This window comes from Lactuca sativa, chromosome 4 (genome assembly GCF_002870075.4).
Source record: "Lactuca sativa cultivar Salinas chromosome 4, Lsat_Salinas_v11, whole genome shotgun sequence".
NCBI lineage: Eukaryota > Viridiplantae > Streptophyta > Magnoliopsida > Asterales > Asteraceae > Lactuca > Lactuca sativa.
Window position 1 is genome coordinate 165,912,972 of NC_056626.2, and position 72,089 is coordinate 165,985,060.

Below are 72,089 nucleotides of genomic sequence, written 5' to 3' on the forward strand. Positions count from 1 at the left end.
ATAAAATAAAACCCTACACATATTTGTAATCTTCAATCGTCGGATCTAGGGCAGAAGTAGATGGACGATGGGAAGTAGAGCAGATGTGAAAATAACCCTCAATCGCTAGTAGGCTATGGAATCGTTAGCTTGTGAAAATTTTGTGAGGCAGTGGATGTGGGTGAGAGGTGGAGACGATGTAGGGTAGATATGAGAGTCATATGGAAATGAATGTAGGAGAAGAAGGCGGGTGTTTAAAAAATTTGGGGATTTCATTTTCCCTCTTAGAGACGCGCGTTTCTTAAAAAATTATAAAACGACATTCACAGAGGACGCACGAGTGCCCTCCGTGTTTTTAATTTTTTTACATGAGACACTATTTAAGGGCACGCAATAATGCGTGACCTAAATCCTTAAATTTTTTGAATAGACGACACTCTTTTAATGTGTCACACCCCCGAACCAGACGGCGGAAACGTCCGGGGGCTGTCGTGACTCAATTGAATACCATAACATTGAATATATATGAAACATAACAACATTCGTCACCATTCATTAATACAGTACAACCAGTAGCGTTTACATGTCATACATTGTTTAAACATTACATTCCCAAAAATTAAATTGTTCGATTCATACATAAATAAACTGCAACCGTCACTGAATATGATTTCCTTTGATTCACTGGTCCCCTGAGAATACAAGTATTTTGAAAAACGTCAACATATGAAATGTTGGTGAGTTCATAAGTAGTGTTTGAAATCCAATGTTTTGTATTGTTGAAAACCACCAAAAAATCCGATATTTTCTGAAATGAAAGACTTTCGAAAATGTTGTGAAGATCCATAGGTATGCCTGTTTGTTTCTATACTTGTAAAAATTGTTCATTAGAATTATATGCGTTTCGAATCCGATATGTTAAAAAAAAAACCTAGGAAAACCCGATGTTTTCCTAATCCTTTGAAATCCATTAAGTTGCGTTGAAACCATTACAAAAATAGAAGTCTCATTCCCAGGCGACGTTGGATTATTTTTGAGCATGATTATTTACTACAAACCCGCATTACACAAACGCCCAGTTTATAGCAATACTAACGATCCCGAAGGCGTCGTCCGTATAAATCACGTTATCCAGCCTCCCTGACTATGTGTCGTCCCACATCCGAAGAGTAAGAGGACACGAAGGCCTCGATGACTCTATTAATCGGTTGGGGATAATATGCGTACGAGGGGTCCCCGACCCGCCTCGTAAAAATATGCAGACTCTTCTAGCAATACCAAAGGACCCTTGGGGACCAGTGGTATACAAGCCATTGAAAGTCCCTCTACGTTGTGCCAAGTCGGTGAAACTCAACACTTCGTAGAAAAATATGCGTCTTCGGGCCTTAAGATCAGGTCATTGGGCTAGCTAGGCCCAACAAGCAAGATTTTACACTTTTGGGGCCCGAAGATGGTGCGTAGACGTCTGTGCACACTCGTATGTAAGCTAAGTTCCCAAACGTTATTTGTATGAACTGTAGTGTAGTAGTGTCATAGTGTTAGTAGTTGTAGATTTCTATTGGTTCGAGACCGAGCCAATTCGTTTAACAATGACTTTTGGTATTGTAATGTATTGTACTTCGTCGAAAGCCGCGATGCCATTATTTGATCAAATTGTGTATATTGAATTAGCCTTGAAAATTTTCTGTTTTCAGCCCCTCATTGTTTGTAAAGTTTACATTTTCAACCCTTTTATTAAATACTTCCCGGTTTGGTCCTTAAATTAATTTTCTTGACATTTTGACACCAAAAATTATTGAAATTAATATTTTTCAGCATATATTTCATAGAAAACAGTTTAAGTCCCTGAAAATGCAGTTTTCTCGGTTTTAACCCTTCTTTTTCGCAATTTTGACAATTTTGGCCCAAATTGTGAAACTTTTGCAACTTTGGTCCTTTTTAAATTTGAAAAGCATTTTAAACCTTTGAAAAGGACTTGGATCACTTATGGTCCACTGTTTTACAGAAAATCACAGTTTTGGCCCTCCAAAACAGAAAAATTCGCATAATGGGCCTCATTGGGCCAAAAATGTCATTTTTAGCCCATTAAGCTTGGAATTTATGTTTTTAATCCCCCTAAATGAGTATATTTCCAGAAATTGGTTTATGGAAACTGTTTTGGCACACTTCATCCAGCAGAATTCGTGATATGCCAATTTGGACCCTTAATTTTGTATTTTTCACATTTTGGGCCCAAAATTTGTGTTTTTAACCCAAAGTAAATTGTTACTAACCCACTTAGCCATTTTTCTTGAAACACTTTGTATTTAGAAATATATTTGAAGCTAAAATCATTTAACACAAGATATATCTCGGTTTTGAGGGGTTTTATGGCTAGATCCAACATTATAACACACAAATGCATACATATAAGCATGGAAATCATACAAGGCATACAAAACACATATAGATCTACACTTTTACTTGTATTCCCCCCCCCCATAAAACTCATAAAAACAGAAAATAGGGGGTATGAAGCTCATCTTGGGTGTGGTTTCGGTTTTGGAGAGAAGATGGAAGAAAAATGAAGTGATTTTTGGTCTTAGCACCCTTTGATGAAGATTTCGACCTCTAGGATGCAAGATCACAAGAGTGAATGAATTTAGAAGAGATTTTAATAAAATGAAGTAGCTAGATCATGGATTAGTCATCAACTTACCTTAGATGATGATTTTTGGTGATGGATTTTCCTTGTGAAGCCCTTGATTCACGAAATTTTTGAAGAAGGGGGAAGGAGATGTTCTTCAAGATTTAGAGAGAGTAGAATAGATTTTTGTGAGTGTGTGTGTGTTGTGTTTGGCCGAGAGTGAGAGAGGAGAGAAGAAAGAAGTGATCTTGATATGATGCTTGCTTGGAAACATGAGTTATGTGCATGGAAATCCAACATATAAAAGTGAGGTGGCAACCCAAGGTCAACTCTCCCTTTTTCCTTGGGCTTGGGCCGAGAATAGGGAGAGAAGAAAGGATTTTTGGGCTTTTTGCCCTTAAGCCCAACATTAGAGGTAGTTTGGGTGCTTATTGGCCTTATAAAATAAAATTGTGATTTTTATGCTTTAATAAGCTAGGTTAGGTTAAATTATGGATCAAAGCTTGTGATTTATTTCATTCTAGGCCCAATATGGCCCAAAATATTGAAATAAATAAGTGTGGGTCCAATTAGAGCCCAATTAGGGTTCTAAGCCCATGATAGTCTAATTGGAAGCTTATTGGTCCATTTGGATCCAATAGGAGAGTTCTAATCCAAAATGGACTTAACAAGGACTTTTAGGGTCTCCAATTGTTTGATGACTATTTGTAGTACTTGTATGATGTATTTGATTGAAGTTTTTGATTCACATTAACTTGAATGTATAGATTACATGACACAAAATTTCTAGTTGTGACATCATCCCCCCGTTAGAGGGAATTTCGTCCCGAAATTCTATTTGAAAGCTAGATTTGAGAATGCTAGAATAGGTGAGGGTACTTTTGCTTCATTTGATCTTCGCGTTCCCACGTGAATTTTGGCCCACGCTTTGCGTTCCACCGTACCTTCACGATTGGGATGCGACTTTGCTTAGTACGCTTCACCTCCCTGTCCATGATTTTGATTGGTTCTTCGACGAACAGGAGATTCTCATTGATTTCGATTTTGTCAAGAGGAATGACAAGGGTTTCATCTGATAGGCACTTTTTCAGATTAGAGACATGAAACACGGGGTGTACACCGTTTAGCTCCGCGGGTAGTTGTAGTCTGTATGCTACTGGACCTATACGGGCGACGATTTCGAAAGGTCCAATGTATCGTGGGTTCAACTTTCCCCGTTTTCCGAAACGTATAACCCCTTTCCAGGGTGAGACTTTCAACAGTACTCGATCACCGACCTGGAATTCTAAGGGCTTTCGCCGTTTATCGGCGTAGCTCTTTTGTCGGTCACGCGATGCTGCAATCGAGCTCTGATCTGAACGATCTTTTCTGTGGTTTCGCGAATGATTTCCGGTCCCGTTAGTGCTCTGTCTGCCGTATGCGTTCTTGCTAGTTGGGTGTCACCTACTTCAGCCCAACATAACGGTGACCTACATTTACGCCCGTACAGTGCTTCGAAAGGGGCCACCTTGATGCTTGAATGGTAACTATTGTTATATGAGAACTCAATCAACGGCAGGTGGGTATCCCAAGACTTTCCAAAGTCTATTACACAAGCACGAAGCATGTCTTCAAGCGTCTGAATGGTTCGTTCACTTTGACCGTCCGTTTGTGGGTGATACGCGGTGCTCATATCGAGATGAGTTCCCATTGCCTTGTGGAGTGATTGCCAAAAGCGCGATGTGAACCTACTGTCCCTATCCGAGATGATAGATTTTGGCACTCCATGGAGTCTTACGATTTCTCGTAGGTACAAACGCGTCAGTCTCTCCATCTTGTAGGATTCTTTGATTGGCAGGAAATGGGCAGATTTCGTCAGTCGGTCGATTATTACCCATATGGTGTCCAATCCGTCCGACGTCTTGGGCAGCTTGGTCACGAAATCCATAGAAATCCCCTCCCATTTCCACTCAGGGATTGCCGGTTGCTGTAACAATCCGGAAGGTTTCTGGTACTCTACTTTTACTTTGGCGCACGTAAGGCACTTACCAACATAAGTCGCGATTTCCGCCTTCATGTTAGGCCACCAATAGTGTTGCTTAATGTCCAAATACATCTTGTCCGAACCAGGGTGAATGGAGTATCGTGTCTTGTGGGCTTCCTTCATAACGGTCTCTCTAAATCCTCCGATTTTTGGGACCCAAATACGGTTCATGAAGTAGTATACCCCATTCCCCTTGACTTCTAGGTTCTTCTCCATCCCGCGTAATGCCTCGCTAGTTCTATTTTCCGCTTTCATAGCCTCTGCCTGGACTGATGCAATTTGAGTGGCCAGATGAGACTGAATGGTTATCGAGTGCGTTTTCGTACGGCGATTAGAGTACTCCTTCCGACTTAAGGCATCGGCTACCACGTTGGCCTTGCCTGGATGGTACTTGATCTCGCATTCGTAGTCGTTTAGCAATTCCACCCATCTTCGTTGTCTCATGTTCAGCTCCTTCTGATTCAAGATGTGCTGGAGGCTCTTGTGGTCCGTGAAGATGGTGCACTTTGTACCGTACAGGTAGTGCCTCCAAATTTTTAGGGCGAAGACCACGGCTCCCAGTTCTAGGTCATGGGTCGTGTAATTTACTTCGTGCGTCTTTAGTTGGCGGGACGCATATGCTATCACTCTTCCACGTTGCATGAGAACGCAACCTAGGCCTTGATTCGACGCGTCACAGTAGACTACAAAATCTTCCGTTCCTTCGGGTAGAGATAGCACAGGCGCGCTACAGAGAGCTTGCTTCAAGGTTCGAAACGCAATCTCTTGTCGGTCGGTCCACTTGAATGGCACGCCCTTTTGCGTAAGCAAGGTAAGCGGCTTGGCGATCTTAGAGAAGTTTTGGATGAACCTCCTGTAGTAGCCTGCTAGGCCTAAGAACTGACGAATTTTTGTGGGCGTAGTCGGAGTTGCCCATCCTTCCACAGCTTTGACCTTAGAGGGATCCACATGAATTCCGTCTTGGCTAACTACGTGGCCTAGGAAATTCACACTCCGGAGCCAGAACTCGCACTTGGAGAGTTTGGCGTAAAGCTTTTCCGTTCGCAGAGTCTCTAAGATTTGTCGGAGATGTTGGCCATGCTCCTCTTTGCTTCGAGAATAGACGAGGATGTCATCGATAAACACAATGACGAAGTTGTCCAAGAACGGTCGACAGATTCGATTCATTAGGTCCATGAATGCGGCAGGTGCATTGACCGAAAGGCATTACGACGAATTCATAGTGTCCGTAGCGGGTTCGGAACGCGGTTTTAGGAATATCCTCTTCTCGGACTTTGAGTTGGTGGTATCCGGACCGTAAATCTATTTTAGAAAAATAGCTAGCTCCTTGGAGCTGGTCGAATAGATCATCGATCCGCGGGAGTGGGTAGCGGTTTTTAACCGTGAGTTTATTTAACTCTCTGTAATCGATACACATTCTGAAAGATCCGTCTTTCTTTTTGACGAAGAGCACCGGAGCTCCCCATGGCGAGTAGCTAGGTCGGATAAATCCCTTGTCCAGAAGCTCACTGAGTTGGCTGGACAATTCCTGCATTTCAGCAGGAGCCAATCGATATGGTGATTTAGCGAGAGGAGTTGCTCCTGGAACGAGGTCGATTCGGAACTCAACCTGTCTCTCTGGGGGTACTCTTGGAAGGTCTTCGGGAAACACGTCCGGAAATTCACACGCTACTGGGATGTCTTGTATGTTAGTTTCTTCTTTGGCCTTGTCCACTATGTGAGCCAAGAACGCCAAATTGTTCTTTCGCAAGTGTTTTTGTGCTTTGATGCACGAGATGAGATGAAGATTCGTACTGGGTTTGTCTCCGTAAATTACTAGGGTTTCGTGATTTGGGAGACGAAGGCGAATGGCCTTCTCATGGCACATAATCTCAGCATGGTGGGGGCTTAACCAATCCATGCCAATAATCACATCGAAACTCCTAACTGATATTGGTATCAAATCTATTCGTAAGACGTGTTGATTGAGGGTTAGGGTACATCCGATGTAGATCTCCCTAGTGGATTCGGTTTTCCCACTGGCCATTTCCACCGTATAGGTTTCATTTAGCTTCTGGGGTTGTTGTTTTAATAAATGTTTAAACTTCTCGCTTACAAAACTTCGCTCCGCTCCGGTATCAAATAAGATGCATGCATAAATGTGGTTTAGGAGAAACGTACCGGTCACAACTGCGGGGTCCTGAACTGCATCACTCTGACCCATAGTCAGCATTCTTCCTGCTCCTCTGTTTCCTGAGTTGTTGTTGTTAGGGCAATCTCGATGGAAATGCCCCGTCCTTCCACACCCAAAACAGGTGTGGCTAGGCCCTGCGTTGTTGCCGCCGGTATTGGTGTTGTTGTTATTGCGGGGGTTGTTGTTGTTCTGGTTGTTTCCCTGACTCTGGTTCTGAGAAGGATAAGTCCTACAGAACCTTGCAGTGTGTCCCTTTCGGTTGCAACTGGTGCAATGGAACTCCTTACATTCTCCATGGTGATGGAAACTGCACTTATTGCACTTGGGAGAATTACCGGAATAGGGTCTTGAAGCATTTGAAGCAGCTGAGGCTGGAGCATGTGGTGTGGCTGGAACCGGCGCAGTGACAACGTTAACTGCCACCGTTTGCTGCTTTTTAGAGGTCTCGGGGCCCTGACGCCCCTTTCTCTTGTTGTTCCATCCTTTCTTACCATCACCCTCCTTTTTCTTCTCAGTCTCCACTGGCTTCTCGCCCTTTTTGTGGTTATGATCATATAGTCTCTTTGCCAATCTCTTTGCACTGTTAAACGTTTCAGGGTTCGCAGCTATCACATTCCCTTGAATGGGGGATGTCAGTCCCCAGATGAATCGTTCAATCTTCTTTCCTTTTGATGTAATCATACCCGGGCACAACAGAGATAGTTCGCTGAATCTCGATATGTAAGCATCGATGTTCCCATTCTGCACCGTGAGATTCCATAGTTCCTGCTCCATCTTCTGTATTTCGCCTCGGGGGCAGTACTCCGCCATTAACATTTCTTTCATTTCTGCCCAGGGAATAGAGTTGGCGACAGGGAGTGTCATGGCTTCTACGTGTCCATTCCACCAAGTGAGCGCTTGGTCCACAAAAGTGCAGGCCGCGAACTTCACCTTAATCTGCTCGGGGCACTCGCATATCTCGAATACCGACTCTACCTTCTCGATCCATCGCTTTAGGGCGATCACTCCTCCAGTGCCGTTGAAAGTTCGGGGTTTAGCGTTCGCAAAATCCTTGTAGGTGCACGTTTTAGTGGGTCCTTGGTTCGTCCCGTTGTTCGAACTTCCGGATCCTTGCCCGTTACCTTCTCCGTTGTTCCCTCGGTGAAGTTGTGCCATAGCTGCTGTGACCGCAGCAGACACGGCTACCTGGAAAGCAGTGGAGTCAACTTCGGGCGGGGTTGGTTCGGGATTTCCGCGAGTAACTGGGCGAGGCATCTTTCTGTCATGAAACGGAAAGATGTTGAGTGTACGTGGTTTCTGTGAGGTTGTGATCCCACTAACTAGGCGTATGATGCGAATCTAAACATTACTACCATCGAGCATACAATCATAACGTCTCAACACATAACAACTGGTAATATCATAACAAAACACACAAAAGTTCATTAATATTATCCGCATTTAATACAAGAAAATTTGCTCGTAGGAGCATACATGAGTGACACTAATCCGACAGCATAACGGCTCCATGAGTAGTGTAGTCACTTAAACATAGGGCCGGAGTACATAACATAGTTCCTAATGACCTACTATGATAAGGCTATCCCTAATCGCGATGAGCTGCGTCAGGGGGTGGTGCCGAAGTCATATGCCGAAATGTTGCGCCAGTAATTGCGCCATCTCTGCCATGTCTCTAATAACCTCATCCCTCTCATGCTCCGCTTGCACTGCCCGAGCCTCCATAGCATACAGCTGTTGTCGCAGTGCGGCGATCTCAGCTTCGAGGGAACGGTTCTCTCTTGGGGGGTTCGCTGGTGGAGCGGGGTGATCTGGTGGTGCCTCGTCCTCGCATGGCGGGATGGGGTCCTGGTCCCCAACCTGACCTTCCTCGTCATCACTGTCGATTCCTCCAAATTCGTAGTCAGTGTCTACGTATTCGTCGGGTCCGACATCGTGTGCTTCTCCTGGATCCTCTCCTGGCTCATCCACAAGCATCCCGTGAGCTACTAAGGCCTGATGAAACTGGATACCCTGCTGCTCCTCCTCAGGTTCCTCTTCAGGCTCTTCCTCAGGCTCCTCCTCCTCTAGCCACCCGTTGTTTCCCTGATTAGGGAAGTAGGGGTCTCCCGGGAGATGAAAACCAGCCATGCTGTCTGCGCGAGTATGTAAATATGCTAACATTATTCCTAGGTGCTATGACTATTGTACATGCTAAGCGAACGTTCTCTTTTTGGTGATAAAGGGTATAGTTTTAGGTTCCCTAGCTATCCCGATCTCATCAAGACGTGTGTTAGTTTTACCTTGGAGAGAATGTAGTTGATCAGGCTACATTCACTCCTTGGTATCACTAAGAACAGTCCCGAATTAACCGAGATACCAGTATTATTGTGTTTGATTCGGCGTTAGGTCCTTATCCCTAATGCAAGCAAGTGTGTTTTATTTACTTGTTTTGTTCAGAGTTATGTTAGTCCCTCTTTTTGGTTTATAGTTGCATATCAATGTATGGCTCGACATGCTAGTTCACTATAAACAAAGCTCTGATACCAACCTGTCACACCCCCGAACCAGACGGCGGAAACGTCCGGGGGCTGTCGTGACTCAATTGAATACCATAACATTGAATATATATGAAACATAACAACATTCGTCACCATTCATTAATACAGTACAACCAGTAGCGTTTACATGTCATACATTGTTTAAACATTACATTCCCAAAAATTAAATTGTTCGATTCATACATAAATAAACTGCAACCGTCACTGAATATGATTTCCTTTGATTCACTGGTCCCCTGAGAATACAAGTATTTTGAAAAACGTCAACATATGAAATGTTGGTGAGTTCATAAGTAGTGTTTGAAATCCAATGTTTTGTATTGTTGAAAACCACCAGAAAATCCGATATTTTCTGAAATGAAAGACTTTCGAAAATGTTGTGAAGATCCATAGGTATGCCTGTTTGTTTCTATACTTGTAAAAATTGTTCATTAGAATTATATGCGTTTCGAATCCGATATGTTAAAAAAAAACCTAGGAAAACCCGATGTTTTCCTAATCCTTTGAAATCCATTAAGTTGCGTTGAAACCATTACAAAAATAGAAGTCTCATTCCCAGGCGACGTTGGATTATTTTTTAGCATGATTATTTACTACAAACCCGCATTACACAAACGCCCAGTTTATAGCAATACTAACGATCCCGAAGGCGTCGTCCGTATAAATCACGTTATCCAGCCGCCCTGACTATGTGTCGTCCCACATCCGAAGAGTAAGAGGACACGAAGGCCTCGATGACTCTATTAATCGGTTGGGGATAATATGCGTACGAGGGGTCCCCGACCCGCCTCGTAAAAATATGCAGACTCTTCTAGCAATACCAAAGGACCCTTGGGGACCAGTGGTATACAAGCCATTGAAAGTCCCTCTACGTTGTGCCAAGTCGGTGAAACTCAACACTTCGTAGAAAAATATGCGTCTTCGGGCCTTAAGATCAGGTCATTGGGCTAGCTAGGCCCAACAAGCAAGATTTTACACTTTTGGGGCCCGAAGATGGTGCGTAGACGTCTGTGCACACTCGTATGTAAGCTAAGTTCCCAAACGTTATTTGTATGAACTGTAGTGTAGTAGTGTCGTAGTGTTAGTAGTTGTAGATTTCTATTGGTTCGAGACCGAGCCAATTCGTTTAACAACGACTTTTGGTATTGTAATGTATTGTACTTCGTCGAAAGCCGCGATGCCATTATTTGATCAAATTGTGTATATTGAATTAGCCTTGAAAATTTTCTGTTTTCAGCCCCTCATTGTTTGTAAAGTTTACATTTTCAACCCTTTTATTAAATACTTCCCGGTTTGGTCCTTAAATTAATTTTCTTGACATTTTGACACCAAAAATTATTGAAATTAATATTTTTCAGCATATATTTCATAGAAAACAGTTTAAGTCCCTGAAAATGCAGTTTTCTCAGTTTTAACCCTTCTTTTTCGCAATTTTGACAATTTTGGCCCAAATTGTGAAACTTTTGCAACTTTGGTCCTTTTTAAATTTGAAAAGCATTTAAACCTTTGAAAAGGACCTGGATCACTTATGGTCCACTGTTTTACAGAAAATCACAGTTTTGGCCCTCCAAAACAGAAAAATTCGCATAATGGGCCTCATTGGGCCAAAAATGTCATTTTTAGCCCATTAAGCTTGGAATTTATGTTTTTAATCCCCCTAAATGAGTATATTTCCAGAAATTGGTTTATGGAAACTGTTTTGGCACACTTCATCCAGCAGAATTCGTGATATGCCAATTTGGACCCTTAATTTTGTATTTTTCACATTTTGGGCCCAAAATTTGTGTTTTTAACCCAAAGTAAATTGTTACTAACCCACTTAGCCATTTTTCTTGAAACACTTTGTATGTAGAAATATATTTGAAGCTAAAATCATTTAACACAAGATATATCTCGGTTTTGAGGGGTTTTATGGCTAGATCGAACATTATAACACACAAATGCATATATATAAGCATGGAAATCATACAAGGCATACAAAACACATATAGATCTACACTTTTACTTGTATTCCCCCCCCCCATAAAACTCATAAAAACAGAAAATAGGGGGTATGAAGCTCACCTTGGGTGTGGTTTCGGTTTTGGAGAGAAGATGGAAGAAAAATGAAGTGATTTTTGGTCTTAGCACCCTTTGATGAAGATTTCGACCTCTAGGATGCAAGATCACAAGAGTGAATGAATTTAGAAGAGATTTTAATAAAATGAAGTAGCTAGATCATGGATTAGTCATCAACTTACCTTAGATGATGATTTTTGGTGATGGATTTTCCTTGTGAAGCCCTTGATTCACGAAATTTTTGAAGAAGGGGGAAGGAGATGTTCTTCAAGATTTAGAGAGAGTAGAATAGATTTTTGTGAGTGTGTGTGTGTTGTGTTTGGCCGAGAGTGAGAGAGGAGAGAAGAAAGAAGTGATCTTGATATGATGCTTGCTTGGAAACATGAGGTATGTGCATGGAAATCCAACATATAAAAGTAAGGTGGCAACCCAAGGTCAACTCTCCCTTTTTCCTTGGGCTTGGCCCGAGAATAGGGAGAGAAGAAAGGATTTTTGGGCTTTTTGCCCCTAAGCCCAACATTAGAGGCAGTTTGGGTGCTTATTGGCCTTATAAAATAAAATTGTGATTTTTATGCTTTAATAAGCTAGGTTAGGTTAAATTATGGATCAAAGCTTGTGATTTATTTCATTCTAGGCCCAATATGGCCCAAAATATTGAAATAAATAAGTGTGGGTCCAATTAGAGCCCAATTAGGGTTCTAAGCCCATGATAGTCTAATTGGAAGCTTATTGGTCCATTTGGATCCAATAGGAGAGTTCTAATCCAAAATGGACTTAACAAGGACTTTTAGGGTCTCCAATTGTTTGATGACTATTTGTAGTACTTGTATGATGTATTTGATTGAAGTTTTTGATTCACATTAACTTGAATGTATAGATTACATGACACAAAATTTCCAGTTGTGACATAATGTCACTCTCCTTTGCGTAACATAAATCACCGAGTGTCGTGGTTTGCACGTCGTAAAAGGCTATTTTTCTTGTAGTGCCTCCAAGTGTTCTTGAGTTGAACACTTCTCTTCTTCAACATTCACCCACTAAAATCATATAAGGTGAGTTCATAGCCCTATCTTTTCATGTTTTCTTAAGGTTTAGGGGGGGGGGGGGGAAATACAAATTAAAACACCAAGAACACAACTAAACTTTTCCAACAGCTTTCATCAAGAAAGTTTAACTCCATTCATGGACTATTTTGGTCAACTTAAACATTTTATTTTTCAAAACTGTATTAGATGCAAATAGTTCAGGTTTATACCTTTAAAATGACTACTTGCACATCTCCATATGATTTTTATGGTGATTTTTACAAAACAGCCTATCATTCCAAGAACAAATCTGGATCAGTCTGTGAATATGGACATTTTAACCCAAGTTAAAGACTTCCAAAAATCATAATAAAAATTATGGATAAACTAGACACATTTTATGAACTCTCAGAATTTACGGATTCAGTTTTCGATTTTGTATGATTTTTCTAAAACAGTGCAGAAATATTTATAAAAAAAAACTAGTTAACAACTTATAACTTTCATAACACTTTGTATTATGTTGAGCAAAGTGTATAACAATAAGTACTAAACATTGAATGTATTTACTTGTTAGTTTATCGTTATAAACTGAAATTTAGTCATTCATGATAGAGATTCTTCATTCATTTAAAACACATTAATAAGCTATAGTAAGCATAGTATATGGATTTTTACTACATGAGAAAGGTTTTACTCTCAAAACGAATGAGTTTTTCATATACTACCTAATAGTAATAGTTTATGGACTCATAGTATTAATGTATTTTCATAAAATGAGTTCTTTACATTTCAAACGTTTTGGATAAACTATAATATGTATAGTTTATGTATCATTACTTTTTAAACTTATTTACCAAAAGTTTTCAGCTTAGTTCACGTAAATTTATTAATGAATAAATTTGTGAGACATTCCACTCGTGTTACCTTCATGGTAACAAAGTCAAAATTCATGTAAATTATAACCAGAGTCTCTTGTAGGGAGAGCGTGATAGTTGTGTATAGATCTATATTGGGTCTGACAAACCCGCACCTGAGCTGCTTGCAACAACTAGACCGGCAGGTCTGAGGTGACAAGTGTCATTTAACGTGCGACGCCTGAAGAACGGCGTATTACGAGGCCATCTGAGTCTAACATGGTTATAATAACTCACATGTGGTATTAACAAATCATAAGATTTACGGGTTCTACTTTTATATTAGCGAGTTATGTCGATTTAACTCACATGAATTACCTTAAATATGGAAAAATACTTGTACACTTTCATATCAAAAAGGGTTTTATGCCGATTTAAAATCACTTTCATATCTTTAAGTATGGAAAATACTTGTTTACTTTCGGTCCTGGTATTTAGGACTACCTAACTCTTATAAGGAAAATATTGGATTTTCTTTGGAAACATATTTATGTTAAAACTACATTCATCTAGAGTTGTTAGGCTTCGACTATAATTGCTAAGTGTATATGTTAGAGTTATATAAGAATCTGTTCATAATCGACTTAGAATTGGTGGGCCCGCCTTTCTTCCTGTTCCTTGTTTGGTTGTGGATCTAGGGCAGACCCATTATATTCGACGGTTTATTTAATTTAAATCTTATATAACTTATATACACTGAGTGATTATAGAAGGAATCTACGGGTCTTTCTAGGATGCATTATCGCATAACATAGAAGCATTCATTTCATACATAATGAAGAAAATATTGGATTTTCTGGAAACATACTTTGTTGCTTTTACAAGGAAAACGGTTTCTTTCTCAAACAAAACTCTTATGAACTCACCAACTTAATTGTTGACACTTTTTCAAAACTACTTGTATTCTCAGGAAATCAGTGAAACAGGAAAACTAACAATATTTTGAGGATGGGACGATAAATCGTCAAACAGTTCATTTTGTCATCATAATGTAATGGATTTTGAAACATGTAAACTTACTATGATGTAACTTTTTCAATTATATTTATGATGGTTGTATTTACTTTGAGCATTATTATACTCGTTGTTGTGATACTATACATAAAGTCCTCCACCCCCGGACGTTTCCGCCATCCTTGGTTTGGGGGTGTGACAATTGATGTCATGGGTCTTGCAATTCATACTAGTTTATATCGACCTACTTCGCTGCTCATAAATTAAGTTTGATTGTATTGGTTGCAAATAAGTTTTAATCCGGTACGAATCCATGTTACATAGTAAGTGAAGTAAGTGAAAGAAAGATATTGTTAAGGTTTCTTGAAAACACACTTATTTTAAAAGAAACAAATTCACGATGCAAGTTAAGTCAAACTCATATATTTCAAAGGTAAACCCACCAATGAACAAGTAATAGGTAATGGTCGTTCACACGTGACCTCAAAATGCCACATAGACATGACTTGGCTTGAAAACCGGTTAAAACAAGTCACACATGACCTCAAAAAAGAGACCATTTAAAACAAAACCTGATAGTTGGTTGGGTTAAAATGAATTTTATTCTCTTATCATGTGAAAAAAAGGGAAAACCTTGAAAAAAACCCAACGTATTTTCTTTAAATGCTTAGAAAAACCATTATATTATTTTTTAGTAAACTAAAGCCCTTATGTTTTCTAAAATTCTTATTTAAAGTTTTCTGAACTCAGAAAAATCTAATTTATTTTCATGAAAGAATTAAAAAACCATTATATTATTTTTTTTTAGTGCATGTAAACCCTCATATTTTGTTAAAAAATTTTAATATAATGATTTGTAACAATAGAATCGTTAAGAATCGATTACCTAATATTTTTGACTATCTAGGACTTACCGAACTTAATGTCTTAAATGATACAATTTAAAAAATATAAGGGTTTCAACCTAAAAAAAATAATATAATGATTTTTTTAAGACTTTCATGAAAATATGTTAGGTTTTTATAAAATAAAATAATAATAATAATAATAATAATAATAATAATAATAATAATAATAATAATAATAATGTCCCTTGTTTGGCTTGATCAAAATGCGTACGTTACAACCCCGAATGCAAAATCAAAGTGGATGAAGTTAGGGTTCGTTTCTTTATGCGGGAAAATCGGGATGCATATTTGGCTCCAGATTTAGACGACAGTAACGAAATCCATGGAATGATTAAAGAAGACAGGTATAAATTTGAGCCTGTAATTTCCTGTAGGATGGGCGTCCGGTGGTATTTGGGTTGTCCTCAGGTCTATCGCCGGCGGAGGACAAACCACCATGGACGGCGTTGGCGTAGCCTTAACAACGGCTATAGCAATTGATAAAGATAAGAATAGCCAACATGCAGTTAAATGGGCTCTTGAGAACGTCGTCGACAATATTTCATGCGTTGTGCTTCTTCATGTTCTCACCCAAACCACTTTACCTGGTTAGTATCTCGAATCACTTTTTATCATTATTATCATGAATCTTGTCGATCCTTTGTGTCAATGTGTGATCAGGGTTTTCTAATTAGTTGATCGCGAACATCTGATTAGATGCTATACGAATTAATCGAGCTTCCATCTTTTCTAGGGTTAATGTTAAATGTATCTGTTATTGTACAAATCTACAAAATTAGCGTTAGTTGACATCAGATATAATTTTGAATTGTGTTTCAGATGAAGCCGGAATTGGCAAGGATGGTAGGCCCCCAACAGAAGCTGAAATGCAACAGTTTTTCCAACCTTTTTCTTCACTTTGTGCTCTCAAAGGGGTAATTTCCATAATTACTTCACCATTTATTCTGTCTTAGACCATGGTTCTTGGTTTTGTATTCTCTACCATTCAAGCTTTTGAGCAAAAGTTTGTGTAGTTTTAAAGCTGTTCATCAAAAAAGAAGTCTATTTTTTTTCTTCAAAGATCCGATGCTAACTCATGTGATACTCAAAAGTAGGAAGGGGACTCATTTTTCATAGGAATAAATGTGAAAAGTCAACCACACAAACTTGCAGACTTGCAGTGTATGAACTAAATGTAAACTGGTCCTTTTGAGCATAGAGCTAAATATATAATTGATCGACTTATCAGTTGTCATTGATTCTATGATTTCAGGTTAGAACAAAGGAGGTTGTCTTAAAGGATTCAGACGCTTCCAATGCACTTATTCTATACGTCACCAGGAACGCCATAACTCATCTTGTGGTTGGTTATCGATCCCGTTTAACCAGGTCTCCATTTGTGCTGAGGTTATAATTTCTGTTTTTTTCTTTTTGTGTTTTATTGTTCTCATGGATTGTTTTATTCAAATGCACAGGGCATTCAAAAGCAGTTCAGATGTGGCATCCAGCCTACAAAGATCATTACCTGATACTTGTAATCTTTATGCGGTTTCTAAATCAAAAAATCAAAAACTCAAATCTGCCATTCAGAGTCCTGCCCCTAACACCTTGTCTGCATCAACAAATGGAACACAAAGCTCCTCAGAAGAAGTGGATTTGTAAGTCAAGAGTATGTGCATCCCCCTAGACAACATATGGCTAAATTAGATGGAACTGGACAAACTTTCTAAACTATTTTCCATGATGAGGATGAGGGCATTCACGTCGTTTGCATAAACGATGCATGAGAGTGCACCCATGTCCCTTTTTGGGTGAGACAAAAAATTGCAATTTTTTGTCCCATCAATCATTATCTCACATGTAGTTTCTTTTTAAGGTCTGACATGTAGTTTCTTTTTAAGGTTATTGTCTGAAAAGTCCGTATATTTTAGGCTCATTTACGATAAAGTTTATATTTTACTTTAACAAAAAGTAACAAGAAACCGACAAAATATTTACCGATTTGGGATTTTAGCCGGTAAAAGGCAAACAACCCGTTATTTTTTTTAATAAAATATTATGGCTTTCTTAAGAAAATGATCAAAATTTAAGTGTTTTTCTAAATAATTTTTTTAATATATATTTTTTAATTTGATTTAATTATATTCCTATAATGTTATTATATTATATCTGAGAAATAATTTTATTGTAATCTTATGGTATTTTTTGTAATCCAAATCAAGACACAGAGTATTATCTTATTTTATAATCTCTATCTTACAAATCTATTATTGTATTTTAATCTTGTTGTAGTTTTTGTCTCTCACATAGCATGTTCTCTTCATGTAAGATTAATGTGTGTGTCTATATATATATATATATATATATATATATATATAAGTTATTGTGCGAAATAAAAAAAACGTGAGAACTTGCAAGCTATGCATCAATAGTTGAAAACTATACGTCAGCAGTCATATGGACTGCAGACGTAGATATGCATGCATGCATATATTATGAATCAACAGTCAATATGACTGTTGATTCATAATATATGCATGCATCAACAATGCATATATATGAACATTTTTAAAAAAAAAATCGTCAAATCTTTTTTTTTAGCATAGATATGGCTTAGACACTATACATTTCGTTAATATTTTTGGTTTTGATTTTGGAAAATGATGTTTGGATCAGTAGTTCTCAAGTTCGCACAAATATTTAGGTTCTCAGAAGAACTTGCGTTTATATATATATATATATATATATATATATATATATATATATATATATATATATATATATATATATATATATATATATATGATCTAGTGAAACCGATCGACAATCATCTCCGTTGTTATGTTCATAATTGGACAAATATTTTCACTACATTTTCTTTCACCCGCTCTAGCATCTACACATAACATAGATAATCGATGAAGATTATTGAGTGTTATCAGATCAAAGGAGAGGTTCGATTGCAGACATCGAAGACCTTGATTTACTCGAACATCATAAAGGTAAAATCTCGTTCTGCAATGCCATCTGCACATTTTTTTGCTCATCGGAAATGTTAATCATAAGTTGTAGAACATCCTTGAGGCTTATTAAGTGCTATGAGATCAAATAGAGTTCGATTGGAACGCTAGAGCACTTGATTTACTCGAATATTAGAAAGGTAAAAACCCGATTCCTAGTTTTCTAAATGATTATCCACACACCGTAATAGAGATTAATATCAGTGAATATTGTTTATGATTTATTCCATATTCATAAATGAACATATGTTCATTTATGAACATACATTCATGAACATTTTGGTATCCACATCTCATTTTGTGTTTTGTTCCTCGATTACTTGTTCCTTGATTATTTGCACTTACTAGTTTGTTATGGAAATGTGCAAATATGAGAAAATTAGGATTAGTGCTTGTGATTATGATTAGATTAGCATAGTTACATAAACAATATTTAGTTAGTTTCGTTTATGATCGTTCATGATATGATTAAACAGTATTCATAGTTACTAATTAGACAATTTATGACATGATTAACATACTTACATAACATATTGTAAGCCTTGAATATGGAATTAATTTATGATATGTTTTTTCCTCTAACTTACAAATATATACATTTAGTATAAGTATATTGTGGTTTTATTTAGAAATTGAAATAAAAATGTTGTATCAATGAGTAAATAGATCTAATGTGTAAAAAATCAAAAGTAGTAGTGGCCACCTTCTTTCTTTTTCGTGCATATAGTATTTAGTGTCCTGCAGTTAGAGTAAGTTACAATAAAATACCGTTAAACCTTGTGTCTTAGTTTCTGTGAATGCACATTTACAGATTATATATGTGAAATTAGTGAATGTAATCAAACCAAAAGTTGTTAAAAAAAATCTTACTAGAGCAAAACAATATCAAAGAAGTTGAAGGTCCATAAAGACATTATTGAATATTGATTATATAAAAGTTAGGGCCAACCCAAAACAACTTTTTTTTGTTATTCAAAGTTTGAAATGTTGAACAAAAAGTTGTGAGGGGTATGTGTTTTGTTTCATTACTTGTAAAGTTAGAGGATAAAAAATTATCATAAATTGATTCCATATTCAAGGGTTACTTTAAGTTATGTAACAATGCTAATTAGATCATAAATGGTCAAATTAGTAATTATAAATGTTGTTTAATCAGATCATAAACGATACCAATTGAATATTCTTTATGTAACTATATATTAATCTAATTTAAATCAGTGGATAGTTGAATTAATATAAAAAACACTAATCATAGTTTTCTCATATATATATATATATATATATATATATATATATATATATATATATATATATATATATATATATATATATATATATATATATATGAATGAAAGACCGGTAACTACAAATAATCAAGAAACAAGTAGTCAAAGAACAAAATACAAAATGAGAAGTGAATATCAAAATGTTCATGTATGAACGTATGTTCATAAATGAACATATGCTAAGTTGTGAATATATAATCAATTATAAACGATATCTACCGATACTAATCTCTATTACGGTGTGGATAATCATTTAGAAAACTAGGTTAGGGTTTTCACTATTATGATATTCGAGTAAATCAAGTGCTCTGACCTTCGTAATCGAACTCTTCATTTGGATCTAATAATAACAGTTAATAAGCTTCGTGGATGTTCTGCAACTTTTGATTAGCATTTCCGATGAGCGATATGGTGTGTAGATGCAATTGCAGAACAAGTTTTTACCTTTATGATGTTCGAGTATATCAAGGTATGCGTCGATTATCTAGAACTTATCTCCGATGAGCGACATAGTTTACCATATGTGTACGGGTGATAGAATAGTGGAATGAAAATATTGGTATAATTATCAACATAACGAGGGATATGATTGTTGATCGATTTTACTAGATCAAATACCAATAATACTCTTACTCACTTGCGTATGTGTTTAAATTTATTAAAAAAAACAAATATATTAGGTTATATCAACTATCGGATGGATTGATCTAATGGCCGAAGCTATATTATGTTTCTTGGTTTTGTGGATATTACTTAGGGAAATCTTCAGAAAAGTCATAATATTTTACCATAATTTACGACAAAGTCATAAACTAAAATTTGTTTACGACAAAGCATGAATTACCGGTAAATGACGATTACCGGTTTCATTACTTACCTGGTTTCATTAAAGTTCCGTTATTTTACCCTAATTTACGAATAAGTCCCAAACTAATGATGATTTGACGATTTTCTCCATTTAAAATACATTTTACCGGTTTTCATTACCGACTTGAACACTTAGTCATTATATTAGCTGATAAGATAGATAAAATAAGTTATATAATGCTACATTTACTGTAAAATTTGATATCCTTCTCATAAACTCATCTATGATTGTATTTATGTCAACAATGAAACCAGTAAAATATATGCTTTTAGGAAAAAAAAAGGCAGGAAATAAGTTGATGTATGATGAGATGGATATATTGGGTTAAATATATGCTTTCAGGAAAAAAAAAAAGGCAGGAAATAAGTTGATGTATGATGAGATGGATATATTGGGTTAAATAAGATTAGATAGACAATTTGAAATTTTTTATAAACATCAAAAATGATAGTTGTTGCTAGTTTATGTAATTATCTTAGTCTTCATTGGATGCATTTTATATTCCAAAAAATATACAATTCATCAAGATATCAAGTTTATGGTAAACATAACATTATATATATCAACTTATTTAATATTTAATGACTAGCCGTCCAGGTCAACAATGAAACCGGCAAAATATATATTACAGGGAGAAAATGATCAAATGATCACTAAGTATTAGTTTGAGACTTATTAATAAGTTAGGGTAAAATAATGAGACTTTAATGGAACCAATATAAATTATGAAATCGGAAAAAAAAAAAGGTCAAATTGTCATTTTTACCGGTAATTCATGTTTTTTTGTAAATAAATTTTAGTTTAGACTTTTTTGTAACATATGGTAAAATATTATGACTTTTCTGAAGATTTCCTTATTAATTAAAGAGAAACATTTATATTTAAGATTAAGATATTACCATGAGATAGGGCGATCATGGTAATATAATACGGGGTTGTTTGGCAAAAAAATTTATTGTTTATTAGCTTATAAGCTAATAAGTATGAGGTAACTTATGAAAAAATGACTTATTGGAGGTTTGCCACCGGAATAAGTTATTTTTTATCCAAACATTTTTTTAACTTATAGCTGTGTGGAAACTCTAATAGCTAATAAGTTGTTTTAAGAACTTAGCCACATATTATCATACTAGAGAATACAATAATATTATGAGTAAGAGAATAAATAAGCTTTGGTTATAAGATAATATCCTCGTAGACATTGAAAATAGTTACAATTAGATAATACCTATGGAGAAATTACAATATGATAATTGCTTATGGAGAAAGTACAACAAGATCATACCTATCGAGAAAGTACAGTATAATAAGTCCCTCTGAGAAAATATAGAAAATAAAGTAAGATTAGTAAGATGATATAAAATTAAAATAAAATTATAGAAATTGTATTTTGATCATATTTTAGAAAGAGCCATCGTATTTTGTTTTTACTGTTAGATGACTTTTTTACCTGTTAAAATCTCAAATATGTGAACATTTGTCGGTTTCTTGTCCTATTTTGTTTAAAAAAAAGTGTGCATGAACCCAATATACAAGGACTTTTTTGTTTACCAACAACCTTCTCTTAGTGACAACAATTTATGCGGACAGTATGTAAGGAAATTTATTCTTAATGCAAACACAAAGTCTTAATAAATGAACCGCAAAGGAGGCAACTCTATACATTCACATGGTCGCTTTTATTTAAGTATTTCACTTCTTTTTCATTTTCATCGGTTACAATTTCAATCTATAATAGTTTTCAAATAGTGTCATTTTGTACTTGGCATCATTTTTAGACACAAGGGTAAAACAGTCATTTCTTCTCATTAAGTAAAAACCGGTCTTTGTTGATACAACGCGTTCTCCAAACATAAATCATTTATCTATACAACACTAAATTGAAAATAAAAAGAAGAGGAACAACAATGTCTGAGTCTAAGTGGATTTTGTCAGATGGAGCAAATCCAAATCCAATTCTATAAATGGAACCATTGGCTTTGGGAGAACACCATTTGCAAGAAGCATTGCAAGACGAGTGGGTCATGATGATTTTACAGCCATGGCTCCTAGAGACAGTTTGTTAGCAAGTAGGACTACTGTGCCAACAGACCTCCATGATTTCAATGCCAAATCGTCTTGCAAGATTTTAGACAAATCGCGCACGTCAAATGTCTACATCTCTTCTCTAAATACAGTGAGTTCACTTGTTAAACAATTATATCAGTGAATCAAATGCAATGTTTTATATTTATTTATTTATACACATTACAAAATAGTTGGTAAATGCAGGATGCTCTAGACGATGAAACCTTGAGGGTAAAACTTGAACTGAAGAAATCGATGGATATGTATCACTCGCTTTGCAAAGAAGCAACAAATGCTAAACAAAAGGTAGGTTTAATTAGAGGTTTGAATGCAAAAAAGAATAACCTACTTTCATTTATTGGTTTATACATTGCAGGTTTTTGTTAACTTCTTCATGTTTCCTTTCAGGAAACCGAGATTTATCAACAGATGCCACCTGAGGCAGCAGAAGCTGCAAGAGCTATGTTGGAGGTGGAGAAACAGAAGAGCAAATCCGCCATTGACGCAGCACAAAAAGCTCAACTTCTAGCAGAACTTGAAGCCCATAAAAGAAGAAAGGCAGAACTCAAAGCCGAACACGAAGCATCGGAAAGAAAAAAACTCATTATCACTTCAACCAAATCCAACACTCAGTACAGAAAATACACAATTGAAGACATAGAAATCGCCACAGACTACTTCTCAAATACCCTAAAAATCGGTGAAGGAGGATATGGACCTGTTTTCAGAGGCAATGTCGATCACATCTTCGTCGCCATTAAAGTCTTACGTCCAGACATCTCACAAGGAGAAACTCAATTCCAAAAAGAAGTCGAGGTCTTAACCTGTATACGACACCCTCACATGGTTCTCCTCATGGGCGCATGCCCTGAATACGGCTGTCTCATCTACGAATACATGGAAAACGGAAGCTTAGAAGACCGACTCTTCAGAAAAAACAACACCCCAGTCCTCCCATGGACTCTCCGTTTCAAAATCTGCTTCGAAATCGCCGCCGCCCTTCACTTCCTCCACCAAACCCGACCCCAGCCGCTAGTCCACCGTGACCTAAAACCCGGAAACATTCTATTAGATCGGAACTTTGTGAGTAAAATCAGCGATGTAGGGTTAGCGAGACTGGTTCCGCCGGAAGTGGCGGACGATGGTGCCCAGTACCACCACATGACGGCGGCGGCGGGGACGTTTTGTTATATTGATCCGGAGTATCAACAGACGGGGATATTGGGGACGAAGTCGGATATTTATTCGTTTGGGGTGATTTTGTTACAGGTGATTACTGCGAAGAGTCCGATGGGGTTGACTCACCAGGTTTCGAAGGCGATTAAAGAAGGGAAGTTTGTAGATGTTGTTGATCCGGCGGTGGCTGATTGGCCGGTTGAGGAGACGATGTGTTTAGCGAAACTTGGTTTGCAGTGTTGTGATATGAGGAAGAAGGGTAGGCCGGATCTCGGGTCGGTTATTTTGCCTCAACTTAAACGGCTTGGGGACTTTGGTAATTCTTCATAAAAAAGAGGACATTGTTTGTATATAGTTAGCTAAACTATAAAATAATAAAATGAAAAATCTGTAAAATTAAATAAAAAAAACTAGCGCTTTCCTATAAAATTACTTTGTAGATGTATCCGAGAGAGCATTTTCCTATAAAATTACATAGTCAAAACTATTTGTTACTAATTGCAATTCCAACACTTTCTATAAAGTATTCTAAATTTTTTACCAAACATTCTTCTATTTGCTCTCACAAATGTACTACGACTTTGAGATGCATCTCTTGGGCTAGTGTTACTTGAGTTAATAATCTGCATTTTTACTTTTTTAGGCTCTCATCAAGGATTGTAGATGAATAATCTGTAACACAAGACTTTGATGAAACCAATTTGCCATTTAACAAAAAAAAACTTGCATCTGGGTATACGGATTGGAAGAGAGGGCATAGATCCTTAACTGGATTAAACATTTGAGAGAAGACCTACAACAAAAAAATCAAAATTAAAACAGTAAATATCAAAACTTAATGGGATTTTTCAGTTCTAAAACTTAACTATTTCTTGGTCAAAATCATTGATGCCAAGCCACAAAATCCTTAAAAAAACCCATGGGATTGCCTAGAAAAAAATCTAAACAAAATTAATGACTTTTAAGAACATTGTAAAAATTGATCAAGTTAATCAAACGTATTAGGTATTGTTTGTTTTTTCTGAGGCAAAATGTCTGCAGTCTGCGGACAACATCTGTAGACCTCTGTAGTAGAAGAGGTGGATCAACCGTCTGCAGTCAGAAATTTTTATTTAGATTATTATTATTATTATTATTATTATTATTATTATTATTATATAAACAACTCCAAAGACCATTATTGTAATAAATTTTTATTTATAAATTTGTCAAAAATATCATGTTTGTGTCGTCGAACTTTTTTTTGTAAGTACTGTAATTTTTTTTTTTCAAATTGTGTTATCACTTATAAAGTTGGAATAAGTATAAATTCAAAAAAACAAAAATATAAAAAATAAAGATATATGTGCTTTTTTAGGCTAGAAGATGCCTGAAGATGTTAGAAGACTCTGGTCTATATCTACGCTAAGAAGAAGGCGCACTGACATTTTTAGGTCTGCAGTCTTAGAAAAAACAAACAGTTTGCGGAGGCTAATGTCTGCACGTGGCCTGCGTCGCACAGACAAAATATGCTAAGAAGATCTGCGGAAAAAAACAAACACCACCTTAAAAAATATGGAACATAATCAAAGAACATGACATAAAGCGATCAAACTTAAAACCAAAAACATTTGTAAGGAGGAAGTCTAATCCATATTAAGTCCATATAGCAAAAAAAAAAAATCCATTTTGACACAACATTGATATTAAGAATGAAATGAACTTATATAAAACGCCACCAAACATAGATACATACATTAAAAAGAAACATTAAGACCTTGGATGCAAGAAAATAACTATGTAAATTAATTTCTATTAAGTAAATAGAAACAATAAAAAATATTCACATCTATCTTTGTTTCAAAATGTATACCTGACTTTTCAAGCTTAATGACTTACCTATAGTTGCAAATTTTGTTATTTCTGATGATTAGTTATTTATCCAACTTTTTGCCATCCTTGAGAGTCTTCTTTCGCTTGCCCAAGATATCTAAATCATATTTTAAAATAGCTCTATGCTTAAAATATGGAAAAAAAACTTTAGTTTTCACATCATCTTTAACAAAAAGAAAAATAAAATTAAGAGTTTGTTTCCGCAAAATTTTTTGTTGGACTGAGATTTTCTGCAAACAAAGATATTATGATTTTAAAATGTAAAGAAGAGTTTTTTTTTTTTTTTTTCCCCCTAAAAATTAGGGGATGTCACAATTTCTCAACTAAACACTCTATAACCTAAAGTCTACACGGTGCATGCTTACAAATAACCACAAACCTCCACTTTATATATCAGTGAAATGAATATGCTTTTCATACAAGAAAATATTTTAACCTAATAAATCACTTACCATTATAGATCATTACTTGCTCGAACAAATTTTCGAGAATTAAGAGCACCACCGATTCTTCTAAGGGTTTTCATTGTTTCATCAGCTCTCAAATTCAGTTCTATGTGTCTATATTTATAGGGGAATGATTTAAACCCTAATAGATAATTACTTGGTAACTAAGTAATCATCCTTATCTTTGGTAATTATCTGAATATCCGATTTTTACACTTAGGTCCGTCTAGATCTACAAGTTTCATTTTATTAATTAACTACTTAGGTCCCGTTTGATAGTTACTGACTGAGAAAGTACTGACTCGGAAAGATCTGTCTGAGTAAGAAATTCTGATTGAGTAAGAAATCATGTTGTTTGATTCTACATCTGACTGAATGATGAAAATAACCATTTTACCCTGTTACTTGATTGTACATCTCTTTAATATATAACAACAATATTCTTCTTCTTATTCACAAGATAATTAGTGCATCTCATTAATATAAGGTAATGAAGAAGAGCAGAAGAATTCTATGTCAAGTGAGAATATAAGCATAAAAAAACTAGTAAAACCAAATGCAAATATATATCAAGAAACAAACACCTTTATTATCTATGTCAAGTATCAAATTACAGTGAGAAATTTACAGCAGGGAAAAGAAAAGACGATATACAAAGAAGAATTATGCTATACCTGTATAGAACAAAATGAAAGGTTGCACCATTATCCTTGCTATACATGTATAGAACAAAATGAAAGGTTGCACCATTATCCTTCAACTATCGCTCCATGAGATGATCTGGTTTAATCATGGGTCATCCACCATATCATTGGTTTTTGACAAAAATGACAGAATTGGTGTTCCTAATAGACAATTATCTATCAATCGCAAATGCCTCAACATATAGCATACAGGAGGATCTTGTATACCTATTAATAAAATCTAAATATTGGTTCACACATTTTATCAAACATATAACATGCATCAGGAGCTCCAAAAGCTTAAAAGTTTTTCAACAATAAAAACATGTTTTCTTTGATATTTAATACAAATTGCAGCAAATATCGCAGGTTTCTCTCCCTCCTTGAAATTGAGCACAAGTCTAAAACAAAAGAAATATGATGAAATCGAGCACAGGGCCTAAATTCTTGGAGAATTTTTCAGAATTCAATGAAGAACCATACATGTTCAACAGAAAAATCATAAATCAAAACCTATATATTATCAAAAAATCGGACCTGATGAGAAGAGGAAAAAAGGAAGAAGCGTACCTGATGAGAAGGGGAAGGAGACTTCAAAAAATCGGAACAGATGAGAAAAGGATCGTCGACGATTGCTTGTTACGGGAGAAGAAAATTGGCGCTGAAGTAGGAGAAGAAACAATGGAGTCGCTGATTTCTTCCTTCGGTAGCGCAAGGGTACAATTGGAAACCCTTCTCCCTTTCTTCCTCCTTTCTCAGTCAGTTGGTTTTTTCCATCTTACCCGATCAGATTAAGCTTTCCGAGTCGGATGCCCCAAATTTAGTTTATCAAACATCTTTATCTGACCGAGTCAGCAAAAAATGTCTGACCTGACTCGGTCAGATGCGTATCAAACAGGCCCTTAATTAATCAACAAGCTAGATCCATTTAATTATTCTTTAACCAATGTTACTTATATTTGTTATTGTGTGTAACCCGAAAAGACACCGATATTAATAGTAATATTACCAATTAGTTGTAACTGTAGACATTATCTTCCAACAAGTATTTGTCCTTATCAATTTCTCCTAGTCGCAATTCTCTTATTGTTCATGAACTTGGAACTTCTTATCGTCGAATGAACACAAACCAAATATAATGGTTAATTCATAAAATAAAATTTTAAAATGGATAAACCGACAAATTTCAGCCTATGAGGTCTTTATAGAATTCAAATCTTTATTTGTTACTTTACAAAAATAATTCATAAAACAAATATCTCAAATGTTAAATGAAAAAATCTATACTAAATTTTAAAGTACAATGATCTTTTATGAAATTTAACTTGTTATAGTAAACAAATATAGATATAACCGAAGATGTGCATAAAGAGAATATTTTGGGAAGGTTCTGGGTCACGGGTTTGATACCTTTGTTAATAAACCGGTCTAACGTCTAAACCCATAGACTAAAAACGCAAACCCGACTCCGGTTTTTGAAGAGCCTCTGTTCCTCCTCCTACAAACAAACCCTCGGAGGCTCAGATTCTCACAATTATCGAAACCCTAAACCTAATTCCGCCATGTCTTACCAGCCAAGTCCTTCAAATCACGATGGAAACGACGACCACCGTAACCGGCGACTATACAACCCTTACCAAGACCTTAAAGTTCCTGCACAAACCCTATACAAACTCCCAACGTCCCCCGAATACCTCTTCCAAGAAGAATCCATCGCTCAACGCCGTAGTTGGAGTGAAAATCTCACATACTACACCGGTATCGGTTACCTCGGCGGCGCCGTACTCGGTGCCGGAAAAGGTTTAGTCGAGGGAGTCAAGGCTTCTGAAGCCGGAGATACCATGAAGCTTAGAGTTAATCGGATCCTTAACGCCTCGGGTCACTCTGGTCGACAGATCGGGAATAGGGCGGGTGTGATCGGGTTGTTGTATGCCGGTTTGGAGAGCGGTATGGTTCATATTCGGGATACAGATGATATTATCAACAGCGTGGTGGCGGGGTTGGGTACCGGAGCGCTTTATAAGGCGGCGGCAGGTCCTAGATCCGCCGCAGTTGCTGGCGCTATTGGTGGAATAACGGTAGGGCTGGCAGTGACAGGGAAGCAGGTTTTGAAGCGATACGTACCCATCTAAACCCTAAATGGGATCCATTTCTATTACAGTTTTGATCTCGAGGTCAGACGCTTAAAAGCTGATTGACGATTTTTCGCATGTAAGCAAATGCATAATTCATTTTGTGTACTTAATCTTCGTTATATGGTGTTCTTTCAATTAATGATTTTTAGTGACAAATAATACATGCCGTTGATGATATGGAAAATTGGCAAATTGCATTACAGGTTTCTGCCATCATCCTCATGTGTGAATGTTTGTGTGTTTTTCATTAGACCTGTAATTACATACTAGTTTTAGGATAAACATGGTTATGATTATTCATTTTCTTATAAACTGTTATCATGTCTCTCTCATACTACAGCCAATATACATGTGAAGAAACTAAGATCATTATTTTTCCCTGTTTTAGATGAAAGTTAGGAGATTTTCTGCATTAATTGATTAATAGTCCACTGTATTAGTTGATGTTTCATCAGGGATGGGTGGCTTGCTGGTTGAATGAGTTCATTTTGTATCTGTTATATGTTTGGTGTTCATATTCAGATTTCAGGTTATAAAATTTGTGATGTCTTGATATCAACTGCTATGTGTTATTATTATTATCACGATGAAAGATTATGTAGATAGTTTTGTTATGTAAGAGACCTTTTTCTCCCTCTTTTCTTTTTCCTAATTTTCTTTTTCTATGTTTTATAATCACTCCTGCCCCTCTAACATTCACTTTCAGGGTTCAAGCATAACCCCTTCCACCTTCATAGATTTTTTGCAGGTTTTTCTTTGACTTATTTTCCAAGAAATAGTCCTTTCAGTATTCTTTACCTATATCTTCAGCAAAGAATTCCTCTTCTTCATATTTTGATCTTTAGACTAATAAAACAAGATTTCGGGCAAGAAGTCTGGATCTATTTATCTACACTAATATAACTCCATTGATAAAGCTTATGCTTTTGAGGAGCTTTGCCTGAAAACTACTTGATATATTTTTTGTTGGATCCCCGTTGCAATATATTTATGTTTTTCGTTTTACATTCTTGCGTGGTTTGTTCCTTGCCACATATGAAATGACATTTCTATCCTTTATTTATTTATTTTAATTACTTTTAATTCTAAAATTCAAATAACCCCCTCCCGGGGTGTTGCAATTAAGACACCTTATAGATATCTTTATCAAAAGTCAGCCAATAGGTAACTATTTTTAATCATCTTTTTCAAAGAACAATGTAATTTTAACCAATAAAAATACCTTAAAAATTATAAAGGGTCTTTAAATGGTAAAATGAGGTGTCTTTTAGCAACCTTTTAAAAAAAATTCCTTCCATCATTCATCCCTCCTTCAATCTGTTCTATGGCATTGAGTTTGAACTAGACCCACCTCCGTTACACCCTTGGCTATCACCTCCAGCGTTGAACCAAACTCTTTGTCAAATCACAATACGAAAAGAACCGACTATCAAAATAAAAATTGAACTTTAATCATCTTTTTTTTTTTTTTCCTTCTCTTAACAATATAATAAAGGAGTTAGTATGTTTTCGGAAGCTGTAACTAATAAAAAAAGATTGTCATTTGGCCTCCATGGTCGGTCTGGATTTTTTTTAGCAAAACAGGTGCAATTGAAACCAACGAACGAATAAACCTTGAAGCTGAATTTGGGAACCGCCTTGTGTAGTGAACGATTGGTTCAGTGTCGGTTCGTTGCGACCGGTTTGCTCATTCCTAGTTGCAAAGACTAACCGCATAGAAAATTATGGAAAATGACTTACAAGGGTAATTACCTTTTCGTTTTGTTTATGTTTAGACTACTTCATTTTTTTTGAAGCCGTAGTTAACAAAAAAAATTGCCACATGCTATAATAGGTTATAATGTTAATATGTGAATACATTTAACGAGTTAAATTGTCAAATGTATATAAAAAAAGTTGTTTAAATGTGAATATATATATATATATATATATATATATATATATATATATATATATATATATATATATATATATATATATATATATATACTAGGTGTAAGACCCAAGTTTTATATGAGTTCATTTTAAAGAAAAAAAAATATGAAATTCTATACATTTGAGAAGTTTGAATTTATAAGAAAAAAATAGAAAAATATTAAATTATTAAAATTAAATTGTTTGTTTTTATTTTAAATCAAACAAATAATTAAGATAAATATCAAGAAAACTAATGAAACTTTAATTTAGAAAATTTAAAACTAGAAGGAAGTTAAATAATGAAATTTATATGTATTTATTATTATACTTATTGCAATTATTACATTTAAATATTATGTGAAAATTAATAAAATGAGAAAAACCACAAAATGCCATGCGGAAAAAAATTAATTGAAAATAACCAGAAAATAACATGTGGCCAAATCAATGAGAGTGTGACATGTAGCAAAAGTTCTTTATTTATTAGGGATAATATATATATATATATATATATATATATATATATATATATATATATATATATATATATATATATATATATATATATATATATATATATATATATATATATATATTCTTAAGATTTTTAAAAACTTTTTACAACATTTTTATGATATTTTTTCTATAGGTTTTTCAAATACAATGTTTTAAATTTTGTTTATAATTTTTCTAAAACTTATTTTCATATAATTTAAATACAAGTGCTTTTAAACTAAATATTTTAAAAATGTTTTAAAATTTTCTTACATTTTCATACAAAATTTTTAATAACTTTTATATAGTTATTTATAAACTTTCTTTTATAATATTTTTAAAGTGTCTCACAGATTTTGTATGATAATTAAATAATTTTCTATAACATTTTAAAATACTTTTGTTAAATAGTAGTTTAAAACGTTGTATTAAAAAAATTAAAAGTTTATAAACTTATAATTTAAAAGTATTAAAAGGTTGTAATAATTTTAGAAACATTTACATTATATAGATTTTTTTTCTAATTTTCTAACTAATATTTTTTTTTCGTTTTTTGATAGACTCTCCATATTATTGTTACATATTTAATTTATTTAATTTTATTGTTACATAGTATTTACTTTAAAAATGTTGTATATGTTTAAAAATAAATGAAAAAAATTATAAAAGGCTATATAAAATATTTCAAAAACAAAAATATATTTATTAATTAAAAAACAAAGTTTAGACTTCATCAATATTTAATTAATATTTAAAAAATTACGAAGATTTTTAAAACAACGTTTGAAAAAAAAATCACTATTAAAAATAAAGAAAATGATTTATTAGGGCAATTAATTTTAGTTTTGTTCACATAGACAATTTACTTTTTTTTTATACATATTTAACTATTTGCCTTGTAATAACATAAGCCTTTAATGTTTCTGATAGCCGGCCTTAAATTTGCAAACTATAACTTGCAAATTATAAAGACCAATCATGAAATTTTACCTTTTAGTTGAAAAACAAAATTATATTGGTAATTAAATTTAAAAGTGCCATGTTTTGATAAATTTGTTTTCCGAATAGAATGGTTTGTTTTCAAATACGATTTTGTATTATAGTTTTTAATTTTATTTGGATTTTATAAAGTGATATACAATATATATATATATATATATATATATATATATATATATATATATATATATATATATATATATATATATATATATAGAGAGAGAGAGAGAGAGAGAGAGAGAGAGAGAGAGAGAGAGAGAGAGAGATGTTTATTTGGGACCATGCTAATTTTATGAGACATGAATACGCGATTCTAGCATGTAATCTTGGAGATCAAAAAAATAATTTTTTTTTATAAAATGCATAATAAAAGGAAAATCCAAAAATTCTTTTTTTATTATTATTTTCGTTATTTAATATATCCACAAAAAATCACCGTTTTTTTCTTTTGAAATATAAGTGAAATATTCTAATAGAATATTACAATATAAATAATCAAATCAAAATTTTAAAATGTTAGAATATTCTAATATTCTATTTGAATTGTTAGATTTGTTGGATTTTCTAATATTCTATTAGAAATTTTTGAATATTTATAGTTTAATATTATAGTAGAATATTCTAATATTCTAAAAATTTGATTTGAATATTTTCAGTATAATATTCTATTAGAATATTTAACGTATATTTTGAAAAAAAAACAATATTTTTTTGGATAAAATAAATGACGAAAATAATATTAAAATTTTTTTTTGAAAATTTTCATTTATTTTGCATTTTAAAAATTTTTTTATCTTCAAAATGAATGGCTAGGATTGTGTCATGTGTCTCACAAAATATGATGGTTCAAATATTTCCAACAAGTATTGTGTGCCTCTAACAAACAATCCGAATTAAAAAAAAATGAATAATAAATCATAAAAAGGTATAATAATAATCTTAATTATGATAAATATTGTAAATAATTAAAATCATTAATAATCTTTAAATATGGAAATTAAAACCACATACCATACATAAACAAACACATAACAGGCCCCACCCACACTCGTATAACGGGCCCTGCCCACTGAGTATAACGGGCCCCCCACCCAAACTCACATATAGGGCCCCGCCCAAACTCGCATAACAGGCCCCACCTAACATATCAATCATATAAGCATATACACATACAAGAGTCACACATACATCTAGTATCCTAGCATAACTGATCATGGGCTGACATTGGTGCCTTTGACCCGCTAAACATGGTGAGGAAACTCACCTCGCGCTGCTGAATCTCACAGAAAGTACTATGGCTGTTGTCCTGCTAAAAAACCGCACGCTATCACAAAATAACATCCAATTAATAATTGGATCTCGACTCACACTAAGAGTCTAAACTAGGGTAAAAGACCTTTTTACCCTGCCCTAACTTGGCCCAAGGCCAAGGCCCAATCTAAATGTCCAAAAAAACCCAAATTCCAAAATAATCATCCAAGGCCCAAATATGGCCCAATTTTCCAAATTTGGCCAAAACCCTATATGGTCCTTTAACTAAGATCCAATTAAATATCCATAGCCCAAAATAACATTTTGGATGGCCCAATAATGTAATGACCGCAGATTCGGGCTAGTCAATTTAGAGATAATAAACGTCAAAAATGACATTTTGATAGAAGATTATTTATATTAAATAATATTAACCAAGTTATAGTATATATCACAAGGTTTCCGTACATATAAAGAATGCCAAAATCTAAGTTATAACGAAGAAGTTATGACCCATCAAAGTTTTACGGCAAAACCGGCAAGCCACCGCGTAACGTAAAAAGTGAACTATGATAAATTAATATTTAGCCTTAGCGAATCAAACGAAAGTCGTAGTATACATTAAAACGAGAACATGCATAAAAAGAACATCCAAATCAGACTGCGTATGAGGAACTTATGATTTTTCTAAGATTTAGCATAGCAATGCACAGCCTGAAATTCGCATTTTAGATCGAGTAGTTTTTAGCCAAAACAATCTAAATGAGAATTGAAGATATCATTAATAGGAGTTCAATGATAACAAGACAGTCGAAAACGGAGTCCGTATGTAAAAGTTATGAATTTTACACGATCGTTAACAGTGTAATCTTCTCATATTGTTAAATTTAAAATCGGTCGAGAAATAGCTGATGGAGTCAAAAGGAGAGTTGTAGATCTTGTCAATACCTACACATGGATATAGATAACTTCAAAAACGATGCTCGTATGCGAAAGTTATGGAGTTTAGAAGTCGGAAGGGTGCTGCTGAAAAGTGGGTGACGTGGTGCGATCTGAGCCATTGCTTTCTCCCCACGCATTGCCACCAGATGGTGACATGTGGCACCAACTCGACGAGTTGGAGGCCAAAACTCGACGAGTTTGACCCAATTCCAGCCTATAAATACCATGCGAGAGCGCCTTCATTTTTCACACCAAAACCCCTTCACTTCTTTCTCTAAGCCTCCCAAAACCCTCCCAAAGCCCTAGTAACCTCAAGGTGCTAGAGGAAAGCCCCAGAGCGCCCAAAGGCTCCGAGAAAAAGAGTTTTTTGGCTCAGAAGTTTTGCCCTGCAGTGCCGGGTTCCTCGCTAAACCCCTTGTAAGTTGAGTTATGCTTACCGTATTTTAAGTATAACTTATGTTTAAGTTCATTATCGTTATTATGAACCTATAAACAAGATTTATCAGTGATTCCAAGTCGTTATACTAATTGATCTACTTACAAGGATTATGTCTAGGCTGTAATTTAGTGAGGTGTTTAAAGTGGGATTTCCAAATAGTATACTTCGTATACTAAACGGACCTGACCTCCGATATGATCCTACTTGGTTGTTCCTTACTTCATAGATCATGAAAGTAGACTTTGATTTAATGATGAATCTAGACTAATATTAGTTGTAATAAATATTAGACTAAGACTTAGCGATAATAATGCTAGATTACGTCAAAGGAAAAGACAATTGCTAGAAGCAAAGCGCTGCTCGAATTTCGAATCGTCACCTTAACAAGTGAGTGCATAGTTACTTTCATCTTACACATAGATGTGAAGTATTTAATATAAATTACGTGCTATGTATGCATATTATTTGTGTTCTTGATATCTATGCGGGATGAACGATTTATACATGTTTTAAATGATTTAAATTGTATATGTATATTATATCTGCAAATATGTTGGGTAAAAATGGGTAGATGAATGATGAGAGATGAAGGATGATATAGATGAACATCGGCAAATATGGACTTAGTGCCTGATAGATAAACCCTGGTAGCTATAGACTTAGTGTCAAACAGATAAACCCCGACAACTATGAACTTGGTGCCTTACGAATGAACATTGACAGCTATTGACTTAGTGCCTTACAAATGAACGTTGGTAGCTATGGATTTAGTACCCTATAGATGAACATTGGAAGCTATGGACTTAGTGCGTAATAGATAATATCGACAACTATGGACTTAGTGCCTATTAGATGAACCTTGGTAGCGATGGACTTCGTGCCTATTCCTTAGGACAATCTTAGGAGTGAATGAATGAAAGAATATATGATTTTTAGGATAGATCCTTAAGAATAAAGAAGACAATGGGGATGGGTAACTAGGTTGATTGTTGGATGATTAAACATAATAATTTTATTATTGTGGGTTGAAAACCCTATGTACTCACCAGGTTTCCCAACCTGACCCACTCAGTTTATTTGTATCATAGGTGTCGATAAGAAGCTACATTACATAGAGAGATTGAAGGAGATGTAGATCACTAGTGTAAATGAATATAAGGTCTGTTTATGCTTATGTTTATGTATTGACGATGACATCCCCAAGTTTTAATATAAACAAAAATACATTTGTTCGGAAATGCTTTGATAATATATTTACCATGTTTTCTAGGAACAAATTCCGCAATATTATTCTTTAAAAAGAGATACTCTGATTTTCAAATAAGCATAAATAAAATTTTTAAAATGACCGTGAATTGTGGATGTCACAAATAATGCCCTAATCATCTATATTCCAATCATGGCCCTACACCGTGAGCCCAAACCTTCCGATGCCCAACTGCTGAGTACGCAGGTTGTACTCAGCTCGTACGTTAAGCGTACTCTCATGGAGGCTTGTACGCGCGACATACCAACTTGTACGCCCAGTGTACTCCTCAGCTTTGCCAACCTTCCTTATTAAGAACTTATTCGGTTAAGACTTCGACCCAAAACCTAGATTTGACTTCCCTAAGGTGGTTTATCATGTAAAGTTACTAACTCTATGTTCGATTAGGTGTCTAAGTTCATAACTATAATTGGTATGTAGTTGACCCGATAGTATCATGGTCCTTTTGGGTTGCCTTCACCATAACAATATGATATGATGAGTTTTTGGAGAAAGAGGTTAATTAATGATTAATTAATATATTATAAGAATAATATATTAATTTAGAAATCATATTATTTAATTAGTATTGATCAGAAATTAATTTAGTGATCAAAAGAGAACGATTAAAAGAATGGGGACTGATTATGTAAATCAGTAATAGTTGTAGTTTGGGCTAATGGATCCTATTGGTATAGCGTGGATGAAAATCTATGGGGAGCCCATAGGGTTTTCGTCCAAATCTTGCCATATGGGGGTGCATATGTTGCTTAGGGCCTAAGCAAGGAAAATTAGGGTTTCCAGTTGTAAAACCCTAGTAGCTCAGCTATATAAGGAACCCCTAGGTTATAGTTTCCGACGATGCATTCTTAGAGAACCCTTTGGCTGAAAATTGTGAAGCTCCACAACCTTTATCATTCTTCCTCATTGCTAGTGGTGTTTGCGACTCCATTAGAGGTGCAATAGTTGAGGCACTAAGCTCTTGAAGGTTAAGATCAAGCAATCAACAAGAAAGGTATTCTTTTAAATCTTGTCTATTCATTGGATATGAAAATATATATGCTAGATTAGGGTTTTTCTTTGGAAAATTATTATGCATGTATAACTTGAGAAAAACCTAGATCCAAAGCAATTAGGGTTGCATATGCACCATAAGAATGATGTAATGCTCAAAAACCATCGGTGGTATCAGAGCTTAGGGTGTTTTTATGTTATATTTGATGTTATTGTGTTTTTCAAAGCTAGATCAAAAATCGATTTTTGGCTTCTGACTGTAGAACTCGACTAGTCCTAAGATTGACTCGACGAGTTGGACCTACTCGACGAGTCCATGCCCTGACTCGACAAGTTGGTTCGTCAGATGGCAGATTTTTCGGATTTCAAGCCTAAATTAGATAAGGATTATTACCTTAAATTGTTTTAACAATTAAAATTAGAATTTTCTGTCATGGTAATGAAGATCCTCGTCTAATCGGAAGATAATGGTGAAATTTTAAGATAATGTTTAAATTATGTGATTAGTTTAATTATTTAAAATTTGATCTAGAAATTTTGAAAAGTTTCAATACTTTCCCTCAAGTTTTGAAATTTAAAATTAGATTAAAAGTTTTAATTTTTGAAATATTAAATTCTAAAACAATAATGTTTTAAAAGTTTAAAATACAACCCTTAGCGGTATGCAACCCAAAGTTTGAATATGAGATCGAGTGATTTCTAGCCAAAACAATCTAAACGAGAATCGAAGATCTCGTCGATAATAATGCAACGGTAAAAAGACAGACGAAAAAGGACGTCAGATGAAGAAGTTATGAATTTCTAACGTAGTTTTCCTGTCCCAGCATACTAAAAATAATATAATAAAAGTTAAATTCAAAAATAGTCGGCGGAGTCTAAACGAGAGTTATAGAGCATAATCTCACCTACGCGTGCATATAAAGAACGTCGAAAACGGAGTTCGTATGCGAAAGATATGAATTTCTAAAGTTCGGGGAACGAACTTCCACCTATGTCAGAGCTCATGACGTGAACACAGTGTTCACAACGTGAGCAGGTGATGGACGCCTTCCACGGCAAGTGGCCTGATGATGAACACAATGACATATCGAGCTCATGGCGTGAGCCCTTGTGGCTCACAACGTGAGCATATGATTTTAGCCTCCTATAAATAGAAAGTGAGGCCAACCGAGTTTTGTTGCTCAATTTCTTTCCTCTCACCCATATTACCTCGTTTTACGTGCAAGTTATACCCCTGAAGCCCCGGTAGCAATCTGACCCCCGAACCAAGTCCTGAAGGTCCGAAGATCCCGAGAAGAAAAGAGTTTCCGAGCCGAAGCTCTGCCTGCGAGAAGCCCTGTGTGTGAAGATATCATGGATGCACCGAAGAATACTGCTTTTAGAGTCGTAGTGCTGTCCGATAATCTTCTTATCAAGTGAGTGCATAGTCCCTTTTATATACATGATTTTAATACAAGTATTGTTGTAGGTATTAAGTATATGTTTTGAGTGAGGGTATATTCCTTTTTCTTATAACACATAAGTATGAAGTATCTCATATGGAATGTGTGCTATGTATATATATATATATATATATATATATATATATATATATATATATATATATATATATATATATGATCTGTTTATCTGGAATGAGTATTGAATGTATATCTTATCAAGTTTATAAGTTGAATCTGAATGAATATGTATGTTTCTATCTACAAAAATGTTGGGTAGAATTGGGTAGATAGTTGACGTGTGATAAACTGATGAGAGGCCTCGATGTTATTGTGATCCAGTTATCTAGCGGAGTTTAGATGACGACCACAGACTTTTCTAGACAGTCTAGTGGAACGCTGGCAGGCTCGCCACCTGTAGGTGTTAATGAACTTGGGTGTTCATTTGATGTACTCCGTCCCCCACATGGTTGCCTTGTTTGACATATATTGCTGAGGAAACCCCAAAGCATGTGATGTCGCCCCGATGAAAATCCTTAGACTAGGTCCCTTGTGATAGTTGTTTTAGGGACGTAAAGTGAGGATAAAGGGAATGAGTAATTGGGTTATTTTTGGTTGATGAAATTAATATAAATATTTATTGTGGGTTGAAATCCCTATATGCTCACCAGGCTCCCAAGCCTAACCCACTCAGTTTTCTTTGTATTACAGGTAGTGGCGCAAGAGCATAAGTTGGATGACTTATCAAGACATTTTGATTATAGGCCTGTAGTGTATATAACTGTTGTAAGGCTTATAATGTGCCGTTTATGCTTTTGTCTGTATCGGAACATGACATCCTGAGTTTTGTTATAATGAAAATACATTTCTTTAAGAAATTCTTTGGTAAATCTTATTTTATCATATTTCGTTTTGGGAACAAATTTCACAGCTCTTTTAATCAAAGGATTACTCTGAAACTATTTTAAAAGCATAAATTAAACCGATCTTTTCTGGCCGTGAATTTGGGGATGTCATACTATAAGGGGTGTTTAAGGAAGCGGCTTGTATAATGACCGCCATTCGGTATTCACTCTTACCCACCGTACTCTTTACTAGTGGAGGGTCGTTAGACGAACAGGTAGGATAGGACATTAATTCCTCATTAATAAGTATAATGAAAGTTATAAAGTAACTAAATGTTTTTATAAATTCCCAATATTAGTTACTTTAGGAAAATATGAAAAGGATGCTAGCCCATGAAATTGCACTTTGCACCTTGCCAAGTAGTTAATGGAGCGTGTGTGGTTAAGCGGCACACTGACTTGGACTAACAAGGGTGACAAATGGTAGCTCGAGAATTATAATAGATCAATGGAGCGTGTGTGGTTAACCGACACACTGATTAGATGACAAATGACTCAAGAGTGCCAAGCTAATTTGCATGGTTATTCACACCTTTTTTGTGATCCTCGGTATCCCAGTCACAAACTTGAAGGGCATAATCGAGATTAAACATGCCATTGAAAAGTTCAATGAATCTCAAAAGAATCTAGGAATTTCATTTCATTTAAAACCTAATTTTTCATTTCGTTTTTCGTGGTGGAATTGGTAAATCGTCATTTACCTACCTTCAAATAATTTGTAATTGGATTACGACATCCCTCTTCTGAATTGTAAATTATTGTGTTGGGTCCTAGCCTTAATATTGCATTTGGGTGTTATATTAAGGATTCTTTATCTAATCAAAACTTTGTCTCTTTTCTTTTTCATATGTATGGCTCAAACAATGCTTATGGCTCAAACTCCAACTCCACTAGCTCCTTTTCTCTTTTGAACATTTGTGTTAGGGTCACCTTCGATGGATCCATTTTCAATGATTGGATTCACAACATCCATATGGCCTTGCGATACGAGCAAAAAGAATACGTCCTCGACAAAGAGCTCAAAGAGATAGATGAAACCAATGAATCTGCTGAAGAAATAGCTGAGTATAGGGCTCATGAAAAAGACGCGACAAAGGTGTCGTGCATAATGGTAGCCACTATGACTCCTGAGCTACACCGGTTCTACGAGGACTACTGGCCTTATGACATGTGCCAACATTTGATGGAAAAGTACCATCAAAGCGCGCATTAGGAAAGGTATGAGATTGTTGCCTCACTAATAACTACCAAGATGAATGATGGAGAATCCATCACGAGCCACTTGCAAAGGATGCACAGGTATGTGGATCGGTTGCTCAAGTTGAATGTCAAATTTGACGAAGAGTTGGAGATTAATATCATTATCCACTCTTTACCTCCTTGTTATGATCAGTTCATGATGAATTATCATATGAACAAGGAGGAAGTCACCTTGAGCAAACTTCAAGGTTTTTTGAGAACTGCTGAAAGTGGACTCAAAGGCAAAGCTGTCGAGTCCGCCCTACTGCTGCTGCCCCCGTCCTCGCTATAGGACATGGAAAAGGGAAGAAGAGGAAAGCTCCCTATAGGAGCCACAAGGGAAAGTCCCATGATGGGTCCTCCGGATCCAAAGGTAAAACCAGCTTTGCTACTCCCTCATCCGATCCTAAAGAAACAACATGCTTCCACTGTAATGGCAAGGGGTATTGTAAACGAAGTTGCCTGAAATACTTGCACGACATCAAGGATGGGAAGATAAAGCCTTGCTTCGTAGGTATTTATACTATTCAATCTAATAACTCATCACATGCTAGTTCTTGGGTCCTTGATACAGGATGTAGTTTTCACATTTGTTCTGATTTGCAGGGGCTAAAAAGAAGTAGGGACGTGGAGCATGGGAAGATGAACCTGATAACGGGGAATAGGAAATCATCGTCTGTCACCAAGATCGGGATTTACTCTTTAGTGCTTAGTAGCGGGTTAGGATTAGAGTTGAATGATTGTTCCTACTCGTCATAAATGACGAGGAATATTATTCCTTTTTATGGTTTGTACATACAAGGTTTTAGATTTTCATTTAATAATGAAATTGGTTCTATTAATGCTTTCTATAATGGCACTTTATATTTTAAAGCATTGCCTTGTAATGATGTATATGAAACTGTGATGGTTGTAGACAACTGAGGAAATAATGTGTTGCACATCGATTCGTCTAATGGTTTAGACAAGGCATGCTTGTGGCATTGTCGTCTTGGACATGTCAACAAGAAGCGCATAGCCCAACTCCAAAAGGATGGAGTCTTGGAGTCGTTTGAACTAAAGTCGAATGACACGTTCGAATCTTGTTTGCTTGGAAAGATGACTAAATCACGTTTCCCTGGTACCTGTGAAAGAGTTTAGGGATTGTTGGATCTCAAACACACAAATGTGTGTAGGCCCTTCAGATCCACCACAAGGGATGCTAATCGCTTCTATGTGACTTTCACCGACGATTATAACAAATATGGATATATCTACTTAATCAAGCATAAGTTGGAAACCTTTGAAAAGTTCAAAGAGTATAAGCAAGAAGTGGAGAATCAATTGGGCAGGAAGATAGAATTGCCCAAATTCAATAGGGGTAGTGAGTATCTTAGTATCGAGTTCCACGACTATCTTAAGGAATGTGGAATTGTTTCACAATTGACACCACCTAAGACACCGCAACTCAATGGTGTGGCTGAGAGGCGCAATCAAACCTTGTTGGACATGGTTCGTTCCATGATGAGTCGAACTTCATTACCTATCTCATTTTGGGGGTATGCCTTAGAGACTGCTGCCCATATCCTTAATCTAGTCCCAACTAAGAAGTTTGCCAAACCACCTCACGAGATGTGGACATGGAAGGCTCCCTCGTTAGCACATATCAAAGTTTGGGGTTGCGAGGCTTTCGTAAGATGAAAGACTCATGAAAAGCTTGAACCTCGTAGTGAGCGATGTATTTTCATCGGCTACCCACAAAAATCTTTTGGATATCTTTTCTACAGACCTAGTGACATCGTGGTCTTTGTAGCAAGGATAGGGGTTTTCCGCAAGAGAGAACTCTTATGCCAAGAGGACAGTGGGAGGCAAATTGATCTTGAAGAGCTTCAAGAAGCAAGCGGTGAAGGAACCTCTAACACTAGCGGTCAACCTAAGGAAGAGATTCTTATTGAACCAATTGACGAGTCATTACCTGTAAGTCGTTCCTCTCGATTTAGGATGGTACCGGAGATTTATGGTTTTCATATTACTACGGAAGGTGATAGGTTTATTAGTGATAGTACACTGGTAAATTTGGATGAGCCTACTAACTACAAGGAAGCCATGGCGGGACCAAAGTCTGCAAAGTGGAAAGAGGAAATGGACAGCGAGATTCAGTCCATGTATGGCAATCAAGTTTGGAACTTGGTTGACAACGTACCGGGTCGTAAGACGGTCGGGTGCAAGTGGATCTTCAAGATGAAGACCGACATGGATGGTAAAGTGCATACGTTCAAGGCACAACTGGTTGCTAAGGGCTTCACTCAAACCCCGGGGGTTGACTGTGTTGAGACCTTCTCACCAGTGGCCAAGATCAAGTATATTAGGGTTATGTTAGCTATCGCTGCATTTCATGATTATGAAATTTAGCAGATGGATGTCAAACCGCTTTCCTTAATGGGAAGGTGGCTGAAGATGTTTACATGTGTCAGCCAGAGGGTTTTGTGGATGCTAAATACCCCAATAGAGTATGCAAGCTTGAGAAATCCATTTATGGATTGAACCAAGCGTCTCGTAGATAGAATCTTTGTTTCGATGAGAAAGTCAAAGAGTTTGGATTTTCGAGAAGCGAGGATGAATCATGTATGTATGTCAAGGAAAATGGGAGCATAATTAGCTTTCTAGTTTTTTATGTTGATGACATACTGCTCATAGAAAACGACATCCCGACCTTACAGGAGGTTAATTCTTGGCTTGGGAAGTGTTTTGCTATGAAGGATCTAGGAGAAGTTGCTTACATTATGGGAATAAGGATATTGAGAAACATAAGTAGGACACTAAAAGGACTTAGTCAAAGTACTTACTTGGACAAGGTGCTGAAACGTTTTAGCATGGAGAATTCCATGAAGGGGGAATTACCAATCCAAAGCAATACCAAGCTAAGTAAGACTCAGAGTCCGAGTACCGATGTTGAGATAACGGAAATGAGTCGAGTGCCATATGCTTCCGCCGTTGGATCAATCATGTACGCTATGACATGTACTCCCCTTGATGTGGCTTTTGTGTTGAGCATTGTTAGCCGATATCAAGGGAACCTGGGTAGAGCTCATTGGACTGCAGTAAAGAACATTATTAAGTACTTGCGAAGGACTAAGGACTGGGTTCTTACACTTGGTGGGAGTGATGAACTGAGAGTGACAAGGTATAGTGACGCCAGGTTTTAGACCGACAAAGATAAATTCTGCTCTCAGTCGGGCTGGGTATTTACCCTAAATGGAAGACAATGGCGGATCCACAAGGTAGATACCCCTAAAAAAAAATTTAATAGTGTTAATTTTTTCGGAAAAATTCGTTTTATGTTGCGGTTTTATATCTGAAAAAAATTGGGCTACCCTAAAAAATTTTAGGTTATTTCTAAATGGACCAAAATATAAACTAGCCCAAATAGTCCAAAAATTTTAAGCCCACAACAATTAATTTATTGAAACAGATAGGTATTAAGCCCAATAATCTAATGAAAACAAAAAAAGGAAAAAAACGTAATAACGTGATTTGGTAATTGGATTTGGATTGCCACTCCTTGTGTCGACAACTTCTAAAATTCTACTCAATTGCCGACTTCAAAAACCAAATTGTTTTCTACCCTTGCGCTTGCGGCCTTGCTATGCGATCGTGGAGTTGGAGATCAAGACATCAAGTGATTCAGTAATTGGAGTCGGACATCAGTCATCACAAAATCACAATGAAACAGGTTAGTTTAACCAAAATACTCATCCTTATTTAGGTTTATTCAAATTCTAATTTTTTGTTGTTATGTTTGAAAAGTTAGAAATTAACAATTAACTTTGTTAAATTATGACCTTAGGGTTAATATTTAATGATTATTTATTGTTTAAACTTGAAATCAAGTTATAATTGATATATTTTTATTGTAGATTGCTATTTGTTCATTTATTGTTGAAACTTGGAATCAAGATTATAGTTGATATATCTTGATAATTGATGATTTGACTGTAGGTTGCTAGGTTGTTATTTGTTGACTATTGTTGAAACATGTAATCAAGTTTGTAGTTCATATATTTTGATTGTAGGTTGCTATTAAAAGTTTTTTCAAAAGACATTTAGATGTTGGAGACAACAATGGTGAAGGAACTTCCAAAAAAAATAAGCCTAATGAAAGTAATGAAGCTCCACAAACTAATCAACCAATGCCAAAACCACAAGAAACACAATCTAATGAACCTACTCAAGTTCCACAAACTAATCAACCAATACCAAAACCAAAAGTGATACAACCTTTTGATTTGAATGACCTTCCTTCGGACCCGGGAGATAGGCCAAAAATTACATCTTATAATCCTAATCAAAGAGATGAAATAAGGAGGGCATTTTGTAAGTTTGGTGAATTTGTTTGTAGAAGTTGTTGCGGTACTTAAATATGTCAAAGTGGATGGGTCTACTTTATCTAACCGTAATCAAGCAAAGGGTATTTTGTCATATTTCAAGACACTTGACTTCGTGTTTCTTTTAAAATTGATGTTGAAAATTCTATGCCTCACGGATAGCTTGTCAAAGCATCTTCAAAAAAAAGATCCAAATATTTTGGAAGCGGCTTCGTTAGTAAAAGGGACAAAGAAAGCATTGCTAGTTTTTAGAAAAGATGGGTTTCCACAAATTTGGAAGAAGGTATGTGCTTTTTGTGAAAAACACAGTATTGGAGTTGTGGACATGTCGGAATATTATGTTACCCCACGCAAGCGTAGGACCAATAAGACTAATCAACATCATTTTGAAGTTGTGATTTTTAACACAATTTTAGATATGCAAATTCAAGAATTTGGGGATAGATTTAGTGAAGTTGGCACAGAGTTGATGGATAACATGGCGGCATTGAGTCCTTGTGACTCATTTTCTAGTTTTGATAAAGCAAAGTTGTTAAAGTTAAGCGAGATATACAAAAACGATTTTGACAATTCAGAAAGGACGCAACTTAATGGACAACTTGATATCTATTATCACTCTTTGGTCCATGATGAGAGATTTTTCAACTTGAAGGGAATTGCCAACCTCTCTTGTTTGTTGGTGGAAAGCGGGAAGCACCTCTCTTTTCCTTTGGTTTATAGATTATTAAAACTAGCATTGGTTTTGCCCGTCGCAACTGCAATCGTTGAACGGTGTTTTTCTGCAATGAAGTTCTTGAAGACCGAATTGCGTAATAGAATAGGTGACGATTTTTTGAATGGTGCTTTGATTTGTAGTGTAGAAAAAGAAGCACTAGAGAATGTTAAGACTGAAAATGTAATTACTCGTTTTCGTAAAATGAAAGATCGAAGAGGTGAACTTTAAAATGTAATTTTGTTATGGAAGTTGAACTTTATATTTAATAAAATTGCGTTTTTTTTCTTATTGTATATTAAACAAAAAAAAATTGGGGATACGCCTTTAGTTTGACCCTGGCTCCGCCACTAATAAAAGAGCAGTTACTTGGAAAAGTTCCAAGCAAGAGACCGTGATTGATTCAACGTGCGAATCAGAGTACATAGTAGCGAGCGAAGCTTCGAATGAGGCAATATGGTTGAATAACTTTATTGGAGACCATGGAACCAAGGGATCATGGTAGATCCAGACACATCGACAGAAAATACCACTTCATGAGACACTGGGTAGAAGAGGGACTCCTCGTAGTCAAGAGGGTATCGTCAGAGGAGAACCCAACAGATCCATTCATAAAGGGTCTGAGCAGGGTTAAGCATTTACAACATGCGATGAGCATTAGTCTGAAGGAAGATATTAGTTTTAGTGATTAGATAGATGTTTAGAAACACGTAATAGATAAATGTAATTGACATTTGATGATTAAGTAATGGAGATTTATTTATGAGTAAAATTTACTATCTTGTGTGTGACAACCCGAAGTTTATTTTATTGCTATAACCCGTTCCGTCAATAAAACTCATCTTTATCGAATTGTTTCGCTTATATTTTGAATTAAGTCATTAAATTTGAGACGTTTATTATGACTTAATAGGTGTCCAAACACATTATAAGCTCATGAAAACGCTGAAATGTTGTACAAAAATCATAACAACCACTGTTTGGAGCTACATAACTCAGCCAAAACCAAACCAAATAACATGTTTCTTGTTTGTAAAACGTATAAAATACAGAGGACTACAATCTGGGAAAAAAATCGCCTCACTCCGAGCTTGTATGAGGATTTTATGACGGTTCAAAGTTGGACAAAAAATCAAAAAAATGCTGAAATGTTGTACAAAAATCATTACAGCCACTGTTTGGAGCTACATAACTCACCCAAAACCAAACCAAATAACCTGTTTCTTGATTGTAAAACGTATAAAAGACAGAGGACTACAATCTGGGGAAAAAATCGCCTCCTTCCGAGCTCGTATGAAGATTTTATGACGGTTCAAAGTTGGACAAAAAATCAAAAAAATGTTGTAATACATCGTAACAGCCACTGTTTAGGGCTGTGTAACTCAACTATATCTTAATCTATTAAGCTATTTTTGAGCCTAAAACATTACCAATACAAAGAACTACAATCTAGAAAAACTATCTACTCATTCCGAGATCATATGAAGATTTTATGGTTGTTCAAATAACAAAAACAATCTAAAAAAAACTAAAATTAAAGAAAACTAATTGCTTTTGTACATGAAACTCAAGCACAAACTAGAAACATATGCAAATCGCATGTAGTAGTCAAAATTGACATTCAAAGAACACAAAAATTGCATTCAAACATCAAGAATTGATTTTATCAAAGCAAGATTAATTGCCATACCTTTAATTGGAGGAGGTTGGTGATAAAATCGACAAAGAAGTGAAGTCGTCTTTCTTCCAATCGAGCAACAATGAAAATCGACAACAAATTGAAGTCGTGAATTATGATCCGCTCGATGTACGACTATTTGTAGGGCAAACGATACGAGGACGTGGTGCGAATGAGCGATTGCATGAGAAATCAAGTAAAAAAATTGGATCAATGTTCTCAATGGGGTTTGAATTGGGGTAAACTGAAATCTCCGCTTTTATTTTCTCCAATTCTCGATTGATGCCAATTTTTTATTTTCTCCCCCTTTCCTTCTTAAAAATAGAGAATTATTTTGATGGAAAAGGAATTGATTTATTTCTCAATTTCCTATTTTTTGTACTAACCAAACAAGGGAAAAGGAATCAATTCCTTTTCCCTAGGTTTATTTCTCTGTACCAAACACCACCTAAGAGAATTTGGTGAAATTTGAGCTTGAAAGTGAGTTTATTAGTGTTTTGTGGTGAAGAAGTAAAAGAGGAACACTTGAAGGTGTAGCTTGAGCTTGTAGATCCATAGTTACCTTCACATTTGCAAGAATTTTGAGGTATGGTCTTTTGTGCTAGATCTAGTTCATCGTGTTATTTATGCATTTTTTTAGAATTTTGAGTTAAATTTGAGCTTTTGATCTACTTTAGAAGCAATGGATGTTAGATCTTAGCTCCATGGAGGTTCTTTGTTCATAAAAATGCAAACTTTGTGTAAGATATTGGTCCATGCAAGTGTTAAGAGCCTTATTAAGCTTCTTTTTGTGTGTTGAGTCCCATTAAGGCATGTATGAGAGGAAATTTGGCAACTTTATTATTTAAGACCTTGTCTAGGGATTAGATTTGTGTTTCGACAAATTGACTTAACCCAATAAGAGTTTAATGTTGATTTTTGGCCTCTGATGAGTACGTTGGGCGTACGTGGGAGCACGCTCAACGTAATGTTGGATTCTTGCATAAACAGCTTGTACATTATGCTTTATGTGTCACACCCAAAAACCAAGAACGACGGAAACGTTCTGGGGCGGAGGACGTCATGTAAAGTATCATAACAATGCAAAGTAGTAAACAAGCAACAACATCATCCATTGCATTAATAGAATAATTTTAATTACAAGTGTGCTCTTTCATTGTATAAAACAACATAATGAATATTCAAAATAAAAGACGAGTCTTGACTGCTCTGTCTTCACAAAACCTGGTCGTTGTACCTGTCTATTTGTGACCTGAGAATACAAGTTATTTTGAAAGTGAGTATCAACAATAAAGCTGGTGAATTCATAAGTATTAATGTGTCTTTGATTTGTAAAACAGTAAAGAAAGACTTGTAAATGTTTGAAGAAAAGTTTGTATAAGTATGAAAGTGTTTGTAAGTAATTGTAAACGTTTGAAAACCCTAGAAAATCTCATATTTCCTACTAGTATAAAAAGTAGTCTTCTACCAAGACCCGACTGTTTTGAAAGAAACCTTCTACCAAGACCTGACTGTTTTGTAAGTAGCTATCTACCAAGACCCGGCTGTTTTGAAAGAAGCCTTCTACCAGGACCTGACTATTTTGTATGTAGCCTTCTACCAAGACCTGACTCTTGTGTGATTCCTTGTACTTAGGATAGTAAGTAGTATCTCCTAACTATACCTATTATAGTTACTAGTAATGTACGTGTATAAACAAAGTATGCCTTTGCTACCCAAAGGTATTGAACTGACTAATGGAACTTTTAAGTCTATATATGTATACATGATATATAACTAGTATTTAGACGACATTTGGACGAATAACCAATACCCTAAGGCCACATCCAAATGAGGAAAAGGAAATAAAGTGAGCTAGCCGTCCTAAGTCCTTTAAACATTACTTATATAACCATACATATATGGGCATGCATTTGACAATATAAAAGTATAAAAGAAGTTTTGTAAAACCTTTGAAAGATTTAATAACTAAGAAATGATGACTTGATGTCAGTTTATAAAACAATTTGAAAACAGTTTGTTTGATAAGAACAGTTTTAAGCATAAGAAAACCTTTGTTTGAAACACAATTGTAACAGAGTTTGAAAGGAAACATACAGTATGTAAGACAGTTTGATAAATAGTTTTAAACATGTAAAAACATTTGAGAAAGCCATTTGAAGAAATCTGTTTGGTAAAACAACTAAAAGTGTAGTAAATCCATTTGTATGCTGGTTATTAATCACATGTGATTGATGTACTAACTAGCATGATTCAACTTGTATTCCCCCCATAAAAGCATTTAGAAACATTGGTATGAACTCACCTGCAGTGAGTGGATCAAATGGAAGTGTCGGACAAGTGTTTGGTGTCAAGTGAAGACTTAAACACACACAATGATCCTAATAACATATAAAGACATATGTATGTATATATATATATATATATATATAATCAATGATTATAACACTAATTAGACAAGTATAAACATTCTAAGTCATGGAAAACACTTTGGTCAAAGTGTTAGGAGGCCATTGGGTTACAACCAAGGATTATAAGGCTTTGTAAGTGAGTTTATGGTCCATAGACCATACTTGTTGGAGTTTACGGCCCAGGGGAGTTTACTCCTGGCCGTAAACTCTCAAATGGGTCACCGAATGAGGCTTAAAGGTAAGGTGTCTTATGTGGTTAAGTGTTCCAAGGCTTAAACAAGAGGCTAGGTGAGTTTAAGGTCCAAGAATGGCCCTTATATGTGTTTACGGCCTGGGGACCACTTCCCCATGAGTTTACGGCCGTAAACTCATGGTATGAAGTACCATTTTGTTTCTTGAAGTCCCTAGATCAATGGTGTATGGTTCTATACTAAGTTCCAAGGCTTGGTAAGGTGTTAGGGTGCATTTTGCCCCACTAAAAGGGGTTTACGGCCCAAGAACATGCCTTGGCCGTAAACTCCTTGGATCATGTGTTTCTTGATGATTTATAGGCTCTAAACATGTTAAACCTAGTGTACAACGAGTTAGAACAAGAGTACTTACGATCTAGGAGCTTGAATGGTCGTTTTTGGCCACGAACACTAGTGTGTGTTCTTGGTGAAACATGAAGATCTACACAAATGGAATGATTTCACGGATGAAATCATGTAAGATCACTAGTTTATGTAAGATATCAACTAGTTAGGACAAGGAACTTATGAGATTTGAAGATCGGGGACGAAGATCGGGATGATACTTGAGAGGATTTCAGCCAAGGGAAGTAAAGGAATGAACTAATGACCACCTTTTCATCATATAAGATGGAGTTTACGGCCCACATGGAGTTTACGGCCGTAAACTCCCATGTGGTGGCCGTGAACTCCTTGTAAAGGTGTTTTAGGTCGTTTCTTTGAGCTATAACTTCAACAGATAAACCTCGACACTTATCCCTTAAGTGTACAAGGCTCAGGACGCTCAAATAAACTCTTAATTGTGCTAAAAGATAATAGCAATGAGTTTGACTTTTAATGAAGTGTTTGACTGTACGGGATAGAAATTTTCGGGTTGTAACATCATGGCTGAGTATGCGGGGCATATGTGTCTGGGCGTACTCCCTAGGATGGCTATTTTGGGCCTTTTAGAATTTGGGCCTTGTTGGGCCATTGGACTTCTGACTTTGGGCCATGGATAAACTGTGGGAATTCTTGGTTTTGGTCCCGTGACAGTTTTTGGTCCCAATTAGGAAGTTAGGCCATATTGGGCATTGGGTTGCCATTTAGGAAATTGGGGTTTTTGAGAAAATTGGTTGGTCCAAGGTTTTGGGCCAAGTAAGGAAAGGGGAAAAATGGTCTTTTACCCTAGTTATAGGTTAAGTGGCTTTGATTCTTGTTTATGGGTCGAGATCCAATTATTAACTGGATAATGATTTGATGGTGCTAGCGCGCAGGGATTTCTAGATCAGCAGATTAAGAATTTATTGAGAGATTCAACGACTTGAGGTGAGTCTCCTCACTATACTCGTGGGTCAAAGGCACCAATGCCAGCCCACTAGGTTCTGTTATGTTAGATGTCTTTGTGACTCTTGCATGGTATGTTGGGCTAGGCTCATTTGTATGATGGGCTATGCCCATTGTATGATCGGGTTAGGCCCATTTATATGTTGGGCTAGGTCCATGGATCAAGAAGGCTAGTCCCATCGTATCTTATGTAGGGTGCTAACTGTCTTTGTGACTTTTTTTTTATTTGTATGATTGGGCTAGGCCTATTAGTTTGGTAGGGCTAGGCCTATTATGGTGGGTTTGGCCCAATATGCGGGCTTGACCCAATGTAAGGACTAGGCCCAATGGTATGTATGGTATGTGGTATTTTGGGGAAATCACTAAGTTTTGTGCTTACGATTTTTATGGTTATGGTTTTAGGTACTTCTGGTTCGAAAAGGAAGGGTCTGACATGATCAGAGTGCATTCCCCCATGTTTTCCGCATTGTGATGATTTTGGGATTGTACTCTGATGACTATTTATTATGAAATACTCTTGGATGTTTGAATAAAAGATAATAGTGTTTTTGATTGAATTGAAAATGAAAATTTTATTCTGGAATTTTGGGACATTACAGTACTCAAGGACTAAAATGCTATATTTATTCATACATAAGGCTAAAATTGAAATTACCTCAACATCGGGATGTTAAAGTTACCATCATTGTGTTTTGAAACCAAAATTTTGAATCAAACCCAACATCTCTCTCTCTCTCTCACCCTCTCTCTTTGTCTCCCTATACACACCTTGGTTTTGACATACTCTCATTTTAACATCCACCCCTTCTCTAAACCTACGTCTCCCATTATCTATAGAAACCTAATATTAGCCACCACCACCATCACCACTTTCAACATTACTCCTAAACCTATCTCTGTATTCTTCATGTGCTTCTCTTAAAAAAACCTAGATCTAAACGCCAATGTACCCCATCATCACTGTTGATTCCCTCAAACATAGTTCCGCACATTGATCTAAATATCATCATCGCCACCACCACCACACCATGCACTGATGATGCTTCCCTCACCACCGCAATTATCATCACTTCCATTACTAACATAACCATCACCACTTCATCCCTTACCAAAACAGTTGTCACCAATACCTCTTTCATCATCATAGCGACCATCATTGCTTGATTCATTCAAGATATGTCACCATTACATCCTTCACTAGAACAATTGTCACCATTTTGGTTTGATTTGTTCCAAATATGTTCTATACCTCTTATTTTGGTTTAATTTATTTATTTAAGTAGATTTTTATTTCTATCAAGCAGCTTTAATATCAATCCACATATTATAACCTAACTCATCTTCTCCACTGTTAGTCCTAGGCTATAATATTAGTTTTAAGACTTGGAATGAAATATAAGTCTTTAAGGAGTCGTTGGTTTCTAATTTTGTAATCTAATACAATCGACCATTTTCCTAAAATATCGACGGTTGAAACATCCCCATATATTATGTGGCCATAAACATTTTTGTCTAACTTGTGGAACTTTATGGTTGCTAGCACAATTGTCAAGACACCATACCTTGGAACTTTGAGTGATCTACGATTATGTGATTTCTAACACCTTATCCCCAGCCTCGACCTCCATTATCCATCTTCTTCTTGAAGTGTTTTACAAGTCTCCCTTGTTGGTCCGCTTTGATTGAGATGCTCACTCGATATGTGTGGGAAATAAAGAAGGTCCTCAATGTTATTGCACCATAACCTTGAAGTTTTTCTTTATGATTCTTGAAACGATCCACAACCTCATCGACCATCATGTTTTCAAGTCCCCAAATTGCTCGATTGATATCATGATTTGCAATAATCTCATTTAGACAACTGAAAGGAACTTCTTCACCACCATAATGTCCTCAATCTTCTCACCTAAAGATCAAATGTTGGTCACAATAGTATTCAACATCATGGAAAACCCTCCACCGATTCACCATATTTCATTCGAATCACCTTGAAAGTCCTTTATGAAGGATTCTAATTCAGTATCCTTTTCTGAATTTGATTTATGTGTATCATTTGAGGCATTTCATGTGATTCCTTAGTCCTATCCTTCTTGGCTAACACAAGAAGCATGTCCCTCGAAATTTCTTAGTAAATGGTCGTAAGAGGTATCCGACTTTTCCCTTCCCTCACTTCTACATTTTTAGTTGCATCACACACTCATTATGCTTACAAACTCACCATTATATTTAGAGCACACACTAATATCTTTGGGAGCATTAGATAGGGTAGAGTAACTGTGACATCCCCAAAATCACGGCCAGAAAAGACCGATTTAATTTATGCTTTTAAAATAATTTTCAAAGTAATCCTTTGATTTAAAAGAGTTGCGGAATTTGTTCCCAAAACAAAATATGATATATAAAATTTATCAAAGCATTCCTTAAAGAAATGTATTTTCATTATGCTTACAAATTCACCATTATATTTAGAGCACACACCAATATCTTTGAGAGCATTAGATAGGGTAGAGTAACTGTGACATCCTCAAAATCATGGCCAGAAAAGACCGATATAATTTATGCTTTTAAAATAATTTTCAGAGTAATCCTTTGATTTAAAAGAGTTGCGGAATTCATTCCCAAAATAAAATATGATAAATAAAATTTATCAAAGCATTCCTTAAAGAAATGTATTTTCATTGTATATCAAAACTCGGGATGTCATGTTCCGATACAGACACAAAAGCATAAACGGCATATTATAAGCCTTACACCAGTTATACACAACTACTGGCCTATAAACAAAATATCTTCACAAGTTGTCTAACTTATGCTCTCGCGCCACTACCTGTAATACAAATAAAACTGGGTGGGTCAGGCTTGGGAGCCTGGTGAGCATATAGGGTTTTCAACCCATAATAAATAATTATATTTAATTTCACCAACCAACAATAACCCGATTACCCATTCCCGTTATCCTCACTTTACGTCCCTATGACAACAACTATTACAAGGGACCTAATCTAGGATTTTCATCGGGACGGACATTACTGCAAAGGGGTTTCCTCGACAATAGATGTCCTAAAGGCAAACATGAGGGGGATAGAGTACATCGATGAACACATCGTTTACAACACCTACAGGTTATGAACCTGCCAGCGTTCCATTGGACAGTCTAGAAAGAGTCTGTGGTCGTCATCCATACTCCGCTAGATGACTAGATTAACAACATCAACAACGAGGCCTCTCATCATTTTATTTCATCACACATCCACTATCTACCCATGTTCTACCCAACATATTTGTAGATATATATATATATATATATATATATATATATATATATATATATATATATATAACACATGTATAAAACATCAAATCAATACTCATTTCAAATAACACATAACATATATGCACACAACACATATTTTATATAGAATACTTCGTATTTATGTGTTAGAAGAAAGTAACTACACACTCACTTGATAAGACGATTATCAGACAACACCTCGTCTCTTAAAATAATCTTTTCCGATAAAACCGGGTCGTTTTCTCCAAAACCGGGCTTTACGCGGGCAGAGTTTTGGCTCGGAAACTTTACTTCTCGGGATCCTCGGGGCTTCGGGACTTGCTTCGGGTCTCGGGAATGATACCAGGGCTTCGGGGGTAAAGCTTGCACGTAAAACGAGGTAAAACGAGTGAGAGAGAAAGAAGTGAGCAACCAAATTCGGCTGGGGGTCGAGTTCTATTTATAGGGCTGAACCCTCGCGTTACACTAGGCGTAACTTGCAAGTACACAGGGCGTAATGCCTCTTTCATGCGTACGCTGGGCGTATCAAGCCTTACGCTGGTCGTAGTTCGGATAAGACTGCTACGTGGCGAGCTTCGCGTGGTGCTACGCGGCTCTCTCTCAGACCACACAAGGCTGAAGTACGCTGGGCGTACTCAAAGGTTACGCGGGGCGTACCCTTCGGATTAGATGGGTGAGTCACGGATTCAGATATTATCCAAATAAATAATTTTATTTATATATTTTAATTATTTAACAACTTCAAAAATTCATATCTTCCTCATACGAGCTCCGTTTTTGACGTTATTTATATCCACGCGTAGGTGAGACTATGCTCTACAACTTTCGTTTAGACTCCATCGGCTAATTTTGATTTTATTTGTATTATATTATTTTTAGTAGGCCGGGACAGAAAAATTCCGTTATAAAATCATAACTTCTTCATCCGACGTCCGTTTTCGTTTGTCTTTTTACCGTTGGACTACTAACAATAAGATCTTCGATTCTTGTTTAGATTGTTTCGGACAAATATCACTCAATCTCAATTTTGAGATTTGAGCTATATACCGCTAAGTCGAAACTTAGAAAAAATCATAACTTCCTCATACGAAGTTAGATTTGGACGTTCTTTTTATGCACGCTCTCGGTTTAATGTATTCTACGAATTTCGTTTATATCAATAAGGCTAGATATCGCTCTATCTTAAATTCATATTTTACGTCATACAGTGGCGTGCCAGTTCTGTCGCGAAACTTCGACAGGTCATAACTTCTTCGTTATAACTTAGATTTCGGCATTCTTTATATATATCTGGAACCCTTGTCACGACCACAACAACTTCCTTCATAGATATTGGGCTTTTCTAATATTTTATTATTACACTTATTTTTATTCTTAATTCATTTAAATCACACAATTAAGCAATAAACACATAATACTCAAATAATACACCTTTATTATTTCAAGACGGGTTACAAATGTTAACCTAGACTATTACATCAAAATTAATGCCCAACCCAGAAACACGGGCGTTACAGTAACACAACCATTCTTTTCGGTCCTTTAGACTCCTATATCTTCGAGTTGAGAATATAACGAGGCTAGTGTGGTCATTCTTGACATATACTCATGCATGCTCTACACTTGACTCTCATACCACTCATTGGAAATAAAAGGATTGATCAAGTAAGTGTGTATGCATGCTGCTATGATTTTGGTTAATTTGGGCAAAACTAACTTGTGAGAAACATAGGCAAAAAATAAGGGCAATAACAACTATCCAAAAAACTGACTTTTTAGTTAATATAACTGATATGAAAAATGCAAAACGATAGAGAGGAAAAAGCTAACTTTCATTGCTTCTATTATGCTGAAGATGGCATATTACACATTATATTTTATTGGCAAAGTAATCATATAAAATATGGTTAACTGTATCATTAGTACAAAATTGGTTCGTTGATTTTTAAGAATGTTGAAAAAAATGAACTTTTACCAAGGAGTTGGAAAATTGTCCCTCCGGATGAAGGATCACTCCCGTTGTAAAAAAAATAGAGCATTTTAGGGAAAATGACTTAGGAGGGTAACTATCTCTTATCCGTTTTCACATATTGGCAACTTTTTTTTTGTACATAACAAAGCAACTAACTTGTTTTAACGGTTTAAATTATAACAATATTGCTGGCTAACCTCCATTTTAACCGGTAACTCAAATTAACTCATTTAAAAGAAGCGGAAAAGAAATTACGTGGCATATTATGTGTCTATTACACCCTTTTTCTGGATTCGACTTCATTTAATCAGATGAATCGACCTCATTTAATTAGGGTTCTTAACACAAGAACTCCTAAATCCTTGCCCAAATCATTCCCGATTACTTAATTTTTCTCAAAGTTCACTCGATCGAAGCAGTAGGAACTGAAGTTGGGACTTGAAATCGTCGACTGTAGACACTACAATGGAATCACTTAACGATACGTATCTCATTGTAGATTTTCAATACAACGGAATGTTTGCAACAAACCCGTTAGTGTACTTAGACCCTATGAGAATGTCAGTTCGTGATGTGGATTTTGGTGGCATGAACTATAGAGAATTTGTGTTATGGGTTTCAAAGCTGGCAAGACGAAGCTATGATAACTTGCATTATTGTAGTACTCATGAAATATTGGCAGAGGGTATTAGAAGAATCGACAATGATGTTGATTATTTTGAGTTTATTGAAGATGGTTACATGGATAAGAACAAGCTAAGGACGAATGTGTACATTGACCACCAAAATGAACCTATTCTTGACCGGGCCGATAAGGAGATGTTAACAGGTGATGAGGTGTCTGAGGTGATAGAAGATGATGATACAGAGTCACAATTTTCAGATATAATGGAATGTGATCATGAACATGATGAAGAGGTGCATACGTTTGACAAAACAGTTGATGATGAATTTTTGAACAAGTTGTGTGGTAAACTCATTCGTAATAGTAATCAAGAAAAAGTAAATAATGATGATGATAATGGAGTCAATGATGAAGATGATGAGGTTGTGTTCCCTGTCTTTGATGAGAAGCAAGAATGGGATAAAATGGTCCCAGTTTTAGGTATGAAGTTTTGTTACCCTCTTGAATTGAAGCTATGACTAACCAACTATGCCGTCAGGAATGGGTATGATTTATGGTTTGAATAAAAATGATCATCAAAAGCTTTTGGAAAAATGTTGTAAACATAAGAAGAATAAGAAGAATAAGAGTTGTCCCTTTAGGTTGTGGGCAACCTAGATGAAGAATGAGAGGTCTTTTTCAGATTAAGTCCTTAATTAATAGGAATAATTGTGCAAGAGTATTCAAATTTGGGTCCATTGTAAGCTACAAATGGATTGGAACTCATTTCATGAATGAGATATTACATAAACCAAAGATGAGCATTAGGAAATTGAAAACTAAGGTCAGTAAAAGGTTTAACCTAATAGCAAGTGTTGGACAATGCAGAAATGCTAGGAAATATGCATTTCAGTAGATAGAAGGTACTTTAATAGAGCATTATGCCAAGACATGGAGTTATGGAGAGAAGAGCTAAAAAGGAAAAATCTTGGATCAATAATTAAGATGGAGGTGGATGTGATGCCTGATGGAGAAACATACTTCTCAAAGTTTTATGTGTGTTTAAAGGGTTTGAAGGATGGATGGATAGAGGGTTGTAGGAGGGTAGTTGGAGTAGATGGTTGTTTCTTAAAGGGAATATGCAGAGGTCAGTTGCTTGAAGCCATTGGGAGGGATGCAAACAACCACATATATCCTGTTGCATGGGCTATGGTTGCAGTAGAAAATAAAGAAACATGGAAGTGGTTTCTTGATCTTCTAATTGATGACATTGGAATGGGAGTTGGGCATGGACTAACCATAATATCAGACCAACACAAAGTAATGTTCAAACTTCAATTTATTGTTATTTTCCAACTTAATATGTTTTAGCTTATGCTTTGTATGTATTTATTATAGGGATTAGTTGAAGCTGTGAAGGAAAGGGTTCCAGCTGCAGAGCATAGGCAATGTGCTAGGCACAAATGTGCTAATTTCCTAAAAAGATTTAAGGGGAAAATATTTAGGAAGCTGTTTTGGAAAGCAGCTGGATCTACAATTCCACAAAAATTTGAGTACCATAAGAATGAAATCAATAAGCTGGAACCACTAGCTTATGAACATTTGATGGAAAGGGACCCTAAAACATGGTGTAAAGCATTTTTCCAGGTTGATAGGAGTTGTGATGCATACGAAAATGGTGTTTCTGAAAGTTTTAACTCAGTAATTGAAGTTGCTAGGAAGAAACCACTCATTACCATGTTAGAAGAAATCCGGATTTATGTAATGGAAAGGTTGTGTATATACAAGGCCAAGGGTCAATCTTGGGATTTAAACATATGCCCTTCCATAAGGTTGAAGTTGAACAAGCTCAAGGAACAACAAAGGAAAATTCTTATTGCTTATATGTTTGACATTTTTAATATTTTCTAATTTCTATATGATTATGGATAGGTTTTGGCAAGTGGTACCTTCTGGGTATATTCAATTTCAGGTGAGGGTGGGGACTGATAGGTATGTTGTAGACCTTCATACCAGGCAATGTGGATGCAGGGAATGGCAGTTAGCAGGGTATCCTTGTGTGCATGTATATGTTGCCATTTCAAGACTCAATAGGGACCCTGAGGACTATGTGTTAGAATGGTTTACTACATCAATGTATGCAAGTTGTTATAGGTATAACAAGGGCCACTGAACTGTAGTGTTATGTGGCCTGAAGTGGATTACACCAAACCATTGCCCCCTAAAAAAAGAAGGCTACCAGGAAGACCAACAATGAAAAGGAAAAGGGATCAGGTTGAGAGAGAAGCTAAGGAAACAAGGCATATAATCTCAAAAAAGGGAATGATCATGAGAAGTCCATTTGTAGGGAAACATGACATAACAGATCAACATGTCCTCAAAGACCAAATGATGTACCATCTACTTCAGGTCCTAAAAAAAAGAAACCTAAGAAACAAGGTATGATGCTAACTTATCTAATATATTACACTTGTGTGCCATTTCTGAATTTTTTCCCTCTTACAAGTAATGTTGATGTTTAAGTAGACCTTGAAGCTGAATTGGAAGTGGAACATGCAGTTATGTTTGAAAGTGAAAGTGATAGTGACTTTGAAAGTGAAAGTGATGTGGAAGCTAACATTGAAGTTCCTGAAGTTGATGTTCCTGAAGGTGATGTGGTACCTGAAATGGAGGTTAACATTGTAGTTTCGGATGTTGATGTGGAGGCTAACATTGAAGTTCATGAAGTTGATGTGGAAGCTAACATTGAAGTACCCGAAATGGATGCTAACATGGAAGTTCCTTTGTAACAACGTAAATTTTCAAACAAAAATTTCCTTTTTAATTATAATAATAACACATATCACATTTCTTAAAACACCAATTATCCATAAACAATATAGTTTTCAAAAGTATTTATCACAATCCAGGATCCATAAAACATATAACTCCGGCTCGGTGGGTGTGTGTACAATCACGCCGGTGCCTTCCCACGATCCTCCGAAGTACCTGAAACACATAAACACATAACACGGTAAGCACGAATGCTTAGTGAGTTCCTCAAAATACCATGTAAAAATATTTAGCCACTCGAGGCTATAGCTCTGGAAGACCCTCTTGGTCAATGTGTCTCAGTGGGACCCTCCAGTCCCACAGCTCGTTGGACCCTCTGGTTCGGTCTGATTAAGAACCCTCTAGACTCATAGTTCGTTGGACCCTCTGGTCCGGTCTAAGCAACAAATAATGTAGCATACAATACATATCACACAAACATGCATAACTCAAGCAAGCACATAAGACCCTCTGGTCACACATAACTACCACTCTAGGTAAAGTATAATGAGAAGACTCACCTCGAAGTAAGCAAGCTAGTACTCCTCGTACACAAATCACCGAATCAGCCTCCGCCTAATACATATGGTGAGTATCTCTAATTAGACTAATTATTCTAATAAACTTCTATTAACCCCTCTCTAACTCTTGGTAAGGGTAAAAGACTATTCTACCCCTTCATGGTCTCCATTACTCATAATTGGTCTAAGCTCTAAAAGTCAACGAAAGTCAACTTGAGTCAACAACCCATGTTGACTCAACTCGTCGAGTGCACCAGGAGGACTCGTCGAGTTCCCTCGATCCCTCAGAGGCCTTATGAAAACCAACTCTACTCGCCGAGTAGTCCCGCCTACTCGTCCAAAATGCCCAAGAATGCTCAAAAAGGACTCTCTCTCTCTACACAACGAAAGGAAGGTTAGGGTTTCTCTCTGGGGAAGGTAGCCACAAAGGGAGGCCATAAGGGCCATTAAATAGGCCACAAGCCCAAGAAATTAGGGTTTCCTTCAACAGCGCTGGCTCGACAAGTCGGCTCACAAAGTCGTCGAGTCCATTCATTAATCCACGTCACCAGTTGCGAATCTACTCGACAAGTTGAGGCACCAACTCGTTGAGTCACTCCACATGTCTCAAAATAAAATACATAAAATATTATACCTTCAAATTCGGATGTTACATCCTTTAGTTCAATATCACTTTGAAGAAGAGATTTAAGATGAAGTGGAACATGAAATTAAAGTTAACATTCAAGAACAAGTTCAAGATAATGTGGAATAGGAAATTCAAGACAATGTAGAAATTCAAGTTAGGAAGAGGACAAGAAAAAGTTCAGAAAGAATTACAAAGATTATGCTAGGGAAGAACATAGGGAGGAAAGAGGGAAGCAGTAATGAACACCCACTGCAGATTTGAATTAAATGTCTTGTTTGTATTTTTGCACAACTTTTGGTATGCATGTTTTGGCACATTAGGACAAACTTGACACATGTTTTGGAATATTTTGGTAGTTTAACATCTTGGGTCTTGTATGTTTGGGAATCTTTTGTATTGTAAGGTACTTTAACATCTAATTTAAGTACATGTTTATTTAGATGTTTTATTCATTACATGTTTACTATCTTTAATGGTAATGTGATTTGGTGATGTTTATAATGCCATTTGTGTTCCATGTCTTTAACATCTTTTCCCCAAGTTCATTTACATGTTTGTATACAATTTGATCATAATACATCAAGTATTAAACATCAAAGTTTAGTTATGATACATCAAAATTATGCTACATTAACTCAAACACATGCTTTAGTCATAACTTTCATTGCATACAAAACTTCATGAAGTACATGATTTAGTCAGAATGCATCAAACAGGATACAAAGAACACATCAAACTAAAAAAACTACATCTTTAACATACAAGAAAAATAACACAAACAATGCAATTTTATGAGTAAACAACTTCCACTTGACTTTGTCGAGTTCTTGTCTAAAAACCAAATCACAGTTCTTCTATTCTTCCAACTTCTTCCTGCATCTACTAATTTCGTTTTCCAAATTTCCAAGCTTCAATGTTAGGTTGTAGATTTGTCCCAAATCACTCTTCTTCTCTACTTCGTACGCATCCTCTTCCAGCCATTCCCAGAAATTACATTTTGGAGTTCTCGCACTCTTAAGGAAAGGATAAAAAAAGTTAAATTGAAGAGAAAATGAAGAAGATTCAGTTAGGGATGATTAAGAAAAACATATTTATCAGAGAATTTTGACAAACTAGAAATTTTTTTCCTGGATTGTCGGGTGTTCTTGAAATCTTCACATGCGATGGCATATCGCATTTACATGGATGGTCAGCTTGCAATTCGACATTGCGCTTGGAAGAGGCAGATGAAGCAGAAGAAGAAGCCATTGTCGATCTAGGGTTTTAACCATATAACACCCTTCATATAATGAGGTGATGTGTAATATGTCACATAGATGCCACGTATAATCTTCTATATGCCACGTAATTTATTTTCCCCTTCTTTTAAATGAGTTAATTTGAGTTACCGGTTAAAATGGAGGTTAGCCGGTAATATTGGTATAATTTAAATAGTTAAAACAAATTAGTTGCTTTATTATGTAAAAAATGTTGCAAATATGTAAACACAGATAAAAATAGTTATCTCCTAAGTCATTTTCCCAACTCTTGAAAAGAGGAGGGTTGGTGTTTAAAAAAAATGTGCTGCCATACTTGAAAAAAGGGTTTGATAGAAATAAAAGGTCATCGCATTACTGAGGGGGTGTTTGGCTTAACTTTTCAAACCCCAAAAGTCCTTTTTGGAAAAGTTACAAAAAGTCAGGATTTCCTGACTTTTCCAAAAATTTCCTTTTCCTTATGTAAAAAAAAAACAGCTTCTAAAACTAGTTTGCCAAACATCTTTTGCTTTTTTTTCTTTTCCAAAAAAGAAACACCCTGATTACACATACTGTTCGCCATTTCCATAGCGAGCCCCAAGGAACAAACTCTTTCTTTGCTGTCGTGATCGTTAAAGATCCCCAAGGGTTCCAAACACCTACAGCTTCTGCCTTCTTAAAGTAGTACATCGGCCCACTCGACATCGTTTTTTCTTTATCCATCTATTTCTTTAATTGTTTCCACTGGTTCATGAATCCGAGTTTAGAAGTTTCTAAACAAGATCATTATATCCTGTTCTAAGAGCATTAATTATTCACGTATACTGCAATCAAATATGCCGATTGCCAGATTGGTAAATGGTAACCGCTACAGGGTCAATGAGGCTGTGCCAAATAATCATAAGAGGATGCACCCAAAATACGGATATACTGATAGATGCAGCACTACTTATAAGTTCCTTGTGGGCTTGTGGCAGAAACTTTGTCACAGGATGCCGATGAAGCTTGTGAAGAGGTAAAAGAGAGTATGGCATCGGTGTGGATTCCTTTTGGTCGATAAAAGGTAATGTTGTGTTCTCTGGTTAATTAATCAAACCAGTTCTTGCATATATATTATGGAAATTAATTATGTCTTTTACTAAAGATTAGGGGCAAATGTTCATTGGATTCCCTTTAGTCAATAAATGTTAATATTGTTTTGTTGTATCTTGGGTATTACCTCTTATATTATGGAGATTTTGTCTTTGAGTCAAGATTAGGGGAAAATGTGTCTTGGATTCCCTTTCATCATAAATGGTAGTATTGTATTTTTGGTGGGTCAAACCGCTTCTTGCTCTTATATTATTCTAGTTATGTCTTTGAGTCAAGATTAGAGGCAAATGTTTCTGGGATTCCCTTTAGTAGATAAATGCTAATGTTGTTGTGCTATCTTGTCTGTGTGTCAAACTGGTTGTTGCTCTTATCTTATGAAAATTATATATATTCAGGTCAAGATTAGTGGCAACTGTGCCTTGTATTCCTTTAACTGATAAATGCTTTAATTCTTATTCTATTCATATTGTAAACATTCTAACAAAGTATAAGTAGCTCACATTTTAACCCTATGTATAACATGTATGAGATGTTTGATGTATGTGCTCAAACTTGAGGAGTGCCAAATATATCCGACAATTGTTATATTTTAAGTTGTTGTGTTTGCTATTTATCTCATAATTAGAGTTATGGTTATCGCTTGTAAAATATACTAGGAGAATCTAATTGTTCAATAGCTTATACCTTTGAGAATATCTACATAATTTGATTAACATGTAAACTTGTGCTCTAGGAGTAAGACATAAATAACTCAAGTTCCTACTAGGCGCCTTGTTTGGCTACTTTTTCATCTTTCACCATGATTAAACATGAGAACAAATCTTAATAGTGAAATAAAATAGATATTCTTATTAGTGAAGTGGAAATTATACTTCACAATTAATATGAACGAAGTAAAACCGTTACACTAATATGATGTTATAAAGTATCTTCATACATTACAATTAGTTTCATGCCATATCCATTTTCAGTTAATATATTTGTGTATTTGGAAACCATTAATTGATAATAATTTGAGTTTCACACACACCATTTTTGAATGGTTAGACCAAAAACATTAAAATCGTCAAACACAAGAGCAACCTGACATGGTTGTTGGTGAAAAATTGGTTAAAAGTAGTCATAGAATTTGAGGATATGATTATATGAAGAAAAATCTTCAACTTGCGATGTATTGAACATATATTGTGATTGGTGTACTTATTTATATTCATGGGGGGATTATTAGTAGTAGGAAAAAAGGAAATGTAGCATCTTGTTTTTCACTCGATCCAACGGCTGAAATGGTTCGGAACCTTCTAGATACACAATCAATAGCTACCGTGGATTTGATTACTAATCCAACGGCTGGAAACAACTCTCATAACCTAGGGTTGGATCTGTGAACCTAATTGGTTGCTATATATAAGGCACTTTACCCTTTTCAGTCTATTCACAGATGATCTATCAAGCAAATGGCGAAAGAAAGGCAGAAGTGGACCCTGGAGGAAGAAGAAGCGTTGTATTATGGAGTTAGAAAACATGGGCAAGGGAAATGGAAAGTTATTCTTACAGATCCCCAATTTGCTTCTGCTTTGGCAAATCGATCAAACATAGATCTGAAGGTATTTTCCTTTTTCCTCTTTCATCATTTTTTTTTGTATATTGTTCTAGATTTTTCACTAGCTTTGTGTTTATCTTTCATCATAATTATAATTTTGTTGAAATTTCATGCTTAGTTTTCCACTTGATGTGAATCGATAATCGATTCTATTACCATTTACATCTGCAGGATAAATGGCGCAACGTTAGTGTTAACAGAGACAAAGTTAGAACTCCAATGTTAGAAGGAGTTACTACTACTACTACTAATAATCCACCCTTGAATCCTCCCGAAGTTAGAACTCCTTTGTTAGAAGGAGTTACTACTACTACTACTACTACTAATCAACCCTTGAATCCTCTCAAAGTTAGAACTCCTTTGTTAGAAGGAGTTACAACTACTACTAATAATAATCCACCCTTGAATCCTCTCAAAGTTAGAACTCCTTTGTTAGAAGGAGTTACTAATAATAATAATAATAACCCACCTTTGAATCCTCTCAAAGTTAGAACTCCTTTGTTAGAAGGAGTTACTACTACTACTACTAATCAACCCTTGAATCCTCTCAAAATTAGAACTCCTTTGTTAGAAGGAGTTACTACTACTACTACTACTAATCAACCCTTGAATCCTCCGAAAGTTAGAACTCCTTTGTTAGAAGGAGTTACTACTACTACTACTACTAATCAACCCTTGAATCCTCTGAAAGTTAGAACTCCTTTGTTAGAAGGAGTTACAACTACTATTACTACTAATCCACCCATGAATTATCCCAAACCTTTATCTGTTGTTCATCTAGTTGACTATGGTGGCATGTCTGTGCCTTCCAGCAGCACCATGCATGAAACAACACCCCAAATGTATGTTTTCTTCATGCTTCTTTCTTTTTTGTTTCTCTCTTTTCCAAATTCAAAATCAATTATAGATGAAAACCTTATAATAATGAACTTTATTGTGCTACTTTTTTATTTAGTTATGAAAAGTTGATTCTCGAGGCTCTGTCATCCATTGGAGATCCGAATGGGTCTGACACCAATGCAATTCTTAGCTTCATTGAGGTTAGATTATGTATATATTTTTAGTTTGTATTAGATATTTAGATTAAACTTTATGTAGAATCTCATGATTTCCAATAAACTTTATGCAGAAAAATTTTCCAGTGCCTGAAAATTTCGAAAGATCAGTGACTTCAATGCTCAGAAGGCTTGTATTGACAGGAAAACTTGAGATGGTGAGAAACTCTTGTACAAGTTTAGTCTTATTAGTTATTTCATCTCACAATCACTATAAAACTGAAGTATAAAGTTTAAATAAACACAGGTGGATAACAACTTCAAGTATAAGGGTGCATCTTATGGTGCTAAAACATTCAAAAGAGATGATAGTAAGAACGATAAAGTTGATGATGAGAAACAAGAGGCACCAGATGCTCCTGATTCACCTATTGCTACTGAGACATTAGAAGATGCTGCATTTTATGCTGCACGTCTTGTTTCTCGTGCTGAAAACGTGGAGCAACAGGCAATTGAAGCGGTTCAAAAGTCAGATAGGATTGAAAAGATGGTTGAAGAAAGCATGGCAATGCTACAGCTGGCTGAAGATCTTCATGAAATGTGTAAGTTATCTTACATTACCTTTATTGTTAACTCAAGAATTTTTTTTTGAAACATGACATGTTGATAGTTATTTGATGGATCACACAGGCTTGAAAGATGGATTTGTTCTGCTGGCTCTTTGAATGTCGACAATTCAATGCTAGAGAAGGTTTTAGTTGTTAGGTTCAGAGGGTGTGTTTGTGTATGGGATATTTGGTTTTTATGTTTGTGGTTATGCTGTGTAGTGTTGTTTTATTTTTCATAGGTGGATGTGTTATGCTTATTAGCTCTGTTATGCATGATGTAATCTTTTGCTGGATTTTCTCTAGTTGAATGGTGTGAAAATTGGTGTTTATGTGTGCAAATGTCTAGTTTGACTAACCAAACATACAAATAATACCAATAACTGTTGAGTTTTGGACTTCATTATCTGCCCTTTGTGCCCACCTTACAAGGATGATGTGACAAGGTAGCTTTATCAATTCAAATAACTTTGCAAATTGGGCATGTAGTTGAGCTTTATTTAATTTGGAAAACATTCATTGGTAATTGTTTGAGTGAGTTCAAGTATTAACATGAAAGATGCATCTCTAAGTTTGGGACACACTATCTTTTGAATTTTTAGACCAAAAACAATCGAAATTGTCAACACAATTGGAGCTATTCACATGGTTGTGAAATTGGTAAAACTAGTCTCTGAATTTGAGGATATGATGGTGATCAATAGCCATATTAGGAAGTTGTGATTTTTATCTTATGAGTTTCATGTTTTTTGGGGTACTGATATGGTTTAAGTTTATTGCCATTTGCATCTTCAAACCTCAGTGAAAGTGGTAATGTGTGTAGAAGCAGAGAGAAGTAATACTCTGAAACTTTATTTGATGTTCCTCTCCTTGAATATGGTGGTAGGGCTAAGCCTTCCAGAGGCTCGGTTATTTAGAATAACAATCCTAAAGTATGTTTCTTTCTTTGTGTTTCCATTAGTTGCAACAGCTAGTTGAGATAAGTAAATATACTCTAGATGCTTGCTCTGTCTCTATCATGTTACTGGTAATGGTTAAACAAGTCATATGACTTCAAATTGTTTTACTTAATGTTGATGGGCTGTTTCTGTTGAGAGGTTAGTAGTTTGAGAAAATGAGAGCTAATGGAAGGTTAGTAGGCTACAAAAAAAACTAAACAAAGTAGTTTGAACAATTAGGGTGGAGGCTTCCCTCCTAGCTCATTCAACGCAATGTCACATTAGCTCAACATCAACTTTTCTCTCTTATTTTTCTTCCATCTTTTGACTCAAAATACATGGAAACCCATATTTCTCAACCCATTCAAATTTTAATTTTAAAATAAACACAAACTAATAAAAATCATACAAAATTAATTTACAAAAATATATAAAATTAATTTACAAACGAATTTAAAAATATACAGAATTACTTTAGTACAAGTCTTAAAGCAACAGATACAAATGGTCATTGCATGAGAGAGTAAATGGTTAAGTGGGTTAGATAAACCGCAAACCAGGCATTTTGGCCAACCCACTGCAGCCCGTTCTTGAAGGGATCAAATGATGGAGGTACCGGCAGTACCTCCTTCCCCAAAAACAACGATACCCCCCTCCCTTAGTGATTCTAATTGGAAAAATCTTTATACTCGTTTTCATATGTTGGCGGTTATAACAATGTTGTAACAGCCCGGAATTTCAGGTATTGTTATAATTATGTTTTTGGGTGTTTTAAGAGGGGACTCGGCGAGTTGGAGCCTAGACTCGCCGAGTAGGATCGCGGATCTGGTCGCGGGTTCGCGACTGGACTCGACGAGTCCGGATATGGACTCGACAAGTCTGCGCTGTTTAGCGAAAACCCTAACCGTTCAGGTTTGGGACGTATATGAGGGACCTTATGGCCGTCATTGTTCACCCTAGCCTTCTGAGAGAAACCCTATTTCGATTGTGAGCATCTGGAGCAAGGTTGAAGACCATTGTTGATTTTGGAAGTGTTGTTTTGCAAGGAAGAAGAGGCTTGGTTAAGGGAACAACAAGAGAAGCCACGTTCTGAGGATTTGGGGACACAGAGAGCACGTTATTCAGGTAATATTTCGAGTGCATTCTCTTATGTTGATGTGTATATGGATTTAGGGTTTATGGAACCCTTTTGTGGCTAGATTGAATGTTACCTTAGTCCCCCAAACGATTGGAACCCTGTATTGGGACCTTTGGAGGTCCAGAATGTCCCATGCCTGAGCATTTTGGGAATCAATGGAGGTTTTGGATTGGAATCCTTATGCCTTAGGTCAAAATGTAAATTATGAGTCATGGGGTGTATTATGAGCACCGAAATGAGGACATTACGTGATGAATCAGTCTAGGAAGGCCAGACCTATGAATGGTCGGAGCAGTTCTGACCTTAGAAAGCAGTTTGAGCGGTTGCATGGCATGGACTCGTTGAGTCCGATGAACAGACTCGGCGAGTAGCTTGAAGATTAACTGGGACTCGTCGAGTTGTTCTTCAGACTCGGCGAGTTGAGTCGGGGTGGCCCCGTGATTCTTCCAGGAGGAACTCGTCAAGTCAAGGAGGATACTCGACGAGTAGAAAGGGAATCTTAGAGAATTGGTGAGGACGTCTAGACTCGCCGAGTCGCCCTAGCACTCGCCGAGTCCGGTCAAGTTGACCGTTGACCGTTGACCGTTGACCAGAGTTGACCTATGTCTGACTTCTTAGGGATAGTCAAACTTAGAAGATAAAAGTGTTAATAAGAGATATATGATGTTATAGGGAGATTGTAGCTCGGCGGATCGAGCACGAGTGATTTCGGGATTTGCTAGCTTTCGATATTCACGAGGTGAGTCTTCTCACTATACTGTACCCGGAAGGGTTTGACTGTATGACCGGAAGGTCAGATATGATCTGTGATATATATGCTATATGTGGTAAGTTATTTGTTATACGTGCTATGTATGTTATGGGCCGGAAGGCGATTATGTTACGGGCCGGAAGGCATTATGTTATGGGCCGGAAGGCGATTATGTTATGGGCCGGAAGGCGTTGTGTTATGGACCGGAAGGTCGGCGTGGGTAGGACCGGAAGGTTTACCCAGCAGGGACGGAAGCCCCCTGAGACACATGGACCGGAAGGTCAGGGCCTGGAAAGGCGTATGTGCGTAAGTTGTATATTGGGGAACTCACTAAGCATTTATGCTTACAGTTGTTATGTATGTGTTTCAGGTACTAGCGAGGACCGTGGGAAGGCGCCGGCGTTATCTGTACACACTGAAGGATGTTTTGTGATCTTGGGATTTAGATGATTTGTATTTTGACATGACACTTGAAATGTTTATGCCTTGTTTTGAATGAAAATATTATATTTTGAAATGAAAATTTTGTTTGAAAATTTACGGTGTTACAAATGTAAAGTTTTCTATAACCATATTTATATGAATTGATGAAATTTGGTGTTTATAAAAATAGTCATTCACTAAAATGACCAAAAATGAAAGATATGTATTATAACATGACCATGTTTCACATTTCTAGCAAAAAAGTTAAAAACACCACCAATTCCCGATAAAAGCATCGTGAATTAGCGAAGTATTATTCCTTGAGAATTATGATCTCGTGATTTATTCACAAAATACATTTAATTCATGAAATACTTTAAGTCAAATCATATGTTGCCTTATCTTTATGGTTTGTGAATTTCAGTGTATGGATATTCACCAAATGTATTAAAGTGACAGACTCTTTATATTCTGACTTTGGAGCCTGCACATCCGCTCCACTCATCGGTTATCTATACTCCTCTTTTTTTCTCTCTCTTATCTCTCTATACTCACTCTCTTTCTCTTTTTTTTTCTCTCTCTGTATATATACTCATTTTCTTTCTTTCTACTTTTCCATCTCTATACTCCTCATTCTCTCTTTGGGTTGTACTCATTCTCGTTCTTTTACTGTCTCTATACTCACTCTCTTTCTCTATTTATACTTGTTCTCCTTTTCTATCTCTTTGTACCCATTCTCTATCTCTCTCGATACTCGTTCTCCTTCTCTATCCACTCTCTATATCTCAGTTATACTCACTCATCATTTCATATATCAATACTCCACTATGTATCTCATTTACATTGTCTCGTTTACTCATATAGAAATAAATTTTTATAATTCTCAATTACTATACTCAATAATTCATATAATGTTACATAACTATATTTCTCAATTACAAAAATTGTTCTACTCATAAAATATCAATTAACAATAGTTCAGATACTATAGCTACTTTTCACATACATAATAATTATCGCATATCTAGATATCAATCATCTAGAGAAGGATAATGTTACTCACCTGGAATATACTAGATGTATGAGGTTCTAGCTCTTAAGGTCTCGTGACAACCCTCGTCCCATGTGTTGTCAAAATAATACATAATTCTTGAATATCATAGCTCATGATATATCTCTTTTATGTGTTTACAATAATATTCCCATCTAATACATAATACTTAATTATGTAGTTATACTCAGTAAGCTTACAATTGTGTTCATAATAAGCACCGTAATTGTAACATCCAAAAATTCAAGCCAATTTAAACTTTAAAAAAAATTTCAAGTTCATTAACTATTACAAACTTGTTTTCAAAATGTGTCATATCAGAGTATCCCATAAACAAAATCATAAAAAGTGAGGAGCTGTACGATCACGCCTTTGCCTTGCCACGATCCACTGGTGTATCTGAAACAATAAACTGAAACTGTAATCCCGAAACCTTAGTGAGTTACCCTTAAAATACCGATACACATACAGTCCACATAACGATATCAGCAATATCATAACATAACAAACTGAACAGAACAACACGTTATGGGTCCATAACTTTACAGACTAGAATAGCCCTGGGCCCACAATGTGAGTTTGGAATGCCTACCGAGCCCTCAGCTAACATCTGGATTGCCACTGAGCCATCAGTACGAGTCTGGAATGCCTACCGGGCCCTCAGCTCGTATCTGGACTGCTCCCGAGTCCTCAGTATGAGTCTGGATTGCCTATCGGGCCCTCAGCTCATATCTGGAATACTCTGGGGTTTGTTGGCTACCGTACGGAGCAGTACAACCTCAACCCATCCCACATAACATGTTGACACGTAATAGATAAATGCACATACATGTAATCAAGCAGTATCACAGGTATTCCTACCGACCTACCAAACTAGCATAACAACTAGCATACATTACTAACTCAAACTCAACGTATTAGTAACTACTAAGATATTGAATCCAATGGGCCGGCCTTGGTGCCTTAGACCCTTTAGTATAGTGAGGATAACTCACCTGACACTGCTAAAGTCCCGCGGATGAAACTCCAGTGCTGGTTGACATATTCCCGAACTGCCAACATCAAAAAATACCCAATTAATAATTGGGTTCCAA

General features: G+C 35.9%; 4 protein-coding genes and 1 long non-coding RNA gene across 9 annotated transcripts; 4 read left to right on the forward strand and 1 right to left on the reverse strand.

The window, feature by feature from the left end:
• Nucleotides 1-15,411: 15,411 nt before the first annotated feature.
• LOC111908394 (U-box domain-containing protein 35) lies at nucleotides 15,412-24,094 on the forward strand. Its single transcript, XM_023904230.3, has 7 exons — nucleotides 15,412-15,787; nucleotides 16,020-16,114; nucleotides 16,453-16,568; nucleotides 16,655-16,837; nucleotides 22,289-22,529; nucleotides 22,625-22,726; nucleotides 22,829-24,094. Exons 1-7 carry the CDS (start codon nucleotides 15,637-15,639, stop codon nucleotides 23,924-23,926), a joined length of 1,986 nt encoding a protein of 661 aa, XP_023759998.1. The 5' UTR covers nucleotides 15,412-15,636; the 3' UTR covers nucleotides 23,927-24,094.
• Nucleotides 24,095-24,199: 105 nt separating this feature from the next.
• LOC111908395 (uncharacterized) lies at nucleotides 24,200-27,686 on the reverse strand. Of its 5 annotated transcripts, none has more exons than XR_006190735.1 (4): nucleotides 27,168-27,686; nucleotides 26,589-27,043; nucleotides 25,022-25,117; nucleotides 24,200-24,389 (listed from the first exon to the last, which is right to left on the reverse strand). It is a non-coding gene; the product is annotated as an uncharacterized LOC111908395 (long non-coding RNA). The 5 variants fall into 5 exon arrangements; XR_006190731.2 differs by lacking the exon at nucleotides 24,200-24,389 and adding an exon at nucleotides 24,516-24,688 and having other exon boundaries at nucleotides 26,589-26,694; XR_008231729.1 differs by lacking the exon at nucleotides 24,200-24,389 and adding an exon at nucleotides 24,516-24,688 and having other exon boundaries at nucleotides 26,589-26,759.
• Nucleotides 27,687-28,028: 342 nt separating this feature from the next.
• Nucleotides 28,029-28,932, forward strand: LOC111908393 (mitochondrial import inner membrane translocase subunit TIM23-2). Its single transcript, XM_023904229.3, has one exon. The coding sequence runs from the start codon at nucleotides 28,160-28,162 to the stop codon at nucleotides 28,727-28,729; it is 570 nt and encodes a 189-aa protein (XP_023759997.1). The 5' UTR covers nucleotides 28,029-28,159; the 3' UTR covers nucleotides 28,730-28,932.
• An 11,420-nt stretch (nucleotides 28,933-40,352) lies between these two features.
• LOC111908383 (uncharacterized) lies at nucleotides 40,353-45,925 on the forward strand. The gene is made up of 3 exons (XM_023904217.1): nucleotides 40,353-40,475; nucleotides 44,671-44,758; nucleotides 44,997-45,925. Exons 1-3 carry the CDS (start codon nucleotides 40,353-40,355, stop codon nucleotides 45,923-45,925), a joined length of 1,140 nt encoding a protein of 379 aa, XP_023759985.1.
• Nucleotides 45,926-64,938: 19,013 nt separating this feature from the next.
• On the forward strand, nucleotides 64,939-66,973 carry LOC111908388 (telomere repeat-binding factor 5). The gene is made up of 6 exons (XM_023904222.2): nucleotides 64,939-65,098; nucleotides 65,266-65,936; nucleotides 66,050-66,134; nucleotides 66,224-66,307; nucleotides 66,397-66,691; nucleotides 66,780-66,973. The coding sequence occupies exons 1-6, from the start codon at nucleotides 64,949-64,951 to the stop codon at nucleotides 66,812-66,814; spliced, it is 1,320 nt and encodes a 439-aa protein (XP_023759990.1). The 5' UTR covers nucleotides 64,939-64,948; the 3' UTR covers nucleotides 66,815-66,973.
• The last annotated feature ends 5,116 nt before the right edge of the window (nucleotides 66,974-72,089 follow it).

Bases quoted from the DNA above. Each gene is read 5' to 3' on its own strand.
- LOC111908394 (XM_023904230.3), top strand. From the start codon at position 15,637: ATGGACGGCGTTGGCGTAGCCTTAACAACGGCTATAGCAATTGATAAA. The intron at 16,838-22,288 runs GTAAGTCAAGAG...GGATTTTGTCAG, and splicing joins TCCTCAGAAGAAGTGGATTT to ATGGAGCAAATCCAAATCCA. The intron at 22,530-22,624 runs GTGAGTTCACTT...TGGTAAATGCAG, and splicing joins ACATCTCTTCTCTAAATACA to GATGCTCTAGACGATGAAAC.
- LOC111908393 (XM_023904229.3), top strand. From the start codon at position 28,160: ATGTCTTACCAGCCAAGTCCTTCAAATCACGATGGAAACGACGACCAC.
- LOC111908383 (XM_023904217.1), top strand. From the start codon at position 40,353: ATGGCCTTGCGATACGAGCAAAAAGAATACGTCCTCGACAAAGAGCTC. The intron at 40,476-44,670 runs GTGTCGTGCATA...TTTTGATTGTAG, and splicing joins ATGAAAAAGACGCGACAAAG to GTTGCTATTAAAAGTTTTTT. The intron at 44,759-44,996 runs GTAATGAAGCTC...ATTTGTTTGTAG, and splicing joins AAAAAATAAGCCTAATGAAA to AAGTTGTTGCGGTACTTAAA.
- LOC111908388 (XM_023904222.2), top strand. From the start codon at position 64,949: ATGGCGAAAGAAAGGCAGAAGTGGACCCTGGAGGAAGAAGAAGCGTTG. The intron at 66,135-66,223 runs GTTAGATTATGT...AACTTTATGCAG, and splicing joins CAATTCTTAGCTTCATTGAG to AAAAATTTTCCAGTGCCTGA. The intron at 66,308-66,396 runs GTGAGAAACTCT...AAATAAACACAG, and splicing joins TGACAGGAAAACTTGAGATG to GTGGATAACAACTTCAAGTA.